This window comes from Haemorhous mexicanus, chromosome 3 (genome assembly GCF_027477595.1).
Source record: "Haemorhous mexicanus isolate bHaeMex1 chromosome 3, bHaeMex1.pri, whole genome shotgun sequence".
In the NCBI taxonomy this organism is placed as follows: domain Eukaryota; kingdom Metazoa; phylum Chordata; class Aves; order Passeriformes; family Fringillidae; genus Haemorhous; species Haemorhous mexicanus.
The window spans coordinates 8800773-8859695 of NC_082343.1; the positions used below are offsets into that span (position 1 = coordinate 8800773).

General features: G+C 41.9%; 1 protein-coding gene across 3 annotated transcripts; it reads left to right on the forward strand.

The window, feature by feature from the left end:
* Positions 1–6686: 6686 nt before the first annotated feature.
* Positions 6687–58592, forward strand: XDH (xanthine dehydrogenase). 3 transcript variants are annotated; one of them, XM_059840720.1, is made up of 38 exons: positions 6687–6827; positions 8377–8547; positions 16260–16317; positions 18660–18756; positions 19935–20043; positions 21364–21490; positions 22250–22311; positions 24076–24144; positions 24944–25012; positions 25478–25564; positions 28247–28388; positions 28970–29062; positions 30015–30166; positions 31002–31095; positions 31903–32012; positions 34763–34947; positions 35722–35890; positions 36336–36425; positions 37106–37275; positions 39667–39790; positions 40174–40293; positions 41844–41940; positions 42953–43077; positions 43746–43879; positions 45299–45386; positions 46020–46106; positions 47930–48121; positions 48604–48749; positions 49350–49431; positions 49995–50090; positions 50793–50921; positions 51920–51994; positions 52846–52898; positions 53994–54108; positions 54712–54777; positions 56312–56500; positions 56934–57101; positions 57827–58592. In XM_059840720.1, exons 4-38 carry the CDS (start codon positions 18719–18721, stop codon positions 57875–57877), a joined length of 3903 nt encoding a protein of 1300 aa, XP_059696703.1. In that variant the 5' UTR covers positions 6687–6827; positions 8377–8547; positions 16260–16317; positions 18660–18718; the 3' UTR covers positions 57878–58592. The 3 variants fall into 3 exon arrangements, with proteins under 3 accessions (XP_059696703.1, XP_059696701.1, XP_059696702.1); XM_059840718.1 differs by lacking the exons at positions 6687–6827; positions 8377–8547 and adding an exon at positions 9074–9352; XM_059840719.1 differs by lacking the exons at positions 6687–6827; positions 8377–8547 and adding an exon at positions 11033–11091.
* The last annotated feature ends 331 nt before the right edge of the window (positions 58593–58923 follow it).

Sequence of the window (58923 nt, forward strand, 5' to 3'; positions counted from 1 at the left end):
TCAGCCATCCCTACCTGCCCTCACTGGGAGCAGAGCCCAGGCACTGCCTGCCAGGCCCTTGACCTCCCCCCCAGTCCTGCTGCTGACCTCTCCAGCTGACCAGCCCTGGGATCCTCTCCCTCTCCTCGCCCAATAGGGGCCTTTGTTAAGTCACTGCTGAGTCAGGCTTTTCACAAATAAGCAGACCCTGACCATGAAAGCTCTAAAATTGTTTTTCCCTTTCATTTATCCTGAACACTGTGTCACGTTGCTGAATCCAGACTTCCCCTGATGTCAGTGTAGGGAAGGGATCAGGGACAATTATGGTTTTTTCTTACAGGGAAGGCTGACATGAAACTGGTCAGGTTAGGAGACCTGAGAAACTTAAAGCATGAGAAAATATAAAAACAAAGGTTATCAACAGTCCCCCAGAACTGGTGGGTGCTTACTTTTATCTAGGTGTGTTTTTTATGGGTTGTTTTATTGTAAATTGGTTTTTAATGAACCATTCCATTTATATCTTAGAAGACTGAAGCATTATTTGAGAATCTGTACTCACTAGAACTCTTTAACCAAATAAGATATTACAGGCATATTGGAGTTGTGATAAGAGAATATGCCTTGAACTCTCTAAATTCTCCTGCCCTTGGAAATTCACTGGATTATGCATTGTGGAATAAACTACTTTATAGTTGTTTCTTCTTCCAGAAAACAAATCAAAACACTCTGCCAGGAAAATTAGTAGTACTTTTGTTATTCTTCAAGCTTTTCTTGTTTTTGTGCCTCTCAGGTCAGTGTGGAAAAACAGCCTAATATGTTTACTTTTGCTTAACTGATCTTACTTTGGCTTTGCATAATTTTTTTTTTCTGGGCTATCAGTCCTGAGAACTGTAAACAAAGTGAAGATATGTACATGTTGTGTTTCAGCCAACAGGGTACAAGTTGTGGGTCCAGATTCTAGTCTCAATGAAAACAGTGGGTGGTTTCTCACTAGGTGGAATTATTCAGAAACCATTTGATGTTTATTTAACTTCTCTCCCACTGAGTGTAGTGAGAAAAGAGCTCAGCACTGAGTACTTTTGAACATTTCACTCCTGGTGTCATCACTGTTTGTCCTGCTGTTTGGGCAGGTTGTCCAGCTTTTGTAATGAAGTAATTTCTTTTCTAAGGTGAAACTAGCTTTTTTATCCACCTAGAATTGAGAAGTTTAATGTGTATAACAGGGTGATTTTCTAAGAGTCTTTCTTTTATAAGGATGGCTTTGTATGCTCAAAAAACTGTAAAAAGTAGTGACTCCAGTAAATGGATCAAAGGGGAGGTTTGAAGACCAGCTTGGTTAAGGTCTTCATTTTGTAAAGGAAAAGGCAAGAAAAAGAAATGGCACCAGCTTTGAAGAATAAAATACAGGTTCTGGAGCAGTGTCAAGTGAAAACCTGTCTACCATCACATTTAGCTGTTTCTAAAGTGATAATTATCACATCTGTCACTGGCTGCCACTCCTGGGTCTTCAACTACTTTGTGCTTCTTCCCTTCTTCTGCAGCTTCTCTGTCCAAAGGGGAAGTGGCAGAGCAGGGAATAACAGACTGGGGCCTTGCTCCTCCTCTTTGCTCACCATCACTGTAAATGTGGCTGACAGCAATAACTTTCTGAATTAAGGAGATTAAATCAGAACAAGTCAATACTGGGACCAAATATTTGCTGACCAGTGCACCAGATCAATTCACTAAAATAAGGATCTGATTTTTCTGCTGTGCACAGCTGTGCTATGGGATGATGTGATGATGGAAAAAAGAGGATATTTCAGATGACCATTGAAGTCCTCAGGATCTGGGTATTTGGTGTTGATGCTGGAATCCTGTCAATTTTACTTGTGGTATTTCAGCTCTCAGTGCTGGCTGCTGTTTGCATCTTTGTGCTTAACATTCTGTAAGACATAGAATATGCAGGATGTTGAATATTACAGGCTCTACACTAGTCCCTTCTAAAAGCTATTATCTGCTGCAGTAATTACCACCATAAAAATTGTAAGAATAGAAATAGGTCTTTGCTCTGGGCTATTGTAGCCCCCCCCCTTTTCTTTTTTTTTCCTCTGAAGCTTTTGTTGTAGTTCACAAGCTTTATGACACAGAAATTAAATTATCTCCCTTGTATCTCAAGTATTCTATTGTGGTGATAAACCAAATGATATTTTAGGACCACTGTGCAGCTTCTCTGGGACAGAAATGCTTTTATGTATGTAATCCAATTAGGATTTTAAGCATAATGGCCTTCAAGGGGAGATGGATTTGAAGTTCTGAATTCCACTCCACTATGTTTTTGTTTATATGGAATAGCTTATACTTTGTTCAAGGGAATAAAACCTTTTGGTTTTGTGCTGTCTTTAACAAAGTGAGAAGTGTTGGCTCCTTTAACCACCTAATTTGAGTTGCTCTTCTAGAGCTGATTTATCTCCTGGAAGGATCACTGAAAAACCATTGCAAAGCACAGGTTTATTCAGCAGAAGCCAGACAGGTGTGATTGGACATTCCTGTATTGCTATCAATAGAGATAACATAACAGGAAACAGCTAACAGTCCATTATCAATTTCTGCAGTCCCAACCTTATTAACCCTTGGGTCACAACTTCCCTTGGCCTGGGAAAAGAAAATTTGAGAATTTCTGCATAGACACATCTTTATCTTACTCTTTTGTCATTTTTCTCAAGTATTTTTCTAAGCTGTTTGTTTAAAGCCCATCTTGTCATCTTACTTTTACAAGGTTACTAATCATGTTTACATCAAGATACATCATCAGCATTCTCCCAAAAGTACAGGTATATCTGCACTCTACTGAGGAGTCTTCATTAGTCATGCTGAGTATTTTATTGCAACAGCCTGTAATTATTTTGTCAGTAAATATCAAAACCTCACAGTGCCTGCTTGAATGATGCAAAGTAGTCTCCTGCCCACCCATGAAAACTATCAGCTCTACCTTTTGTTCTCAAACATAATAATATTGGATATAAAATGACAGTGGGGGAAGCCTTTCTTATTAGAAAAGGAAGCCACTCCAATTCAGAAGGTAGATGAAAACTTTGTGGTATCTGTCATCAGGTGGTATAAAGGGCAATCATGGTAAAGGATCAGAAATAGTTGAGATCTGCACATTCATCATGAAAGTATTTGAAGAAGCACAATGGAAGTAATATATTAATCTCTCCTTTAGTTGTTTTCCAATAGAATTCTTGAAAATTGGAAGTAACTTGTTCTTCATGAATTAGAAAGCTTCAGGAATGATGGTATAGGACTTGTGTTTAGTGCCCTTAAATGTTCATACTTGGGCACGTCGCTGAAAACAACAAGTCTGACTGAGGTAATTCTGTTTGAAAATAATCCAGGCAATTAAAAATATATCTTCTGAGTAGGCAGGGATCCAAAGACTCATTTTAGATGTATATCATTACAGACTTTCTACATACAGTCAGCTTGCTTCCCTGTCCTTAATAAACCAAATTTGACACTAAGAAGGCTCTTTTACTTCAATTTGAGACTGTAGGATATCAGGAACATGACTTGAGAAAATCTGTCTTGTGGACACTAGGTAGGATTGGAGGGAAAACACAGGACTTGAAGTAATTTAAGTTTCAACTTTTGCAATATGTGCTTAAGATATTTTCCACTTTTTAGGCTCTTCAATTTTCAGTTTTTAAGCAGTTCATCTTTTTTTTTTCATGCACTGCTTCTCTTGGAAGGTCATTCCTCAATGTTACTGCTATAATGTGTATGGCTCTTCTAATTTTCACCTTAAATGATGCATGCTGGGTTTATAGCAACTGCTCTTGAGCCAGAACTGTCTTTTTCTTTCTTGCTTGATGTTTATGGTCTGTTACTATTGCTTAGTGGAAAATTATTTAGAATGAATTTGTTTTGAAGAGAAATCAAGAGAGTCTGGGGGATACCAGCTGACCATGATGGCTGCAGTTTGAGACAGCTGGCCTGTTTCAGTGATGGTGATGGCATCTGCTCTCCTGCACTTTGGTGATAACAAAACTCTTCTGAAAGTGTCTGTGGGATTGCCTTGCCATGCCTGTCCAGTCTAGGTAGGCCATCTTAATGATGGGAACTAGAAGGAAATCACAATACAAGGTATTAAGTGCAGGTCTCTGTTTAGGCAGGGTCTGTGGAGAGAGGCAGCCTTTTCTTAAGAAGACTTAAGCTTTTGGGATACAAATCCCTCCTAGATAGAGCAGTCAAATGTTTGATTCAGGAAAACCTTTTTGGTTCTTTGTTAGCAGAAGCAGCTGTGGAGGATTTCTTGGTTTTCAAATGAACTGCCCATCAAAATACTGCATTCTGGAATGAGAAAAGAATTACCAGTGAGATACACAGAGCAGCCAGAGGATTTGTGCAGATGCCCAGGCAGGTTCAGGACAGTATTTGAAATAGAAATTTACTTCATGTAGCTGATATCAGAGTTTTGATAAGGAGCCACATGCTAGACTGCATTCAGTGTATAGACAAGAGAAAACTAGGTATTACCATCTCCCAGACAAAATTAATTCATACCTTCACAGGGGCAGGACAACACAAGGCAGACTTCTGTGTAGAGACTCTCTCCTGTGAAGAAAAACAGTGGAAAATTAGCCATGCATGGGTATGGTATGGGAACTAGTTTTCACTTAGTTAATCTGGCCCAGAAGCTCCTACTTACCTGTGCAGGGATCTTGGAATACAATGGGATTATTAGATGCCAGAGAGGCAGTGCTTTAGCAGCTGTGCAGAAGAATGAAGAGCCTTGTGTGGTTCTTGCAGCTGCTTCCCTGCCCCTTCTTCCTTGGAACAGCCACTGAAGATAATGCTTCCTCCTGGGACAGGAGCAACAGGCAGCCTCTGCAAGTGAACTCTGCCTCCTTCTGGGACAGAGATATAATGTTTAAATACAAAAGATGCTCCTAAAATGTCAACAGATGAAGAGAAAGAAAGATGAAGAAGAAGGTATGATTTTATTGAGTTAGATTACCAGGACAGGTATAGGAAGTTTCTCTCACGTGGTACCTGGAAGCAGGAAAAAACAACTGACAGGTGTCAAGTTTGGTGCTCCTGAAGACAAGGAACACACATGAACAAGCCTGCTTGAAAAGAAGTTGCTTTTCAGGTCAGATATCTGAAACATCCTTTGGCCCACTGGAAGTAGGCAATGGAAGAAACATGGAATTAATTGAAATAAGTCATGCTCTACTAATTATTGTGATGAATAGTGACAACCAGGACTCCTCAACAGAAGGCTGCATTGGCTAACCTTGCTCATTTCTTGCTCTCATAGGAAGACAGGTGGTAGGACAAAGAAAAGAGCTATAATTAAACTCCACCCATCTTCAGAAGCAGGTGAAGAGATCATAATTCATGCAATAAATCTGGATAATTAGACAATATTTGTACAATTAGAAGCTGAACACTGGATGATTAGTGATTCATGAATAATGAGCTAGTATCCACTCACAAATCTCAATGGGGAAATCAAATTTATATTTGCTTTGTAACGATGATCTTTCTCAAATGTCTATCTCTAACCAGAAGGGAATTTAGACCCCTCACAGGAAAGTGCATGAATATAATTGCTTTTTGCAATTTTAGGTGGAGCTATTTTTTTTGGGTTTTGTGTTTGGCTGGGTTTTTTTGGAGTGTGTTGTTATTGTAGAGTGTTAAGTTTACTGTCTGTATTAGGATCCCCAATGGTTTTGTTTCTTTGAGCTCTTTTTGGAGACTTTGGCAGCAAAGAATGAATATCCCTATCCAGTAAGATAAGAGGCCCACTTCTTTCAGGAACCTGTCTTCACCAGTGGCTGATAGGTGGTGCCAAAGAGAAGAACAAACATCCTCAGGCAACACACTCTGTCTTTACACTCAATTTATAATCATTCCTCTATGATGTTCTGGGGTTTTTAAAACTCATACAGAGAACACTCAGAACAAAAGCCACAACCACCAATAGCTGAGGCTCTAAAAAGGAATTTTTAAGAAGCAAGAGATGGTGTGCACAGCTCTAATTAACCTTGTATGCCTTTGTGGCTGACCCTGATAACAGCAGGTGGAGACCTCTTGAGCTCCCTGAAGAGAGTCCAGTGTGTCCCCACAAAGGATATGTGAGCCAAGAGAAGAGGGATCATCAGAACTAAAGCAAACAGGTTATTTCCACTTCAGGGGGAAGATGCTGTCCAAGTTGGTTTAGCAGCAGTGGCTCCAGAGAGGCAGTGGGCACACAGTGTGTGCAGACCCTGGAAGCTTGATACAGGGGTTACTGCATTAAAGCACTGACTTGGGACTCTGTTCTCTTTTCTATTTGCTTTAAAAATTGCTCCTCATAAATCCCTTCATAGAATTATCTTCAGAGTCAGCTGTACTTTCTTCTTTCCTGTTACCTGGAAAGAGGAACGTGAGAACAGAGCAACAAATCTTCTCACTTCTGTTTGTTTTAAATCTCTTCCTTTATTACCCCTGGCATTGTTTCCTTGTTGGACTTTCATCCATTTACCTAATTCTGGCAGTTAACTCCTGGCAGGAGTAGTGTTTCCATAAATTTCACTGTATTTATTGAGCTACACGTGATCATTTGCAGAACAGATGATTATTATTGTTATGATTGCAACAGCCAGGTCTGCAGGATTAACCAGTCAGAATGAGGAAAGTCAGCTGCTTTAAAAAAAAGAAATATATATATTCTTGACTAATATCAACTGCTTCCTGAGCTCTTTAGTGAGTGAATGAAACTGCAAGGAATTTTGAAGTTCTAAAACATTTCCATCTCAGAGTTGTTAATGGGCAAAGGCATGGTTTCTAAAATGGGAAACCTGCTAGACTTTATCTGACTGGTAAGTCAGAATACCTTGTCTAATAACTAATTTTTTGTTTGATTGAGGAAACTTTTCTATTTTAGCTCACTTGAGGAAGTTCTGTGTTGAGGGTTTTGTGAGTTGGCTTTTTTTAGCTTTCACTTTCTTTTCTCTGATTTCTCGTAATCCTCTGTTGTTTCAGAGCAGGTGGGATTTCAAGAAATGGACAAGAGATTTCAACAGCACACACTCTCATGCTCCAGAGTTATTTAGAGCACTAGGAAAATTCCTGTTCTGTATGTCTTGATTCTCTGCCTTTGAAATGGGTATAGTAATAGACTATCCCATCAGGGTGATGAGAGAATAAGTGAATTTGGTGGTGTGTGATCAGTCACTCTGTTGAGATGAGGTCTGAAGTTTTAAATTACCAAGTAATCTACAAATAGAGATTATGATCATGGCTGTATTTATTTTTAGTTTTGTCTTGGGTATATAGTAGGTTGATGGATCAAATTCCTGTGATGGAATATCATAAGGGGCTGTTTACTGACTTAGCAGAAAGAAATAGTTTTACCTATAATGTTATCACCAAGGCTAAGCAGAAATTTGAGTATGGGCTTCCTTTAAAAAGTGATGATATTATTTGTTCTTTAAACCTAAGAACTGCATTATGGAAAACACAGATTAGGAAACTAAACAAGTTTGATTTTGGTGTTAATGCTGTAATGGCTAGTTGCTTTAAGATTGCTGTAATAACCTGTTAATTGTGGTTATGAGTAACAATTGTTATTCGAAATATTACAAAACTATTAATGAGTAGTAACCTTGTGTACACTAATTTTGAGGTTGAAGCTTGCTACGTGAGGGTAGTGCTTGTGTAAATTTTCACAGAAATACCAAGCAACAGAGCTTAAGATTACTTGGAGAAAAGTGTTTTTTCTGGTACTCTGGTATTGCAAAGTGGGAGGTGCCAGACAATAGGTGTCAGCACTGGTTCAGCTATGCACAACTTCACTGAAAATATAGATTAAGGCAGCTGGTTTTAAGCACAATTTTCCTGTGTACTCTGCTTTCAGCAAACTGAAATGCCTGTAAAGAAGGCTGAAAAGGTGTTTGACACTAGTTATGAAATAGTTTTTCTAGGGTATAGACTGGGAAACAGAATGGATGAGACACAAGATAAACGCTGGTAAAAATAATGTATGTATTGTATTCACTGTGAAATGTTTTGTAATACTGAAGGACTATTTCTGAAATTTGTAATTTAATGAGGGTTTGTTATCTTATTAATTATTTGGAGAGGTTCCTGAGAAGAAGACTTTGATATAGTGCTTTCCTAGGTATTTAAAAGAAATAATTAAAAAACCTAATAAAAAAATAACCGAAACTGAAGAAGGAAAGCAAAATCACAAGAATCAGAACAGAGCAGACAGGATAAGGTTCAGTGGTAGCAAACTTCCATGAGACTTTGGAACTGTGCTGCTTTGTGGTGGAATTTTAAACTGGAAGTAGCTGTTCACATATCTTGTTCATTGAACCAATGCCTGTCATATGGATTCTGCCATCATGTGGATGATTCTGCCAACAGCTTTGGAAGAAATAAACAGGAAGGCTTCATGCAAAATATGTGGTTGTGTTATGGAGAAGCCAGAAGAAACCACCACCAGGGAAATGGAAGACAAAAAGTCCTTGGTTTTTCTCTGCATTTCACTGGTAACACGCACGAGGGAGCCAGGATGTGAGGATTAAGCCAAAACAGGTAAGACTAAATGCTTTAAGAGCTCAGTATAAACATTATGGTCAGCCCAGCACCTCAAAAGAGGTACTGGATCAGAGTGCCAGCTCTCTAGAACTGCTTTTATGTGGACAAACACATTCCTGTTTAAATCATATCCTCCCAGGTAGAGGGTACTGCAGCTTTAAACCTGCAAGGAAAAATAGCGGAAAGTCTAGCAGCAGATGTGCACGTATCAAGGAGTTTTTTAAATAAGCAGGTGCTGTCATTGGAGATCTCTTTGTGGTGAATGCCAGGTGGATGGCTGTGCACAGAACAAGGGAAACAGCTTTTTCTTGTCAATATTTGGTGAGGGATAGCTGGGAGAACGCCCCCTCCCTCCCCTGAAGTTTGCATTGCGTTGCAAAACCCCGTGAATTCCTTGCTGGTGGCACACAGCAGTGCCCCAAGCCTGGCAGGATCATCTAAAGGGAATGCAGCTGAATTGTGATCCTCTGCTATATAAAAGGGGGCGGGTCACTCTGCTGGTTCCAGCTCCTCTGCTGTCATTAGGGCTGCAGGAGCACCAACCACAGGCAGCTGGCACGCCTCTCCATTGCCTTTTATATAATATGGGCTTTCACAGGGCACTGGTGCAAGAATCCAGTCAAACACTGTGGAGGCAGACTCGGGTCACCTGTGGTGGGGCTGGTGCTCACTCTGCTGGGGGGAGTAGGGCTGCTCTCCCAAGGCTGCTCTGTGGCCCTGTTGGAGTGGAGTTTGGAAGGTGTGCAGAATGGCTCCCAGCAAGGCAGGGGATGAACTTGTTTTCTTTGTGAATGGTAAAAAGGTAAGGAAGATTCCAGCTTTCTGTCCAGCTTGCTCCTGGGTTGTGGCTTCATTACTTACTTTTCTAGTCGTCTTTTTCCTCTTCTTAAGTTTTCTGATAAGAATACATATTCCATGACTTTTAAGTATTAAATTGTGAAGATTACATGTTGCTTTGCTAAAGGGCTTTTTCTCTTCTTTGAGTTTACCTTGTGAATTATTCCAAGGGTAGCACAATTACATAATATTCCTTGTACAGTTCAGATTTGTTGGCAATAATTTACTACAATTCTGACGTAACTACTTTTAAATAAGTGCACTGCTGAATACAGGCATTTCTACTAGAAATAATTTCAGTATTTACAACAGATCTGGAAAATTTAACTCAAATGAAAGCATCCACATATAATTCATCAATAAGTAATTCTAACATCTGGTTTTTGAAAGGGATTTATAAAAATGTTTATTCCATTTCCATTTAAGAAGCTAAAAAACTCTTCAGAATGAAAGCCCATTAACTGACACAGATTCCTGGCAATAACCTGAGAAGTGACTGTGTCTCACAGGAGGCTGGGGTGCTCACTGCACGTGATGGACACATTTGAACAGCTTGTCCCAGAGCCCCCTCTCCTCAGTTTGGGCTTTGCCCGGCTAGCAATGCAGCCTTGCCTCTTCAAAGGCTTGTAACAAAAGTCAAAGCTGACTCTTGGACCAACTACCAAGTTAGTTCTGTGTCTGAACTCAGCTCAGCTCAGTGCTGCCTTCCCCTTGCCCAGACACAGGGAACTTGTGCCAAAGCAGCTTCCTGCTGGGAAGGGAAGAGGGCAGGGTTGCTTGTCCATTGGTGTGGAGCCAAGACTTTGCAAACCTTCCCTGAGCACTGCTTAGGGGTGTAAATCAGGCACTGTACTGGGTTTGGGCTAGACAATTCATTTTTAATCCCTTGAGGGATCACAATTCTCTCGGTTGTTTAAAAAGCTCTGTGCCCTGCCTTACAGACCAACACAGGATTACTATTCATTTTGCTTTTTTTGCTTTTTCATAGTTGTCTAATGTGGATGAGAGTGTAGCAACAATTAAAGGTTTTAGTTATGACTTTGTATCCCAAACTGGATTGGAATTAGAACTTTCTGAGACACTAGTGGATTTGATATGAATGTTTTGTTTTATTGATATATTAACAGTTTACTGAAGAACAAAGTTTATCTAGTGTACAGTAAAAGTTAGTCATGGAGTTGTTAAATGTAATGCTGATGTAGAGCCCAGGCTTGGTTCTGAGGTTTTATAGAGAAGGGTGACAACTAAAGCTTTGCTCACACTGATTAGTAGTGGTTCATATGTGTTAATTGCCATATCAGCCATTCCTTGTTTCTAAAAAGAGAAGAAAACTTGAAACTCCAAGTTAATTGTAACTAGCTGATTGAGTCTGGTAATTGAAATTGTGGCATAGGATGGTCTGAGAATTTTATCTGGTGAATTCTGCTGTGGTGGGAACAGGTGGCACATCATTAGCTTGTTGTCTTCTTGCCTTGTGAAATTTTTGTGAGATACCTCTTTTGTGAACTTCAATTTGTAGAGAGTGAACTTGGAACTTTTTAGTTCTTACATTAGGAGGTTGCCACAAATGTGTTGGCAACCCTGATACAAACCAAGTGTCCTTGTTTGATTTTTTTTTTTTTCCCCCCTGGTATGCCCTAATAAGAGAGAATTGTAATTCTGGCGCCAGATCAGCAGAGGTTCGAAACCAATAGGACTCTCATGGTAGGTATGAAGAGTTTATAAACAAATTCCTGCATGCAGTTACAAGTGGTGCTTCAGCACTAGCTAGTGTTCAGTTATTACAAGAGCACTGCTCTGTATAAATTGTTAGTAAAGTCCTTCATCCTGGAGAAAACTTTTTGCTAACACATGAAAGTGTCTATTAGTCAAAGTCCAGAGCTGGCCTTGTGGGACTTTCTTTTATGCACGTGGGGTGAGGCAGAGAAGGGGAGAAATGGCAGAGTAGGCCCTGAAGGCCATCAGCAGAAAACAACCTGCTAATTTTGAATCCTCTGCCTGTCCTTGCTGTGTCCTGCAGGTAATAAACCTGCTGTGAGTGACACTGGCCTTGTTGCAGTTCAGCAATTTTTATGGAACTGCTGTTCTGTTTAGAGAAGCCTGACTGTGTGCATGTGCAAAGGGTTTTATCACAGTGTCATCTTGGCAGCTTGGCTGAAAAAAACAAAACCAAACAAACGCCAAGGGCTGATTAATATTACCAATGGTACCAACTTATTTGAATGTCAGAGCTCTCTTAGCATCCTTTCCCACTGCCCCATGGAGCAGGCAGTTCTGGTACAGGAGAAGTTTTCACTTGCTCTACCCAGAGCCTCCAGTGGCTTTTTTTTTTTTCCTATTCCTTTCTTTGTGTGTGTTGCTAAAATGGCTCAAGTTACAGCCCTACCAGACACAGGTTTAAGAGAGAGAATTGGACTCATGGGGCACTCTGATCTGTGGCAGTGTGGGTGGAGTTTGTTGGGACATTGCTGCACATGAAAGGTGATGTGATGGAAGGAGTGGTGGGAAATACCTGGAAGTGCAATTCTGCTGGAACAGCAGGTAGCAAGAGGGCAAGTGGAGAGGCAAGCATTAATATCTTCTTAATGGTGACCAGTGGCAGGACCTGAGGAGACAGCATCCATCGGGGAGGTTATGGAAGGGTTTTTCACCCAGAGGGTGATTGGGCACTGGAACAGGCTTCCCAGGGCAGTGGTCACAGCACCAAGGCTGGCTGACTTCAGGAAGTATTTGGACAATGCTCTCAGGCACCTGTTGGGATTCTTGGGGTGTCCTGTGCAGGCCCAGGAGGTGAGCTTTGATGGTTTTAGTGGGTCTCTTCCAAGTCAGTATATTGTATGATTCTATGTTAGGATATGGCTCCATCCATCTGGGATCCTGATTAAATATTCCAGTTGATTCACTGCAAAGAGTGTGGTAACATGGCCAGTGGGAAGGGTTCCTGCTGTGTGAATTCATGACAGCTTGACATTGCAAATGGGCTGCTGACATTCTGTCACTGTACAAAACCACATGCCAAGAGGTGGTTTGTGAGACAGGGACATGGTTTGCAGCAATTCCTTCTCTCTCACATTAGCCCAGCCTGCACTGTTGTCAAGGAAAAGTCTCCCTGGAGCAGCTGAGCATACTTTACATTCAGGACTGTTTATTTCACTGGGCATATAGCTTGGCACACTACTAACTCAAAGTCATCTTAATAGTCTGCCTGGACTAGAATGCAAATCAGCATGATCAATTTAAAGCTAATGAAGGCAAATTTTTTCCCTTTGCTGAGAAGTCTGTCTCATGCATATGTAGCATTTAATTTTAGTTTAAACACGAGTGGAGTCAATATTTCTATTTCTATTCTGAATGCTAGGGGAGGATCTATGCTGGAAGCCACATTAGATCTCTTACCACTTCCAAAGTCTGTATTTGATTGCTGATGGGACCAGCTAAAATACAGGATTTTTCTGAGCTTTGTGAACCTTTGGGTTTACATAAACAGAGACTTAGGAGCTTTCAGTGTGCTGGCTTAAAGCACAACAAAGTGTTCTCATGAGCAGTAACAAATTTACATTGTGTGGTTATATTCAGTTTGTTCATCTGTGCTCTAATTCTTTCTCCTAATAAATGAATTTGAAATCTCTCAATGTCTTCAGGAATTACACATTCACAGATTTTAATGTCTTAGGGGACCTTTGCATGTGGTTGTTCTGACTTCTGTGTGGCAATCTGGTTAAAACCTTTCACTTTCTCTTCTTGAAATTTAATCAGTGACCAGGGATTAGTGATTTATTGGGAGCTTGTCCATCAGGAAAGCACCTACTTCTCATTTACAGACCCCAACTGATGGAAAGTTTAGCACATTTTTGGTAAAATGGGAAAGTTTGTTTTCACTTTCCATCTGTTCCTCTATTTACCTTGTTCTCTTAAACTGAAAAACCCCTAACTTTCTGGGAATAATAATTTAAATATGATGCTTTGTGTTGTAAAGGCAAAGTTATCTGAATTAGTGAGAGGCAGGTAGAGAAGCTGGAAAACAAAATATTTATTGAGATTGAAGTTTTGTGCATAAAATTATGGGGAAGTGAGCTCAACATTTTTCTGGACTAGTCCATGCACTTTAAAGGTGTAAGGAACTGCTTCAGAACCTGCGTTGTGTGGTACTTAAAAGCACAAAGAACTTCAGGGCCAGGCTAGGCTCTCTGCTGAGGTGGATCTGAGTATTTAAAATTCCTAGAATCAGTAGGCAAACAGACATGAAGTACAAACACAGCAGTACAGAATAAATTTGAGAGTCATTTGACTGTCTGTGCCATCCTAACATTTTCAACAATGTTTCTTTCTGCATTTGATTAAAAATTAAGCTGCCAAATGCAGTAAATCCAGTTTTAAATTGTCTAAATATGACTTTCAATCTTATAAACCTGCCATATGACATTTCATTTAAAAAACCAAAATAAAACAAATTACCAAACACTAAAAACTTACAAAAAGGGAACTATTTTTTTAACTGCAGTATCTAAGTTGTCTGATCCTTCAAGCACAGAAGGCAAAGGATGGAATTCAGTTTCTTTCTGTACAAGGACACTGGGGGAGGTGAGCAGGAACTGTGGTATTGAGCTGTGAATTCCATTGTGCTGGGCATCAGACAAGATGTGTTATCCCCACCCACAGGGCTTTAAAATATTTTAAGAACAAATCACAGCAGGAGATTGCAACAAGCCACTGGAGGAATGATATGCTGGAGGACGAGCCAGCATCAACAACAATGAGCAAAAGGCAAGAACAGCAAAAAATTCTTGCTCTGTGCCCAGCAAGAGATACATCAGCCAGCATCCTCCCACCAGGAATCTGAAGTGAAGAGAAATGACTCCTTGATCTCTGATGTGTGAGATTTGTGTTAATCCAGAATGTTCTCCAAACTCTTACCCATATCTCTCTCAGATGCCTAGGCTCTGCCAGAATTGCAGATATACAGCTCCAGTGGAGTAGTTTGAAGTGGCTGAAGTAGCAACCCAGGGCTGTTGGCTGGAACAGAGCAAGGGTGTGCGTTGTCTGGGACGTGCTGGGAGACCCTTTCTGATGAAGTTGAGCAAAGCTTTGGCTGTGGGACTTCACACATTCTTACATCTCTAAAAGTACATGGAGATGAGTGGTTAAGTGAGACATGAAGGACTAGGCTTGTCTTTTAGTTCCTGCTTCCTGAAATGAAGCCAGTGGGCCAAACTTTTAATTGCATGGTTTGAGTACATGACCAAGCACTTCTTGGACTCTTTCAAGAAAACCTCTTGAGATGTTTTCTTTGATACAAGCACAGAATAGTCTTTAGCTGTTCTAAAGTTTCTTCTCTGTGTCTGGCTATCTTGGGAGCTGCTTTGGAAGGGTTTGCAATGGCCATTGGCACAGACAGGAGGAAGAAGCTCAGTGTGACAGTGGGAATTGCTGGGGCTAGCTCTTTGCCTGTGGAATGGCTCTGGAAGGCCATTTGTCCTCTCACAGTCACAGGGATGTTTGGAATTCCCTTCTCATCTCTGTCTGTTTGCCAAGGTGTTGCAGAGGGTTGTATGGGCTTACTCTGAACCAGGTGGTCATGGAAGAGCCACTGCATGCTTTTGTTTGTTTCTGTGCATCCAGGAGGTGAGGGAATGGAGTCACTCTGCTCTGAATAGCAGCTGCATGATCTGCAATATGACATTCCCAAACCAGGATGGACTCTTTTTTCTTGTAGACCATCCCCAGTGAAAGAAAGAGATGTGCAAAAAGTGACCAGTTGTGTTTTGTAGCAGCAATTTTATCAGTTAATTCTAAAACAGTGAACTCAAACAGGAAGTATGAACCTTGTCTCTTTAGGATTACCATGTCACGTGTCAAAGGCATAAAACTGAAGCAGCAGAGAGGTTGTGAAGGTTTCTTATCACTGAGAAAAGAAAGTTAAAAACATACTTGAACAAATGACTCCTGTTTCAATTTGCCCTTCAAACTGGGAGTGATTAATTTAAATAAACTGTAACTATTGTACTTAGGACTTGCATAAAATAAGAGCCAAGAACATGATTATATTCTGGCACACAGTGAATTTGGAGAAGTTTCTTGATGCTTTATTAATAACAGAAAAAGAGGAAGATGAGCCCTGTGGCAAGGACAGAACTTTGGTTTCTGACCACTGGGCAGAGGTTAAAGTAAAATGTTTTATGTCTAATGGATAACTTCTAATAGTATGGTTTATTAATAAGATGGAGGCTCAAAATATGCAGCAAAAATTTTTCCTTTCTTAGAATTTTGTATTCCCACATTTAGGATGGCTACTACTGTAATACTGATTGATTTGATGTTACAAGGGAAGAAGGAGAAACTTCAGAGGATTGGTGCTTGCTGTCCATCCTGCTGCACCTGTGTTGTCACATTACAGTTTCCACTGTTGGGGTTTTTTCTCTGCAAAACCCATTACTGGTGCTCTGTCATTCTGTTTAGCTGCTTGTTTTCTCTGTCTCTCCCAACAGTAAAAGAAAGGACAGAGTTCAGTTATTCAGGGTCGATAAAGATGAGACACTCTTTGGGATGTGTCAGGAACCCAAGATTTTAGTAGAAAACACAGTTCTTCCTCTTCTCACTACTAAGTCTTGTTTTTGATGAAGGGTTTTTTATATTTGCCTCAGTGTGCCATGACTGAAAAACTCAGATGTATGTAATGCATGTACTTCCCTCTGACACAATAAATTCTAGGAAACCTTGTGTCTGGACACATGACCAACATTGCTGAAATAATCTGTGATTTTTGCTTCCTGCTTTGGAAAAGAAGTTGCAGAAAGACCAAACTTTCCCCTTGCAACTAACTTATCTGTGTTGTAAACCATTTTGTGTTTATCAATATCTTTCCCTTCTTGCAGGTGGTGGAAAAAGATGTGGATCCAGAAACAACCCTGCTAACTTATCTGCGGAGGAAATGTATCCAGTGCCAGAAAAAACTGCAGAAGGCTTTAAATGCCTACAGCATTTCATAATTGTTTACTGTTCTATCACTTCAGTACTGGGCAGAGCTTTTGCACAGAGTATAAGAGGGACTGCTTTGCCTTGTCTGGTATTTCTTGCTAGCAAAGATTACAGCTGCTATTCCAGGCTTAAACAACAACAGATTTTAAATAATATACTTTAAATTATTTATTAATACTTTAAGGAAAACCTTGTAATTTCACAGAATCATAATATGATGGAAAGGAAGCAATAATGAGATGAAAATAAAATTGAAGGAAATGAAAGTTTGTTCCACACAAAGAATAAAGAATTTTCTGGCCAAAACATCCTGTTGGCTAGCTAATATCCCATAACTTGATAACCCTGTGCTGTTTATCAGATGGCCCAGGGGGCAGCCTCAGGGGCAGGGGTTCCCCCCATGCACATGTTTACATGAGCAGATACAAGCAGTCACGTTTCACCCCTGCTTGAAACTGGTCACCATATGAGTCAGAGCAGCTGCAGGAGCTGAGTAGCTATTACTGTGATGATCAGGCTGGCTGCACCAGGTCTGCTTCCACTGGTAGTGTCATTCCATGTTTTCTGAGGTTTTGTCTGGCCAGCTGGATGAGTACATCTGCCAAACTGTTCACAGCTGTGTTGGTGTACCCATACCATGCTGCTGTGTTCCATTTGTCTGGGTGCTGAAGGAGGTACAGGGACATGAATCACACTGCTCTTGGAGGTTTCTAGCAGAGCCATCAGCAGCCCTCTTTATCTGAGTATACCACAGATGGATAAAGGTCAGGAGGAAATGTAAGTGGTGTTGCTCTTGTGCCTAGGTGTGCCTGTCTTACTGCTAGAACTTTTTATGTCTAAGCTTGTAGATAACTAATGCAAACAGCTTTGTAAAGAGAGAATCTGAGCCCTTCAAAACGTGCTGATCTTCTACATGAGCATTCTTGTTAGGGTCAGACGAATACTTTGAGAAACATGTTTTATTGGGGCAGGTTAGCATTGTTGTCAAGAGAAACATTGCATGGCATGGGAAAGCTGTATTTCTGCTCAAGCAGGCACATGATTCTATGAAAAGCAGTGGTGGCTTTAAGGACATGGTTTCATTGTGGGATTGGCAGCCTTAGGTTTGCATCTGACATGGTTTAGTGGTCGACTGGGCAGCATTATGTTTATGGTTGGACTTGGTGGTCTTAAAGATCTTTTCCAACCTGAATGATTCTGTGATTCTCTAGAAGCAGTCAGTGCCACACTGCTTGCAGTGAAGTCAGGATGAATTGAGTTCCCTCTATCAGAGTGTCTGTTGCTTTTCCAGAGGCTCTGTGATATAGGGAAAGGCTGGTTATCTGATTATCTCAACTCAGTGTCCATTGCCAGTGAAATCAGCTGATTTTTACCCCACCAAAAGTCTCTCAACATTGGCCAATTCTCTTTGCAGTGAATAATAGTATCTAATGACCTTCTAATGAGTGAAGGAACCTAAGCAGTAGTGACTCAAGGAATTCTCTCTTGAGCTCCCTTTGCAGAACATTTAATGTAATTCCTGGTTTTAAAGCACGGCCATGAGCTCAGCAGTCTGTGGAGGAATCTGCTTAGGCTGGGCCATACACTCTGTGGGCTCCCAGGGATCTGGGCAGGGGTTCTGTGCATCTCCACGAGTTCTGGCTCTCAGTGTCTCCCTCCTAGGATTTTATGGGACCCAAGCTCCTGGGGAGTGTGCTCGGCTGGTTTTGTCCCTATCAATTGGCAAGCCATCAGAAATGGGGTAGCCAGGCCACGACTTTTGAGATGCAGGTAGTTTGTGAGCAGTTCAAATGCAGCTCCCAGCCAGTGCTAAACTGTGCAACTTATAGCCCTGAGTGACTGCCCTTCCTGGGAGCCTTCTGGGTGGTAGGAGTCACCAGGTGCAGGAAGAAGTCCAGCCCCACCGCTGGGAGGTGCTGAAGGAGGATGTCACTGTGTGGCTCAGGGATGTGGCTGCATGCCTGAACAGCTCCTGCTCAGCAATCACCAGTGCTTTATCTCCCTTGTGTCATTTCCTTTTCTGAGTCATGGAAAGTGGGAACTGTTGCACTTGAGGATATTTTTTTTTGTTGTTTTTCTGAGAGCGTGTTGGAGTGTGGGCTGTGTCCTTATGATGGGTTTGGGTGTTGATCTCAATAGTCACATGCCAGCTTTTGAAACTTTGCTTATGTTAAATTATTAGGCAGAAGAATTGGGTGATTTGCTTCCAGCAGGAACTTGTTGCTCAACCTTGACTGACAACTTGAGCAACTTTGTGCCAACACTTTTTGTGTTTTCCTTAATTCCTGTTCTCTCAGTGGGCCTGTGTGGAACCAAACTAGGCTGTGGAGAAGGTGGATGTGGTGCTTGCACTGTTATGATATCCAAATATGATCCCTTTCAGAAGAAAATCCTGTATCCTTTGCAATCTGAACTCTGAAACAGAGAAATAAAATGGGGACAGATCCAGGTTCCTGACATACCAGACATGGTACTTTTTTTTCTTTTCCTTTATATAAAGTTATATAATGAATGCTTCTGCCAAAACATAATTTTTCACTTTCAGAACATAAGCTCAGAAGGCTGAGATAAGAAAGTGTTTTTCTGAAAGCATTGCACAATGTTTATAAGGAACTATTTCTTCGTGCCTTGCAATATCTGCACTGATTCTAATGTAACTTTTTCCTGTCAGAAACCATATAATGATTATTGTGATAAAATCTTTATTGTTATTGTATTATGACAATAATCTCATTTCTGTATGCCAGCATATATTAACTTTTTTCTTTACTTGTACTGTGACCTTCAGAATTATTTCCTGAGAGAAAATTTTCTCCTGTTCTCACTTTAATTAATTGAAAGGGGAAACAATGGAATAAAAACAAAGGGGAATGCAAAGAGAGGATGAGATAGAGAGACAGGCCTCAGTTTAGTTTTACTGTGGGGAACAGAAAGCCCTGGAATCTTTTAATATAATTGGAATAATGCTTGGAGATACTATAACTTGGGTTATCTGAGTGGTTCTGCTTACTAGCATGGCCATGAACAAGTTTATCTTTAGGGTCATTATTCTGTCTTGATAGAAATGAGATAAAATAGCTAGTTCTTATACAAGTTTTGGCAACATTAATCTCTTTTACCTTCAGTCTAGACTTTTCCCCCATGTTTACCATCTAGAAACAGCTTTCTAGCTAAAAGGAAAAAAAAAAAACAAAAAACAAAAAAACCCTAGTAGGCTGTTATGTAACTTTGCAAGCATCCAGCTGCACAACATCTTGATATTTGTAGTCTGCCCCCATAAATTACTTCTATGGGTTCTGTATCCTAATGTGCAGCAAGGATGTTTCTAGTTGCTATATCTAGGTGAAATCCCATGATGTATGCCAGGATCAAACTGCAAGGGAAATTGGTTAGAACTTTGGATGACTGGGTGCTGTAGGATTTGGCTTGCAATTAATTCTGGTATCACGTCTACTTAAGTGCTCCAGTTGTGTTCACTGCTGTAGCTTCCGAGTATTCTTCCCTGCTCCTGTTCCTTTTTTCCTTTGCTGAGCAGCACTGTCAAATGAAATGACCTTAATGTGGTGTTTTAGCCACCATACTGCCAATGCTTGTCTCTTCCCTGTCTGTGCCCTGCATCACGTGGCAGTGACTACTGTTGAAGGCATAGGAAACACAAAATCCAGGCTGCACCCAGCCCAGGTAAGCTATTGATACCGGTAACTTGAAACCCCTCTATGCATGTTTTCTTATGCTAATTAAACCTGCTCCAGGACGCTGGGCCCTCCCCTAAAGCCGTGGGGCTGACTCTCCACATGAGCAATCCATACCTGCAGGAATGGCTAAGTGACAGAGTCAAACTCCTGAGGCAAAGCTACAGCTCTGTTCTGCCCCTAACAGGTTAACTCATGCTGTCCTGGCTGAATTGCCAGTGCTTTTGTCCTTGGGCTGCATGGCTGTATTTGGTCCCCATCCTGGCCTGGGAAGAATGATGTTGTGAGGCAAGCCAATCTAATGACCTGGAGCTAGGAAATCTGGGATAGGTTTGGGCTCTCCTATGGCCTTCCATGAATGACTTTGGTTTCTGATCTTGCATAGTTAGGAACCTTCCCTGCTGTACTGAAGTTTTGGTTCAGTGATGTTTCTGGAGTCTCAAAGTAGGAATGTGTATCCTTGTTCTTCTAGCAAGGTATTAGAATGCAGCCTTGCCTGAATGGATGGCAGCCAGTCTGGCCTTTGTTTGTCTTCTTTCCCCCAGTGTGAAGATTCGGACAGCTAAGTTTTGAAATTCAAAGTCAGGTCTAGGCAGGTAACCCAAAGCTTGCTAGCATGGTAAATCTGAAGAATTCCTGATCTCCTTGGAATCTTCTAGTGTCCTTCAGTCTCATTTTGAGTTCAAAGCCTGTGGCAGTCATATTTTCTGGAAAAATCCCTTTGCCCAGGAGTCTTCTCCTGGGAAGCTGAGAAGCCTCAGAGAAAAGGAAAACAATATTATCTCATCTACTTCTCCTGTCTTTTGCTGCTTTGGAATGTGTTTGGAGTTTGCTTATCCAACAGGTGATTGTTTCATTAGTTTTTGATGTGAGTGTTTTCCCTCTTTGGCCAATCACTGCCAAGCTGTGTCAGGGCTCTGGAAAGAGTCACAAGTTTTCATTATTATCTTTTTAGCTTTCTGTAAGTATCCTTTCTGTATTCTTTACTATAGTTTAGTACAGTATTCTTTAATATAATATAGTATCATAAAATAATAAATTAACCTTCTAAGAACATGGAGTCAAATTCATCATTCCTTCCTGCCATGGGGCACTCTGCAAATATAATAAATATCTAGGTGCAAACTTTTCAAGCTGCTCTCCTCTTTGAAGGCTGTCTCATAGATTAATTGACCAGAGAACATCTGATGATAATCTTAGCTCCTCTGTGATACTGGGTCTTGCTTTTAATAGGAATATAATAGGAACAGGCATAACAATGACCTCACCTTGATATTATGGGCTAATCGTGGTTTTTACTTTACCTCAGGAGAGAATAGCAAAAAGCCATGGGTCCCAATGTGGCTTTTGCACTCCAGGCATTGTCATGTCCATGTACACATTGCTTCGGAACAACCCCGAGCCCCACATGGAGGACATTGAAGATGCTTTCCAAGGTAATATTCACAGCCCTGCAGGGGTGCAACCTGTTCTGCTTTAATTACATCTGCTTCACCCACTGGGATGGAGGTGCACCATTGTTTAATGTATTTTGTTAAAAACAGCTGATGGTTGTGAGGTTAAGAAGTAGCTTTTTCACTTGGAGAACAGCAAGGTGCCGTGAAGTGAACATCGTAGTTCGTAAGCAGGGGCAAGTGGCCTCAGTCTGGGATTAGGAGCCCAAAAGGTGGCCTGTCCTTGAGGGGTCCTTGTTTATTCATTGCTGTCACAAGAGCCTGCAGAGGTGACAGAGAACATGTCCTCAAGTCAAGGACCAAGACAGCAACATGCAATGATGCAGTGGGGCAGAACCCAACTGTGTAAATCCTGTGAGAGGCTGCTGTTGCTGCTGAGTTAGAGTCATTGTTGTGCTTCCAGCAGTGATCTGAGAGGAATGATGATGCAGGAGAAAGCAATCTCTGTGTAATTCAGGAGACAGACTAGTTGGTATACTGATAAGACTCACACAATTGAGATAAATGAATACTGAATAAGACAGATTGAATTAGTTCTAAATGAATTTCAGTTTAAATTTCAACAAAAAAGAATGGTAGGGTTGTTGCAAGGTTCTTAATGAAATTTTCCTCCTCCCAGTTTTTTCATTAGCTGTATCAAGATTTGACAAGTTTTTGTGAGAAACAACAGAATGTTTTAAAAGAAGATAAATTTTTAGCCAAATGACACTAAATCCTTATCCTTTTGCTCTGGCAATGCAGGGAACTTGTGTCGGTGTACAGGCTACAGACCCATCCTGGAAGGATACAGGACATTTGCTAAAGTAAGTGTCTTTAGATGATGTTTTAAAAAAAACTGGAAAATTGGCTGTCTTTCTCTCTGTTATTGAAACATGCCATGAACTCAAATGGGGAGGAAGGAAATAAATATGCTCCAACAGCCCAGCTCCAACTCTTGACCTCTGTTTGTCTGATTCATGTGTTAATAATTCAGATAGTGTAAACCCTTTACTCTCTCCACTTGCTGGGGACACCTAAATAAGATCCATCTGATGGTCTCTATTTGGATCACAGGTAATCAGACTCTGTAACTCTTTTCTGTAAGTCTCAGAAAAGCTCACCCTCTCTGCAGAATACAGCCTGCAGCTGATCCTGGTGTGGACAATATGTGAGGGTATGTTGCACTGGTAGGGACATGCTGTGGAGGAATTTGCATTTTTAAAAGATCAGCTGCAGAGCAGGAATAGCTCTGTAAAGAAGCTGAAGTCACTATTTTATAGCTCTTTCCCAGAATTCTTCTTCTGGTTTGGGTGCAGGATGAAGCTTTGCCATGAGTTTTCTTTAGTCCCTTTGTACCTGAAAGAGTGTTGGAGGCTGTGAAGAGGAGTAGATCATTATGTACTTCAGTGATTGCCAGCCACTCATGGGTCTACACTGGTATTAAATATCAAAAGGAAAGAATTTACAGTGATGCCCAATAATTTCATTTTATTATCCAGAACTGCAGTCCACAAATGAGAATACAAGCAGGAGTGAGATCCATTACAAATGGTTGATAAACCCAGCTGATAAAAGCCTACTTGGATCTCCAACAGGCTTTCCACAGTGTCTCACCAAAGGCTTTTAAAGACAGTAGGGGTTAAGAGGGAAGATCTCTGTAAGTATGAAAGATTGGTTAAAAGGCAGTAGAGGAAAAATGGCATGTTTCTGCAGTGGAGGGAGGTCACTGTTGAGGAGTTGTCCTGGGACCTGTGGTGGGAAGAAAGGCTGTTGCACCTATCCCTAAATGTGGTTTAAAAGAGTGTTAGTAAGGATATGAGAAAATAAGCTAACAGATATAAAGCTTGGGTAGTGGAAGCAGGAACTGGCTTTGAGGAATTTCTGAAGGATTTTATGAACCTGAGAGATTGGAGAATAGAATGGGATACAAAGCAGAAAACACTGCCATAGCTCTTCCTACCCTTGAGTACTGTGTGCAGTTCTGCTCCTCTCATCTCTAGCAGGGTATTGCAGAACAGAAGAGGATTCAGAGAACTGGAACAAGGATCACATCTGTGGCATTCTGACTTGCATACCAGGCACTGAGGGCACTTCAGTGTGATAAGGAGATGCCAGGGGGAGGAAGGGACTCTACATAGCACAAACAGTGGCCTTCTATTGACCTCTGATAGAGATCAACAGATTTGTGATTAGAAGTAGAATGTGAAGAGGCATCTGCTATTTGCCTCTGCCAGTAAAAGATCATTTCGAGAAATGAAACTAATAGGATTCAGATCAAAAACAAAGACAGATGGTCTCTGTGGTGGAGTATAGGTATTGTACTGTGTGTGCTTTCAGCCTTCTCTGGGTGTCTCCTCACAGCTCCAGAACTAATTGTTGAATGGTCAGAGTAGTTCCAAACCAGAACAAGAAGTTTATCAGCACAGTGGGCATGACACTGCAGGATATTGCCTTGCATTGGCAAGAGAAACACATCTGTGGTTGGCACCTTCCTTCTGTTTTGGATATTTATCTCTAAAGGGGATCAAACCTATTTAATTTCCTTGGAATCTGCACATTTTTTCTCAGAACAGTTTTTGTTCCCACAGGACATGAATTGCTGTGGCAAAGTTGTCAATGGCACTGGGTGCTGTCTTAGTGGGAAGGAAAATACCGTGGTAAGCTGAATGTTAAGACCCATAATCTCAATTTTCAATATAGCATTGGAGCTTTGATGTGTTAGTCGCCTCTCTGGCTCTGCTGTGGTGCAGATACTCAGAATTCTCTGAGCTGGTTTTGCTGTCTGTCTCTTGGAAAATGCTGTGGCTGTCTATGTCCCAATAAGCATGAGTGGCCACCATGAAGTGGGTTTTAAAATGTTCCTTCTGAGTCTGCAAGGAGCAACCCTTCTGTCAAATAGCATGGTGACAACTGTAAGCAATGTCTTACCAGCTTCTGGTGCCCTGAAGTGATACATTTTCTGTGAAAACAGGTCTAAATTCTCCACTCTGATCTTTCTCAAACTTTGCCACCCAGTGATGAATGAAGCAATTTCCTCTCTGTTCAAAAACTGTACAACTGGAATCTTTTGGAATATCTGGAGGGGGAAAAAGTTAATCCCATTGTATGTATCAGTCTAGGTACAAAACAAATGAAGGAATGGAAAGAAGAAATTGGTGCTTAAGGTAGTGTGAGTATAAAATAAATTTAGGAAGCAGAGACTATAATGAAATTCATTACCAGAAATTTTCAGGGAATTTCTGTGGGTTGGTTTTTAGGAAGCATCCAGTGTTGCATGGAATACTTCAACAATTAAGACTGCTTGGAGTCCTTTCTTTCAAGCAGTTTATTAATGAAAAATGTGACTGCAAATTTCTGAAATCTGGTGATTGATAAAAAAGGAGGACTATATTCTGTAAAAGTTGCAATGTTATGACTATGTTTAGAATAGCTGGAGTGTGCTTTTTTCTTCTTCAGAATGGGGGCTGCTGTGGAGGAAAAGCCAAGGGTCCAGGCTGCTGCATGAATGGAAAAGAAGACAGTGTGGTAAGGTGCCTCTCAACTAGTACTTTTAGTACTTTTCCCTTTATTTCTGATGTTTTAAAGTCTTAGATCTGGCTCATTGCATGCCCAAGCCCAATACTTTTATTTTAGCAATATCTGTGCAAAGCAATTTAGACTACTTTATATTTTATGGTCAGAAGAGCCTACCTCAGAAAAGTTATGTTTGACATGATTTAACATGCCAGTGTGAAAGGGATGTCACTTTTGATCGATTAAAATGTATTAGTGTGCTCAGGGTTGAGGGTTCTGACAAGACATGCAGGGCAATCAGAAAAATATAACTGGAGGACCTTAAATGCTGAATCAGGTGACATCATTTTGCTGTGTTTGCCATATTTTGCTCAGCAAAATAGTAACAGGGATTTGAGTTGAAAGAGGAATGAGTTATGGTTATATGTGGAGAGTTTTCTCCTCAGTCATTAGCCACTTGCATTTTCTCTGTCACAGACAATGACATCCTCCAGCCTGTTCAATTCTTCTGAGTTCCAGCCACTGGATCCCACCCAGGAGCCAATCTTCCCACCAGAATTAATGGTAAGTTCATTCAGAAAGAAATAGCAGTGATTTTGTTGGTTTGGTTGTTCTGCACAAGGTTTGGGCGACTCTGTCCTGAGGAAATGGCAGGGCAGAAATGGCTGCTAAGGAATGAAAATGCATGGGCAGGAATCCTTCCCTGTTTTATAAAACAGAAGGTGTTTGAGCCAGGGTGGTTTAGAGGAAATATGCAGGCCAGGTGCCTGCTCCAGCAGTCTGGCTTTCTTTCTGGTTCTCACCATATGTCTCTCTGCTCTTGGGTTGCCTTCCTTCCCAGTCACTGCCTGTCTGGGGGTGGAACAGTAGCTAAAATCCAAATGTCAATTTACTAGGTCAGATGTGAACTTCTGCATCAAATACAGATACAGCTGAGCTTGTCTCCCTGTGCTCCCTTTATGGTGTAGGAAGAGAAGTAGGAACTTGTGGTGGTTTTGTATGGGAGGCATTCATGGAAGTGATGTAAAGTTTTTAGCTACTGGGAAGTTCATGTGTTTTTGTAAAAAACACATGTTAAAGATGAAGAAAACCCAGGATTTTTTTTTCTGTTCTGGCTGATAGAGGTAACAAGGGTTGGGTGGTTTTTGCTGCTGGCCTGGACCCTTTTCCTGGGGTGTCTTCCCCCCAGTTGGTTTTTGGTAGGGAAGGAGAGGCTGCAGGGCCAGTGTTGGGCCTGGCTGCCATTTCTGACATCTTGCTGCTTCTGAGCAGGGCCAAACTGGACCTGCCAGCCCCTGGAGCTGCCCTGGGCCAGGCTGGCTCAGCCAAGATTGCCCCACCATTAAATATTCACCCACAACCACCGGGCAGGGCAGAGGAGAGGCCATCAGCCCCCCCAGCCGCAGGTCCCACCACAAACTTACAGGGCCAGGTAATCATCTACAAGCCCCAAACAAAATATTAAATCTTTCAATGCTTCAATCCTGCCTCTAGTGAGAGAAGGAACAAAAAGGCAGACAATGTGAAGGAATTCACAGAATGGCCAGGTTGGAAGAGACCTTAAAGATCATCGAGTCCAACCAACAGCATGAAGACACCAAAGTCAATGAAGAAGCAATCCCAGACAGGGGAAATGAGGAGATACCTTTGGTTTTAGGCTGAAATCTTCTTGTAAAGATATGAAAAAAGGCTCTTTTTCCCTATAACACATAAACTTATAGAGAGATGAAAGTATTAAAATTGTAGATATGGAGCAAAGGCCTCCATAGTGAAGTCAGCAAATGTTAAAGTGACTGTAATCCTATGAAAAGTTTAAACAGAGAAAGAGATAAAAGTAATAAAGGTCTTGTGCCCTTAAGAGGAAAATAATTTCAGAAGTAAATAATGACAACTTTTGCCTTGAAACAACTCATCTTCAAAACAGTACCCCACAAGTTTACATGGCCCATAAACACAACTGTGAGAAAAACCTGCAGAAAATGAGAGGAATTTCACGATGGCAGATTTCTCCAGTTTCTATTCATAGAGAGAACCACGAGAAAACTGTTTTCTTGTAGAGAAGTCTCCATAACATTAACAAAAGAGACTATTTTAGAAATAGTAAACTGAGTGAAATTTTAGGTTTTGTTTCTTTACATTGCCATTGCGAAAGGAAAGATTGTGGGGGGAAGAGAAGTGTCCTAAAGGTTTTATTCCAATTCTTATTACTCTTTCTTTTAGTTACTATTAATAAACTTTTCTTTATACCCTTTTAGTGTTTTAAATCTACTTTACCTTTCTCCTAATCCTACATCACAACAAAAAATAAATGAGTACACTAATAATTAACCAAGACTAAGCCCACCACACTCATTAATGCATTAACATTAAAATCTCAAATTAACAAAGCAAAACCACTACAGAACTACAGGGTGTAGCTCAATATGTATCTCAAATGGTTCTTTTCAAAAAACTCCCCTCACCATAGCAGGAATAAAAGTTGGTTGGCTCACAAGGACATTAAAAGTTAGGTGAGATGAGTTTCTCTCCATGTTTCATGCCTGTCTTTTTTGGGGATCCTCCCCCCTAAGCAATACGTCCCAGCCAGGAATCTGATCCAGCACATGACACATTTACAGCTTCCTTCACATTTAACAACTGAAATTCAATCATTAATCCTTCTGCTGTGCCCAGCTTAAATGTGTCATGAGCTACAGCAGGAGCAGGTTCTCTTAGACCATAGCATGAGATAGATTCAGCTTGAGATAGGGCTCCTCTCTCTCTTCTCCAGCATGTTCTCCTGCCCAAGGGTTGATCTCATGTTTTCTTTAGTCACTGGGAGAAGTAGTTAAAAAGGGAATCAGAACCTGGCCTAGCAGGTGAATTGCAATTCATCTGTGCTAAAGACTGACATGTTTGGATTGAGATGAGAATGGAAAACCCTTTGAAGCAGCTGGAGCCACGGGCATGTGCCAGAGCCTTGGTCAGATGGAACTTGCTGGCACAGATCTTGCTAGGGAGGTGTGGCAGCAGGATGCACCTGGCAGTACCAGGAAGGGAGAACTTTTGTCAGCATGAGAAGGACTTCCATCACTGCTAGCAGAAGGATGGGGAATGGCAAACTGCCAGCAGCAGCGTGGCTATCCCAGCCCCCTGTCAGTAACTTGGCTGGGATGGAGCCCAGCGTGGCACAGGCATGGGCAGCATGTGAGGAGGGATTCTTGGCTTGATGTAGGGGCTGAGCTCTGTCTGAATTCCCTTCTGCAGACTCAAAGGAACAAACAGCAGAAGCAGATGTGTTTCAAAGGCGAGCGTGTGATGTGGATCCAGCCCACGACTCTCAATGAACTGGTGGCTCTCAAATCCCAGTACCCCAATGCCAAACTCGTTGTGGGGAACACAGAAGTGGGTAAGAGAAGGAGCTGATGCTTATTATGAACAGTTGGAAAACCTTCCATTAAGTGTTTTGTCAGAAGAGTGCAAATGGAAACCTCTTTCATGTCATTGCTTTTAAAAAGCTATTTATTTTCAGGTTTTATGTAGGAACAGGTTTTCTTCTCAGGTAGATTAATCTCACAGTGAATGTTTTTCTCCATTCTTTGCTGTGTCAGGTGAAAAAAATGCTAATCCAGATCCCCGAGCCTTTGTGCTATTTTGTGGAATTTTGAGAAGAGGGGAGTGACACAACATGAAATGTCCCCATAATCAAATGAGTTCAGTTGTGAGAGCTGCATTTTGAAGGACTTTTCAGTAGAAAACTCCCAAGACTTGAAATCTTACTGCCTTCTCACACCAAATAGATACTTTTGCAAACATAAGTGCTGAGGAGGACAGTTCAGACATATTTAGTAATTCTCTTGTCTTGAGGAATTGGTCCATGAAATAATGACTAAATGTTGTGGGGGTTACTGTATTAATTTTCCTTTCTTGAAGGATTATGTACTGCAGCAGCCATGTCACACGAGTACCAAACAGTGTCTTTTCCTTAAGGTATTGAGATGAGGTTAAAGAACCTCCTGTATCCAGTGATAATAGCACCAGCATGGATCCCTGAAATGAATGCTGTTCAACACACTGAAACAGGTGAGCAAAAAAGAGGCAGAACACCTGTGAGGTGAGTGGGGACTCCATGGAAGAATAAAGAGGGTGTGGAGGAAAATCCCCAGATTAAAGATTGTTTTCTGTATGCCTTATACCTTTCCCATTTTCCCACAGGAAATCAAGTGAGTGATATGTAAAAAAGTGAGGTGGGGATGTTTAGCTTGGAGAAAAGGAGGTTCAGGGGTGACCTTATCACTTTCTACAACTCCCTGAAAGGAGGGTGTAGCAAGGTGGGGTCACTCTCTTCTCCCACGGGACAAGTGACAGGACAAGAGGAAACTGCCTCAGACTCTGCCAGGAGATATTCAGGTTGACATCAGGAAGAATTTCTTCACTTGAAAGCATGGTCTAGCATGGGCTGGGCTGCCCATGCAGGTAGTGGAGTCACCACCCCTGGAAGTGTTCAAGAAATGACTGGACATGACTTTTGCTGATGTGGTGGTGTGCAGTCAGAGGCTGGACTCAGAGATCTTTGGAGGTCTTTTCCAACTTTAACAATTCTATAATTCCATTGCATTTAGCTTTGTGATGGAAATGAGTCAACCTTACAAATAAAAGTACCTAGGACAATTTACTGCATGTGGCCCAATGTCTGGCAGGATATTTCAAGTGTGGAAACTGGAAAGGAGTTGGAGTTCACTTCTCAAAGGACAAACTAATACCTAAAGGAGGCCAATATTGTTAATAATACACTGATGCAAAAGGGTGGTGTGTTACTGTCATGTGGGAGACAGCACCAGCATGAGCTGTGGTTTAAAGAGGAATTTTGTTCTGAGGATGTGATGTTTACATGCAGTGCATTCCAAATAGCCTGGTATAGCTGAAGGTCTAACTAAACTCAGTGGCATCTGAGCTTTGCAGACACAGTAACTGTCCTTGTGTCCTCAAAATTTTGGAAAACAACATTTCTTTTCCTTTGTTTTTTTTTTTACAGGAGTCACTATAGGCGCTGCCTGTACCTTGAAGTCAGTAGAGGAGGTGATGAGGAAAGCAGTGGCAGACCTTCCTCCATACAAAACAGAGATTTTCCAGGCTGTCCTGGAGCAGCTGCGCTGGTTTGCAGGGCCTCAGATCAGGAATGTTGCTGTAAGTGACTCAGGAGCACCAGGGGCTGGAGTTGAAAGTTCAGCCTGAGGAGCTGCCCTGCCTCAAGCAGTGTTGGTGTGCCCTGTGCATCTCACAGGAGAGCGTTTGCAAACCTTGGGAAAGAAACCAGCACACAAAAATCAACCCCAGAGAGTGGCAGGGTCTCAGCTGGTGTCTGCTGCTCTGATGTCACACATCAGGCAAGTGAGGGAAACATGGCAGTTCTCCAGTCTTCCACTGCTGTTATCACCAAGTGGGGGAACTGTAGTGAGATTTGACTAATTGAACAAAAAAAAAATGTATTTAGAGTGCTGGACAGGCTTCAAAGAAGCAGGTGTGTGAAGCAGGTGTGTATATATTGCCATGACAACTAGGGCAGTCAGAGTTAATGTATCAGAGCTGGCAAATTTTCCTCTAGTTTTAAAAGGGAAGGTGTGTTCAAACTCTGTGTGCTCTAAGAAAAAAATATCAAGCAAGCAGCTAAACCAACCTACCAAACAAGGACTTTTGTTCCACGAGACACTGTGCCATGCATTTGTTTTGCAGCCAAAACCCTTGGGTCCTGACCATTACTGAAAATACTCTTTTTAGTTTCATGGATCCTCCCTTAATAGCAGGTACAGTGATTGCATTTTGGCAAGGTTGTGCATATGAGGTTTGAGCATAAGGTAGTCTTGATGCATTACCAAAACATTGTTCTAAATCTGTTTCAGGCAAATATTAATATTGTCTGAGACAGCATCTGATTTCGTGGGGCTTAGGTTTTCCCAATTAATTAAAGGCTGAAAATTTCTTAGCTTTTGAATAATTATCTGATGCATTATTTTCACTCTAGGCTATTGGTGGGAACATAATGACAGCAAGCCCAATTTCTGACTTAAATCCTGTGTTAATGGCAAGTGGAAGCAAACTGACTTTGGTATCAAAAGGTAAGTTGGTTAAATTTCCCTGTGGCACTGAGAGGAGTGGGATAGTCAGCAGCCCTCTGCCATGGATTGATAGGTCAGGCCAGAACTTGAAAGTGAAAATTACCATTATTAGTCTGAGTCTTCTGTGTTTTCACACTTTTTGAGGCTGAAGTCCTAAAGCTAGACCTAAGGTTGGCTTCCTAAAGAATTTTGAACTTCTGTGCCAGATGAAATCTCTGGTACTGTGTATATACTTACAGACACACTCTTGTGAAGAGCTGGTTGAAGATGTGTACTAATGAAAAACAATAGGCATTAAATAGTTTCTGTCACTATCATACTTAAATCCTTCTGGTTTATTCAGATAAAGACTGAAACTTGGTTTTTGGTTTTTTTTCCTAAGAAGAAAGCCAAGTGTCTCAGTTTTTATTTGTTCTTAGGAAAATTTTTTTAGAATAGTATCCTTGAAGTAAATGGACTGTCCAGTCAGAGGACTGGGTTTGTGTGCAGGCTATGGAAAGGAGAAAGAGGGGGATTTCATTAGTGTTGGAAACTGGCTCACCTGGAGGCAAAGCTTTAATTACATAAAGGAGGAGATCTCTTTTTATCAGTTCATGTACAAAGAAAAATTAAAATGTAGGCAGAAGCTGCTATAGATTCCATAAACACCAAAATAAATCTGAGAAAGATTTTCCTGATTTGGTGAAAGAGAGTGGAAAAATGAAATCAGGTACCATATCAAGAGTGATTTGTGTGGTTTGAAGGCTTTTCCACACATATTATTGCCATTCTTCATTTATTCACCATTGGTGCCCCTTTGCTCTACAGAGGGCAAAAGGACTGTCACCATGGATGAGAAGTTTTTCACTGGCTACAGAAAGACCATAGTTAAGCCTGAAGAAATACTTCTTTCTGTTGAAATACCCTACAGCAAAAAGGTAAGTAAAAAAAAACTTCACTGTCTGTGGAGCTAAAATGCTGTTATTTAAGTGTTGTTTTCAAAGTTAGGCACCTTTTTTCTGACTGGCTCCTAAATGCTTATGTAGTCCCAAGTGGACCAGGAAGCAAGAGAATTATTTGGAAAAAATTCAGCAGCACACTATTCTTCACAAGCAAGGGGAGCAGGTCTCTAGGATAAAGTATGGTAAGCCCAAGAATTTTTCTAGTGCAAGGAAGAGAAATTTCACTTTATTATCTGAAGCTTTTTGAGTGCATTTGGTAATGATGAAAAGTGTCAAAATTATGTTCCCAGAGGTAGAAGTTCTGCTTGAAAAGCAGAACAGAAAAGGTTTTAGCAATTACTGATGCAGAGTGAAGTTAATGTGCCAAAGATTCCTGCTTGATTTCTGAGCTGATACAGGAAATGAAATGGGGAAGAGTCAGTATGGATAAAAGGGAAGTTCAGTTTCTGCATTCTTGCAAGATGCAAACCACAAGGACTGGCTATTAAGGCATTTTGGCTATGTGGGCTCCCAGTGAGGCTGTAGCAGCATAAACCACAACTGATTCAGTGTCTAAGAAGTAAAACTCTGCTTTTTCCTTTGGGGCTGAGAACATCAGACTGTAATTTTATGCTTGTGAAGGTGTTTGCCTTCTTAGGGTTTGTGGCTCCTAGGTATAAGATGCAAGGATTTGCAGTAAGGTGATGTATTTTCTTTATAAATGGAAAACACAGATTTACATGAAGTGCCATTTTATTATGGGAGAGAAGTAATAAATCCCTTGTCTATCCTCTCCAGTTTTCTATTTAAGTACTAGAGGAACAAAATTATTTAATTTATGGTGGTTTTGCCATCTATTTCTGGGCAATCCTTCTTTGGTCTTGTGATTAAGGCATCACTTTTTGCCAAAATGAGAAGCATTGAGGTTGCCAATGGAAGACACTCTATTCCTCCATCCATATGGCAGTCTCATGGCAATTTCACAAAACAAATGTTTACAAGCAGGGGCAGTGGCTTCAGCCCTATGCAGCTTATTGATCTGAAAAACTAAAACAACTTTTGAACACTCAGCTTCATGGTTTCTTGGCTGATCTTTGCTCACAAAGAGCGAGTCTGAAGTTCTTCAGGGCATGTCTGAAGATGCTGGCATATAGCAGGCAAAGTTTTCTGCAGCTGTGGTTTCCTCATGAATGAAAGCAGGGCTGTTTCAGCACACAGCTAGATAGAAATTTTTGGTTTGTTTTTGTCTGAAACTGATGTTATGCCTTGCATTCATGTAACTTGTCACGCCAAGGGTAAGACTGGCCAAACAACAGAAAGAATTAACATGTTCTGTTGTTTGCCAAGAGACCCAGGCAGATGTGTGATGTGATGGTTCACTTACCTACACTCCAGGTGAGGAAAGGTCAGGAGTGCCTTTCCTCCCACAGGACTCTGAATGAAGAAAATTAAGGTGTCCTGTGAGGAGTAAAGGGAATATTGCCCTCTTGTTGCAATCCTGTTAATGGAAATCTCTTGATTATGCAGTAAGAGAGGAGGCTGCTTTTTCTCCTCTTTGAAAGCTAATTGTTTTAACAAGCAGAGTGTTTCAACAAGCAGAATGTCCTCACTGGAAGGATGCTATTGATGCTCCTGTGCTATTATCTGCCGGCTGCTGAGTAATTATTTGGATTCAGGAAATGAAGCACACCCTTCAGTTATATCTCCAGTAACAAGTGCTTGATGCACAAAAGGGGCCTCTTGTGAAACTGTTGTCATTGTCAAGAGGAGAGAAATTGTTCTGTCCGATAATGAAAGAACTGCTGTCCACTTCAGATTAGAGGGAATTAATGAGGCAGACTGCTGTGCTGTGTGGAGTCACTTGGAGAGAAGAAACCTGTCAGAAAACTCTCCAGAAGGGCAGTGCAAAGACACCAGATCTGATTCCTCTCTTAGTCTGCAGGGTGCCTGAACAGCAATTTGTCTCACCTGCACTACAGGCAGGTACTGAGAGGACTGACCGTGCTGTGGCTCCAGGGTGTCACCACTGCATGGTGCATCCTGGTAGGGTGTTAATCTCATATTTACAGCCACTCTTTATAGGGGAGCTGCTGAGTTTTGGGCACTGCAGTTGCTGGTGCATTTACAAGAATTTCCTCGCTCTGTGGAGACCAGGATAGTAACTGAGAATTCTATTTCCTGTAGCAGATTAAATTTTCTTTTATTAGTTATTCTGGTCTACTGAATAGACTGAATTATTAATACTGAATTATTCTGGTCTACTCTAGAACTGAGAGACATTTGTGATTACTGATTTCAGCTCTTGCAGATTTCAAAGACTTCTGAAGGGAAGAGGTTTAGGATATGAGTTTTACTGATTAGCCTTCCAGCTTAGCAGCCTGGGAGGAAGAAAAACTTGTTGAGGAACTGCAATTTTGTTTATGCACAAACAATCTGTCTTGGTTCTTCCTCTTGAAATATGGAAAAATGTGACAGGCACGAGCAGATCTCTGTCAAAGCTTGTTTCCCCCACAGTCCTAGGCTTGGTAACAACCACTGAACTGATACATTAGAATTAATCACTGAATTATGTGAAAATAAACAGTGCTGCCTGAACAAACATGTCCTGCTTGGCCCTGCACAATGAATCAACCAGATACTGTTCCCTGGAACAGCTCATGCACTTAGAGACAGGTAAACAGCTTGTCCACATTTACACTCCAAAGCATGCCAAGGTAGAGGATAAAGAAATATTTTCTTGTTTTCAGGGTGAATACTTCTCAGCTTTCAAGCAGGCTTCCCGTCGTGAGGATGACATTGCTATTGTGACCTGTGGGTTGAGAGTCCTGTTCCGAGATGGCACAAGCCAAGTGGAGGAGATGAAACTAAGCTATGGAGGAATGGCTCCTACCACTGTCCTGGCACTCAAAACTTGCAAGGAGCTCACTGGCAGGTAGGAATTTTTCCTGTGATAAAGATTGTCTAATGGAACAGTGGGGATTTTTGCAGGAGCAGTTTAAATATCTAAAACATCCTAAATGCTCTCTAAGAGTACATCAAAAGAGAAAGGGGAAGAAGTGTAGTTATGCTTCTGCAGCAGTGTGTTTTGTGTAATGCTTTGCTTCCTCCAGTATGCCTTACCCTCAAAGATCCATGCCATTCTCTCATTCAGAAAGACATTTTCTTTCCAAATTCTCTCACCTGTTGAAGTGGACAGCAGCTAGATGTGTTCATGACCTACAAAACTGGGTTCATTTGAAATTGGATGGAAAAATCAGGGTTTTTATCATGCAATAGCTTTGCCATATCTTTAGGGAAGGTAACATGAGCCCAGGATGACACCAGAGCTCACACGTGTGCTATGGACAGATAGAACTGATGGCTGTTGCTTGACACCTCATGGGAACAGCATGAAGCTGTGTCAGGGCATGTTTAGCTTGGATATCAGGGGAAAAGTTTCTTCACCCAGAGGGTTGTTGGGCACTGGAGCAGGCTTCCCAGGGAAGTGGTCACAGCACCAAGCCTGACAGAGTTGAAGAAGCATTTGGACAATGCTCTCAGGCACTTGGTGTGTGACCCTTGGGCTGTTCTGTGCAAGGCCAGGAGCTGGACTCGATGATCCTGATGGGCCCCTTCCACTTCGGCATATTCTGTGTCAGAAGAGTTAGCCTGCCCTGGAGGATTTAGGTCTGAACAAGGTCTCAGTGTCCCCTCTGTTCCCTTGCAGAGACTGGAATGAGAAGCTGCTGCAGGATGCCTGTCGCTTACTGTCGGCTGAGATGGATCTGTCGCCTTCTGCTCCCGGGGGCATGGTGGATTTCCGACGCACGCTCACCCTCAGCTTCTTCTTCAAGTTCTACCTGACAGTCCTTCAGAAACTGAGCAAGAGTGGCACTGTGAGTGCTCCCTGGGAAGGCAGATTTGGGGAAGGAGAACCTCTTTGTACTGCCTTGGTGGGGAAGGCACGGGGAGAGTTCAGATTTGAGCAGAGTCCCACCTGATAACAAAATCCATGCTGCAACAGCTGCCCTACTGCTTGCATAACAATGACTTGTGCATCTTCCCACTTGCTTCCTCGTGGCACCCTCCCCTTGTGGTGGAAGGGTGTGGCTCTGTGGTTCACAGGATGGTTCCTTGGCTTCTCCCATTTGCTGCATTGCAAGTGGTCTTGTGGCTCTGTGTTTGTTCTTGGCACAGAGCCTGAGCCTCGGTCGCCTTTAACTCAGTAGATTATGGATTACCTTAAGTGGGAGATGGAGAATGGAAAGTATCCTGAGCTACTAGGGAATCTGAGAAAGGACTTGGAAGGGAAGGTGATTTTCTTTAATATGTCTCTGGCAGAAAACTATGTGTGAGCCTGTCCCTTCAAACTACATCAGTGCTACAGAGCTGTTTCACAAAGATCCCATTGCAAATGCCCAGCTCTTCCAAGTAAGTAGCAGCTTTCCCAAGTAAGTAGCAGTGTCAGCATAACATAAATGCAGACTTTTCTGTAGCTCAAACTGTGCTTCTTGTCTCCCAAAGGATGGTCATCACATAAACTTTGATAATGCCATGCCTGAGGCTTGTATTTGGGTCTTAATCCTTTCCTCACTTTAGGATACTCTTCTTTCCTATTACTGCCCAAGAGAGCCCAAGGTTTCTCTGTTGCTGAGGGCTTTATAAAAATTCCTTTTCCTCCTGTACCCAGCTCTATATCCAAACTGAAACTCCCCTTCTGCTTTGCCTAGTTATAGCCAGCCTTTCTTGGCATCTCTCAGGCTTCACACTCATGTATCTTCTTTCTTATTTCTCTGTTAGTGACCCATTCTCTTCAGCTTTGAGAGCAGCATCCAGTTTCACAATTTGAACCTTCTTATGCAAGATGTGAAATCAAACCCTTCCCTTCTATAGCAATTCCAAAACCCAAACTACTTTCACTTCATTCCCTACAGCTTCCCTCTGTGTAGCCACATTTGGTACCACCTTGTTCACCCTCCTTTCCCACAGGACTGAGCCCCCATCCCATTCCCCCTTCACTAGAATGTCCCACAGTGCTCTCTGCTCTGCCATCAATGCTTCCATCCCCTTCCACCCATGCCAGTAGTAGCCAGCCGTGTGTTTTACCCCAGGAAGTGCCCAAGGGGCAGGCTGTGGAAGACATGGTGGGCAGGCCTCTGGTGCACGTTTCAGCAGCCAAACAAGCCAGTGGAGAGGCTGTGTACTGCGATGACATCCCTCACCACGAGAACGAGCTCTACCTCACGCTGGTGACCAGCACCAAGGCCCACGCTAAGATCCTGTAAGTGCTGCTTCTCTGTTCCAAGTGCTGGAAGCATCCAGTGCCTGGTGGCTTGGAAAACATCAATCTGTCAGGTTGTGGGTGAGGGAAAGGTTTTGCTTAGGTGGGAACTCCAGTTCTTTGCACATTGTTACATGGAGGCGAGCTCTGTGTACGTGTGACAGCTGCCTTGCAAGCTACCAGTGGGAATGTGGGGGAACCAGCTCCAAACTTTTGGCTTTGCTGAAGCACAAAAGCTCTCAGCCTAGGCCAAACTTTTTGCATTTCCCATCTCTTATACTCAGGCATGCAGGATTCAAAAGGAGCAGGGTAGGAGAGCACCACAGAGGTTGGGATGTCCTTTTAATCACTAACTGGAGCATGCAGCTTGATGATTCTCCTTCTATCTGCCTGAAAAATCAGGTTGTAAGATGGAATTCTACCAGCTGTCCTGCTGGTGAGTCAGCTGTGGGCACTGGGTTTTGCCTTGCAGGGTGCTTGCCTGCACTGGCTCTGATCAAGCCCCCTGCACAAAAGTCCTTTGTGAATTGGCTTCAGCTGTGAGGTGTAGCCCTGTTTGTGCTTGGCTATAGCAAGGTGGACAGGTCAGTATTTGGAAGTGCAGCTGTCTCAGAAAACATCTTGTCCATCCATGGCATGACTGGTACCTAATTTATAACAATAGGGAATAACCAACTCCTAAAGGCCAACCCTGGCAGGGAATGCCATCTACATTCTCATATGAATTTTAATGCTGCCATATTGCAGGGCTGGCTGCCCCCAGAAACCCTATTTTGTTTATGTGGTGGTGGTTCTGCAGGCTCTCATCTGCCCTCAGCTGCTTTGATGTGGGGCACTCTGTGTTCCACTGGCTCATGTCATCCTCAACAGCCTTGCCATGTGCTGCTCATTCCTTCCTGCCTAGTTAGGCTTCCTGTGCAGAGCTTTCCCATTGTGGCATGGGCAGCATGGTGGTCAGGGATGCACAGATGCAGTAATTGACTCCCAGGTTATGAAAGAAACTGCCCTGTTCATCACAGTTAATTTTTAGGTGTTGCAATATGCAGTGCAGACACTGAAGTGGTGTTACTACCACCAGGGCAGATGGGGAGACAGAGAAGGCATTCCATCCATGCTTGTGACCACAACATGCAGTGTTTTCTAGAAGTTTCTGTACACATTCTCTTGCATTTATGTTGTGTACACATATTTCAGGCTGGGAGCCTGTAGCATTCTGCAGAGGAAGTAGTAGAATATTTTATCAGGGGACAAAAGCATGAACCTATGATTTTGGCAGTCAAAATATTGACTCTGAAAACTTCTACTCCATCCTAGTCAGATTTTGAGGACCAAGTGTAAATCAGACACCAGCTGCTGCCTCTGCATTTGTAACTAAGGGAAAATGTTGGGGGTTGTTTCTGAGCTACTGCTGCAGAAACACAGAAAAGAGAACTTTCCAAAGAAAAATAGCATTTTGAGTTCCTGCTGTCTAGGGGTTCGTGTAGGAAAGTTCATTCATACATTTAATCTCTTTTTAAAAAAGTCTGTGGCTCACTGGGATGTATTAACAGCTGCTTTCAGGCACAGTTTATATCAAAGTTTTAGGAATCTAAACAAGTTGCTGAAAAAAATGCAGCAATTTACAGAAGGCAATAAATCATTCAGTCAGCAGAATCAGAGCCACAGCACTTCTATTCACAACTCTTTCTCTGTAAAGCCGATGTACAGAATATTGCAAAAGGATCCTAAAAGTCTTTTGCAATATATCTTACAAAGTTCTCTATATAGAAATTAAATTATATTGCCCTTTTTTAGTTATTTTGTCACTGACTTTTAAATCTATATATGATTGAAGCAGACAAGCATTTTGGTTAGATACTTCTTTTGCTGATTACCAAAGAAAGCCTTTCATGAAGGTTTTTGTCTTTTTGAGTATCACTTCTTCTGCATCCTCTTAAAAACCCTGAAGCTTCCTCATGATTGATCCTCAACAATTTCTCCCTGACTCACCCATGGCAGATGATACATGTCTGCACTCAAATTTCATATTTATCCATATTCTTGCCTTCATGGCAAGAATCATGGCAGCTAAGAAGACAGCATCACTAACACCAAGTTGTTATCAAAGGATCTTGAGTAAATGTGGCAACTGGATCAAGTTCAGATATGTCTTGGGGAAAAGATGTATGATGTAGTCCAAAGAAGCAGGGTGGTGATCAGTCTCACAGTCAGGATTAACATTTTCATATAAAACCCAAATTATTTTAGTCTCATGTGTTATGCTGTCACAGTCTCACATGCTATTCACATGGCATAGCCAACTTGAGGAAATCAGGCCTGAATTTGTATTGGAATCTCATAATCACACCAAGAAAAAATGAGAAATAACACTATCTCTCCTTCTTTCCTTAGTTCTGTAGATGCATCTGAAGCTCAGAGTGTTCCTGGGTTTGTGTGTTTTGTCTCTGCCAAGGATGTTCCTGGCAGTAATGTCACTGGCATCGCTAATGATGAGACTGTCTTTGCTGAGGATGTGGTATGTGGCTAAAACCAGCCTTTTCCAGTCATGCTGCTCAGGATGTAACATTTCTCATACTGTCCACTCAAGTCCTCTACCTTATACAGAGATAATTCTAACTGCACTGGGGTCAATAGACATCTTACTGCCAAATTCAATGAGGCCCAAGTCCCTTTGCCCTGTGCCCCTCTCCTCTGTTATCTCCACAATTCTTTTCTAAGCTGCAGCCTCCTGGGACAGGCTCACTCACTCCAAATTTGCTTGTGATTAATTTCACTGGGTTGCTTTTTAATAGACTGGTCTGCAAACTGCATAAAAGGAATAGATAAAGAGAATTATCGTGAGTCTTATCACTGCACACACACACCCCAAATGATGGTGGGTCCCAATCTTGCCTGTAGGTCACCTGTGTGGGTCATATCATCGGTGCAGTCCTTGCAGACACACAGGAACATTCCAGGAGAGCAGCTAAAGCTGTGAAGATTAAGTATGAAGAACTTCAACCTATTGTCACAATTCAGGTAAGATGGCTCAGTTCTGCATCTGCAGTTGGCTTGGGTCCCCCTGCTGCCCAGTTTTTTCTCACACGTGTGGTTACTGAGCCCCACATTTTGTTTGTGTTTGTGGCTGCAACAGGACACTGATAGAAGGAATAATTTGTGTATTTAAATATAAAGAAGGCACATCTTTGGTGCCGTGCTGATTTAGAGTACATTAACTTTTGCTGTGCTGTTTAAAGCTGAAAAAAAAAAAATCAAGCTCAGGGAGATAATATTGTGCTCAACAGAAAATTGTTTAAATAAACAAGGTTACTGTGAGTTACATTCTTACCCACAGAAGCTTGCTTTTAATATTCTCTGGTCTGACCCTGCTGGCTTCATTGATATCCATTCCCTCTTCATTCTCTCCTTTATAACAAGCAATAATAAGGTGTGAAAATGACTTTTCTAGCTCTGTCACTGCACTGCTTCTCTGAGATTTCTGCAGACCACTTGTCTAGTTTCTAAGCTGATGAAATTAATGTTCAGGAGCTCACTCCCTGCTGTGAACTATATGGCCACAGTCTTTAAGTGGCCTTTCTCAGAGTTGAGGAAATTAATATCAACAATGCATGATCATTTCATGCTTTATAACTAGAAAATTTGTTGACAAGATCTCCTCATGAGACAGTAAAAGCAAATGATAATACCTACACAGCATTCATTTCTAGAAATGAGAAAGAAAAATGTATGAAGCCTTTTTTAGTGGAGAAATTAGAAACACAGGATTCTAATGAAACGTTTTTAATAGTCAGTCTTTCATACCATGTATTTTGTAATGAATTTTACATGAAATTGTATTCATGTAAATAGAAAGAGTCTGTGCACAGTCTCATGCAGACATTGGTATTGTCATCTGAGGATTTGGGGTTGTTTGGGTGATTTGTGGATTAACAAACAATGTGTGAGACCTTTGCCTTTCTGAGGCCTCTAGTTGTTCATTCACCCAGGGAACACGAGAGTGGAGCCAAATACGTGCTGGTGGTTTTTTGGTTTTTGTTGCTCAATATTTGGTGGGGGTTGTTTTCATTATGGAAAGCTTCAGTTTTGGCAAAAGGAAAATGCCTTTGTTAAACTTCCCTTATATACTTCCCTGTATATTAGCTCAGAAGTGAGCTACTTCTGCACTTCTTATCTGAAAGGTTTCATTTTCTCTTTCTCTTTTTTTTTTTTTTTTATTTTTTTTTTCCCTTTCTTCCACTCTATGGCCTACAGACAAGAGTTAATATAAGTAGTAAGTTATTAAGTTATAGCTCTGGTGGTTACAGGCCTTGAGGTTCTGGGTCCACAATGTAAAACAAGTCACAAGGAGTACCTTAAGATTGTCCAATTATGGTGGTGTTGGTTGTGAAATTGCTTTGTTGCTAAAAGTTATTTTCTATTGCTTCTAGTCAAGTCTCTTGGCTGTTACCATTCAAAGTGTCTGATAAGTTCTTGTGCTTTTTTATCTTGGATATTTCTCCTTCAGTTAGAAGAAGACTTGATTTCATTCCACTTAGACAAAAATGTCATTGTGTCTTTCTGTTTCCTAGGAAGCGATTGAGAAAAAATCTTTCTTTAAGGATATAAAGAGGATTAACAAAGGAGATGTGAAGAAAGGATTTGAAGAATCTGATCACATTTTGGAGGGTGAGAATAAGCATTAATAATTTTTTTAAAATAGTATAGTTTGTGACAAAAGAAGTCAAGCTGTCAGCCTCCTTTTTTTTCATATGATACTGAGAGTAAGGCTTGCAGGACTAAGTTAATTTCATTTAAAGTTTCAGACTGATATACAGATTTTATTGTTTGAAACAGACCTGGATGCTGCCTGCTGTGCCCCCAGAAAACACTCTTTTTTCAATGAAAGTACACATTTTTCTTGAGCAAATATTCTACAGACTGGTTTTTTTTTTTTCTTTTCTGAAATTTTTCCCTATCCAGACATAGTCTGGTCTAAATCTTACAGAGAGGCAATTTCCTTTAATCTGGTGTATGGCTGTATTTTAGGCAAATGGGCCACAATGAACAGGGCCATGACTGAGAAAGGAGGTTGTTTCTGACATTTAATTGTGTGTTGCATGACTGCAACAAATTGTTCCCTCAGCACTGCCAGGTAAGATGCCCTGGGAAAGAGCCACATGCAGTGATAGAGAGTTGATTCCCAGTTTGATCATCTTGAGGCATTTTGGGTTTTTCTTTTTGTGCTCCTGTTTCAAAGTCTGTAATCTTGTATTTTATCTACTCAGCTAGACTATACTTGATTTATTTTTATTCTTATCTCAGTGGTGTTATTGAGGCAGTCTTGAAAGGCACCAAATACTGCAGCTTCAGAGATGCTGGATCAATGGCATGGTGTGCAGAATTTTATTTTTGAAATGCCAAGCACTTGTGGTGTATAATTAAGATTTATAGAAAGTGGAAAGGAAGCATGTATGGAATTTTTTGTTGTGTTTTGTTGTTTGTTTTATTTTTTGTTGTTTTTTAAACATTGAACCAGAAGTGTCAATTTTAGAGCTAGTGATATCCAGTGCTGGGCAAAGCAAAGGGTTCTCACTTAACACATGTACAGAAGGCAGTAGGTGGAAGACAACATGTGAGAGGTAACACCTTATAACACCAGGGATGCCCCTTCTGTGGGGCATTCATTTCAATTTTCTAGGAGAGATGTACCTTGGTGGTCAGGAGCATTTCTACCTGGAAACTCACTGTACTTTGGCTGTGCCAAAGGGAGAAGATGGTGAGATGGAACTCTTTGTGTCAACCCAAAACCCAATGAAGACACAGGTACTTCTCATTAACCTGGTGCCTAAAAGGCATTTGTTTCTCAGTTTCAGACTAGATGAATGATTGTTTTATAGTTGCTCTTATTTTATTCTTTAATTAAAAACCACATAGGCTGAAAGTTGGTAATGGGATCTAAAGCCCTTATCCATCCTGAATCTCCTTCCCAGGTGACAGGGATATTTCTGTTGGCAACACATCTTTGTTAAGAGGGATTACATGCTTAGCTCTTTCTGGGGAGGGTCCCAGCTGCTCAGGAGACACAATGCTTGAATGACACCTCAGAAAGAGAGGTGGTGAAACCACTGGCTGTGCACCAGCTCTCCCATTCCATGAGATTGGCTACTGGCACTTGGCCTGTTTACTGGCTCACCAATAGTGTGCAAAGGTCTCTCAATGCAGTGAGGGAGGTATGGATGTCAAAGCCTGTGCCAAATGAGACCTGTGTCTGGGTTACCTTATTTTGTGTCATTCTTTTCCTGAATCTGACTCTGTGTGCTGCAGCACTGGGCCTTTTCCTCTCAGAGATCAAATGCTGGGCTAATTGGCTCCAATTCCATCAAATACAATATTTGCACTGTTGAAATGGTTTCAGGAAGACAATGTGTTGGCGTTTAGTTCTTAAATCCAGCTGAGCTCCCTACATGTCCTGCTGTTTTGTTTTTCTTTAGGAGTTTGCTGCTAATGCACTGGGAGTGCCTTCAAATCGGATTGTGGTTCGAGTGAAAAGAATGGGAGGAGGATTTGGAGGAAAAGAGACTAGGAGTACTATTTTGTCATCTGTAGTGGCTGTTGCAGCCTTCAAGTAAGTTTGGGTGTGGAAGAAGAGGGTTTTTTCCTTCAGACTGTCCCAGGCTGCCTCCTTCTGGAGCACCGTTTCTGCAGGAGCACTTTCAATACTCTGCATGTCTTCTTACTGTACAACTCACAGCAAGCTTGGGATTTCCCAAAGGAGGTGTCTAATGGGTTCCTAGCTGGCAGGAGGGATTGAACCTGCCCAGAGGGGCTACATTTATGTAGGAATGTCAGCTTTTAATAGGAAAGGGGGAAAAACCTCCTTATTCTTTACTCTCTGAAAACTCTTGGATCTCAAATTATTTGCCTTTCCCCCTCACTTCACCCCAAACCATTTCAAAATCCAGCACCAGCCATGGGTTTTTTTTTTTGTTTAATAGAGGTATGAGAATCTCTTCTTTGTTCAAACTCTACTACTCCAGTCTTGCATCATTTTATGTCTGCTCTTCTGCAAACTCCCTCTTGGGATTTTTCCCTCGGAATGGTGGCAGGCCTTGGGACCCACACTTTTCAAACCCCTTAAAGCTCAGGGAATTAACCTAGGTTGCAACCATTATGTAAAGAGTAGGTTGGAAATGTGCTCCTGGTTTCTGGAGTTTTGCTGTGGGCTCATGTTTAGCTGTGCAGGTTTTGAGTGGACATGACCTCTGAGGTGACATTCCTGCCCTGCCCTTCCCAGTACTGCCCTTGCTGGCAGAGCTGGAGGGATCTTGCAACACAGCAGCAGTTTGATACAGTACCTTTGCACAAGGACAGGCAAAATGAAACCCTGTTTGTAGATTGACTTTATTTTTTTTTCTGTTCTGAGCAAACAATCTGCTTTCTCTAATTAATCAGTAATACATTTGCATCCTTTTCTTCTCTTTATCTCTGCCAGCCAAACCACTGTTTGACATCCTGGAGGCTACAAAACAACATATACGACATTTGCTAGATACTGGTACAACCTGAAGACAGGCATTTGGAAGGCAAAATTGTTAGAAAATTAAGAACCACTCCTACTCTTCCCCTTGTTTTCCTCCTTGATAATAAATAAGCAAATAAAAAACAAGGTCAAATTGAAGGCTAGTTAGTACTTTGCATTATTATATAATTCCTGTGGCATTGTCTTTTTCAAAGCCAAAAGAGTGCCTTGAGAAACAGTCTGGAAAACAGTGATTGCTCAGTTATTAGCATCTATCTCTAAAGGAAATTATCCTTTTTTTAATACAGGAGTCTTTGCAAGAGTTTTCACAAACAGGTCCCAACTTCGGAGATGTTTATTTTCTTTACTCAGTCTTGCCATTTTCTTAAGAGTAAGATACACGAACCAAGCAGTTTGCCCTTAACTGTCCACTGCCACCCTAGAAAGACAAAGAGAAGAGCCTTGTTCTGCAGGAACTGCATTGTGCATTTCAGGCTTTGCCTAAAAACCTGTGTTCTTTCCCAGAGCTGGCCGTGCAGTGCGCTGCATGCTGGATCGAGATGAGGACATGCTGATCAGTGGTGGGAGGCACCCCTTCCTGGGCAGGTACAAGGTATGTACACACATGAGCAGAGCCCATGTGCTCTAAGTGCTGTCCCCTGAGACATCAGAGAGCAGTAAGATATGGTGAAAAAAAGCTGCTGTGGTCATTTCACTGCTGATGTCCCCTGCTGCAAATGGGCCACGTCAGATGGCTGTAGCATTTTTCCTGTTAAAGGGCTGCAGAAGTTATTTTGGCTTGGATGGTTCCCTTCTTGTGACCTCAGCATAAATAACTCTGCCTTCTTTGCAACCAAGACTTTGACCCTGCTGACAATCACATTTCTTTCAGAGGTTTCCCCATTTCTGTAAAGCATCCTTTACACAGCAATGTGCTTGGTTAACTTCCCTTCTGCTTCAATCCCCCTCCAACTGCTGCTGCTTTTGAAAGCAAAAGCCTGTCAAAGAAATTGTGGCTGTGGTAAGCAGCCAGCACTTAATTTAGAAGAGTTCTCTGGAGCAAGATTGACACATGCATGAGCCCTTTACTGGGGACCTCCCTCAGCTGCTGGCTGTGCCTGCCCTGTGCTGTACTGGGGACAGTCAGCCCTCTCTGCCTGTATGAGATCCATTCAGTTTTTGGAGGCAAGCACAAACCAGAACATTCTGTTGAAAACTGATTACTGAGGAGACACTCTCTTGACAGGTTGGCTTCATGAAGAATGGGAAAGTCAAGAGTCTGGAGGTGTCATACTACAGCAATGGGGGCAACTCTGTAGACCTCTCTCATGGTGTAAGTAAAATTTTCTGATGGCTAATTAAGCCGAAGGTTTGTTTCTGTGCAACCTTCTGCTCTGCCTTCAGAGAGCTGTTGCCTACAGCATTGCTTGCACATGCAGCTCTTTGGCATGACTGAAAACAGATTTTGAAGGGCTTTTGGAGCTTCTACAAATGCTCTGTGAGCCAAGTGACCTGTCTTGGCATGTGCCACATAGTTCTTATGGCTGCTGTAATAACTCGGATTGAGCAAAGGGGTCAAGAATGTTTGCTTTGCATAGCAGAGGGCTGTGATGGAAAAGTTGTTGCACAATGCAAGATGGCTGATAGAGCCCCAGCTCTGGGGAAAGATAGTTCCTTGGAGAAAGAAGCATCCCAGTCAATAGGTTGATCAGGGCAAGCTTGTAAAGAACTGGCTAAAGCCAACACTGTCTTCACAAGCAGTAAGGACAAAAAATGGGCCCAAGTTTTGAGTTTGTGTCCAAGAAGTTTTGCACTGATGAGTAAAAAACTCTCCTTTTCTGTCATGTGAGTGACCAACCAATAGCCTACTGTCACTCAGGTTTATTCTAGCTCACTTCCTCCAGTCCACCAAGTCTTTGATAATTTTCTGCAAAAATTGATCCTTTTCAATAGGAAAGAACTGCAGGAGCTCTCTACCAGAACCACATTTGATGCTGGCAATGTGGCTGGTGCTGGGCAGAGCAGAATGACAGGCAAGTGTCTTTGCATGAGCTGAGGGCCTTGTTGAGAGCACATCTATGCAATTGCCTTTTAGACTGTGTCTGAATCAGGAGACTGGAAAGTGCTCCATGTAGAGATAAGGTTTGGTTGTGTGTAATGTCCTCTCTGTGCTGCTGCTGGAAGGGAAGTCTGGAAACACAAGCCAGAAAGAAGTTCTGGCCCTTTCCCAATGTGGACAACAAGTGGAAAAAGATCTCAAATCTTGCAGTTCAATAGTTACTGAAAATGTTTATTTCATATGTTTGCCCTTCCTGACATAGCCCAGTGTTGAGTCACTTTTCCAGTAACAGATTACTCAGTATAGTGAAAACTCTGTTTCTTCCCAACAGACAATGGCATTTACTAACAGCTTGACTCAGCATGAGCTCAGGGCCAAAAAAGGACTTTGAAGCTCAATCTGTCCCAGAGCCATAGGAATCAACAGAGAAGTGTGCTTATTGTCCTGTTGTTCAGGAGTATGACATTCACATTCTCTGAACAGAGACATAATTGTCTCTCACAGGATTTTTCCTGGAGAAGCACAAAGAGAAGAAGAGAAAAACTATTCTTATCTCTACTTGCTGCTCCTGTTGTTTTTGCTCATGTGGAATGTGTTAGGAAGACTGTTTACCTGAAGTGATTTGTCAAATGGATCCTGCTAAGGATTGTTTTGTTTCCTTGGCCAATTGGCCCAAAGCTGTGTCCTCACTGTCTCGGACAGTCAAGGGTTTTTCTTTAGTATTCTTTAGTATCTTTTGTATAGTATAGTATCTCTTTAGTATAGTTATAGTATTAATGTAATATAGTTTAGTTTAAAAAGCAATTGTTCAGCCTTCTGAATCAATGGAGTCAGATGGCAATCATTCCCAGACATTGGGGTCACCCTGCATTCCATACAAGAGGACACCACTTGACATTCCATTGCACCTGGGAGGCAGTTCTGGCTGCACTTCAGTGCTCATCCAGCTGTGTTGACTGCAGCACTGCAGGGTGCTAGAGAAAGTGCTGATTCTTGTAAATTACCTTCAGAGCTTCCAGTCTGGTTTTGGCACTGGTGAGAAGTCTGACATCCAATTAATGTAAAATGTGTCCACCTTCATTCCTTTTCTTCACCAGGTAATGGACAGAGCCCTGTTACACTTGGATAACTCCTACAACATCCCCAATGTCAGCAGTGTGGGCATCGTTTGCAAGACCAACTTGCCTTCCAACACAGCCTTCCGTGGCTTTGGAGGGCCCCAGGGAATGATGATTGCTGAGTGCTGGATGAGTGACCTGGCTCGGAAGTGTGGCCTGCCACCTGAGGAGGTACAGACACCTTCCTTGGGGGGCTGCCTTGTGAACAAGCTCTGAGAACTGCATCAGCCACACAAGACTTTTAAGCATAAGAACTTTTGCTTCATTTTTGCTGAGCTCCCAGCAGGATCTCAAGCTTGTGCGACAGATACATTCTAGCATGGATTGTCTTCTGTTTAATGAAATTCCTTGGTAGCCTTAATTTTGTAACATCTGCTTTAAGGATAGATATTAAAAAGAAGCGAGTCCAAAGGCACCAGTTACCTTATTCTTACTGACAATGTGCTTTAAGTCCCAATCTCTGAAAATTTCCAGCCTTAATGTCTTAGTTCATATTTTCCCATAAACAGATATATGTTTCCTAATTGTTTTGCTCCTTAGCTCTTTGTAGAAAGAGCAAAGGAGTGAAATCAGGAACCAACACACTTTAGATCTTATCCCTCCTTGTCTGAAGCATTAAACTTGACCTATCCTTTCTGTGTCTTCTTGGGAAGGTGAGGAAGCTCAATCTGTACCACGAAGGAGACACAACTCATTTTAACCAAAAGCTGGAGGGATTTACTCTACGAAGATGCTGGGATGAGTGTTTGTCCAGCTCCGGCTATCACGCCAGGAAGAAACTGATTGAAGAATTTAACAAGTAGGTGTCCTGGAACTGTCTTGTCACTGGGTGCACCTGTTGCCTGCTAACTTCTGAAGTCCTCTTAGCAACTCGAGTGATATGAAGCCACACCTTACGTTTGCAGACTGTCTCCTAAATATTTCTCCTTTTGAAATCCCTTTATGCTCACTGTCAGAGGAAAAGTCTATCAGTGAGCTGGTAGCATAAACAGAGCTCGAATCAGACCCAGCATGATGTGATTTTGTAAGTGAACTGTAGCAAAGAAGGGGGGGGGGGGGGGGGGGTCCTGTTAAGTCCAGCTAGGATTTTCACATGACTACCAAGGCAGTCTGTTTATGCTTTCCTCTGCCTCAAAAACTTTTTCAGTTGGCTTGTATATACAACTAAACAGTTAATAGTATGGACAACTGTTTCTATAATGCTTGCAGAAAGCATCTTCAGTTGCAATTTCCTCTTGTTGGAACACACAAAGAAAGCCTTTAATACAAATTAGTGATGAACTCAGTCTTTATCACAGTCAGGTGTTTAATTTCCATTTGATGCACAGTCAGAGGAAAGCACAGTGTTGATTTATGATAAAAGGCTCATGGGTATATGAATAATGTTCTTTCCTTGCAGGCAGAACCGCTGGAAAAAGAGAGGGATGAGCATCATTCCTACCAAATTTGGCATCAGTTTCACTGTCCCATTTCTGAACCAGGTCTGTAAATGTCATTTGCCCTTTCACTAGAGAAGTGGATTTATGCTGCCTCCCCCAGGCCTTCCTCCATTTGTACCAAACTGGAGCTTCTTGAAGAAGTAGTGAATTAGTTAAGAAAGAGCACACATTTTTCAAGCCAAAATGAGCACCACAATTTCCAGCTTATGCTGTCCAAAAGACACCACAATATAGCTGCATTTCCATGGGATGTTAGGTTGATCTTTCTGTCTTTTTCAATAGCAGAAACACTGCTCCTGTGTTTGAGCTATTTTGATGGACTGTCAGTGGTGGTGGAAAGTTGAGGTCAAGGGTGCATCTGTGTTTCACAGAGGCAGGATTGGATTACTTTACCTGCTTTCTGACCTGAAAACACTGACTGGGGCTTGTTATGTCACTGGAACATCTAGTGAGTTGGTGAGACTAAACCAAACTCACCTCAAGTGTAAACAAGTGGCTTTAGTTGCACCAAAGAACAACCTTAGTCCAGTTCTGAATGAATTCTCTCTGTAGCCTGCTAAGTACTCCACTAGTTAATTTATGATGATTAATGTTCCCTGTTGTAGGCTGGAGCTCTGCTCCACGTGTATACAGATGGCTCTGTGTTACTTACACATGGTGGGACTGAGATGGGTCAAGGACTTCACACCAAAATGATTCAGGTAATAATGAGTTTGGGCTTAAATGAATAAGATGTCTTTTCAGGGCAATTACACTTTCCTTACAACATTGCCTCAGGCACCTTGACACTTCTTCCGTGTGCATGCAGAGACTAACAAATCAGGACTGATTCCTCTTCATTGTTTGAGAAGCAGTGCTAGATTTCCAGAGTATAATCACAACTGAGTATTAGAATTAGATTCTTCATCATCTTAAATCTCGTTATGTAAATAATGCAGGTCATGCTTACAGTTTAACTATTCTGGCAATTTCAGTTCACCTCATAAAGGTACAGTTTCTTTCCATTTCATATAAAATTTTGTTGTATTGAAAACATATATGCTTTTGTAGTTAAAAAGGCTAAAGGGAGCAAAATTCCTTTGGCAGGAAAATGACAGGAAAATCTCATAGGGCTTTTGATCTTCTGATTTTTTTAACTGCTGAGAGAATAATTTAGACTTATAATAGTGAATGTCTGTCATTGTGGAAAAAGTGTGTGTGCTCACACACATTCAGTCTGTGAAATTCAAATATAACAATGTCCTGGCCAGTTCTCAGTCACTGGAACAACTCAGTCTGCAGGAAAAATGGAGTTTATGGTGGGAGAGGGTAGAGGTTGCAGTGTGAATCCCGGCAGCGCCAGCAATGAATGACAACGCTCATGTGTAAGTGCTGCTTACCAATTGTTTACCTTTGCTTCACAGGTCGCTAGCAGGGCCCTGGGAGTCCCCACCTCCAAAATTTACATCAGTGAGACCAGCACAAACACTGTCCCAAACACCTCACCGACAGCCGCTTCCGTCAGCGCGGACATCAATGGAATGGCCGTCTATGTACGGGAGCTGAGTTATTTAAAGCACTGGGTTACAAGGGAGGGCTCCAGGGCTTGAAAAGCTGCCCTGTATTTCTCTGTTGTTGCTTAAAGAAAACAACCATCAAAAGGTAGTTCCAGTGTAAGGATGTCTCATAAGGTTACTTGGTATAGCTAGCAGTGGCATCAGATTGTGAATTATTGTATTTTTTCAAGTAATTCGAAACTCTCCTTCAGTCCTTGGGTACTTCTAAAAATTGAGTATTTGGGATTGCTCAGAATGAGCAGAACAAAGCATCTATTTAAATAGTCAGCTTCAAAGTAATTAATACAGCCCTATCTATAAGAAATGTATTTTGCTGCATGTGTTAAGAGCAAATGGTTTGAGAGCTGTACTCCACAAGCTGTAAGTGTGGATCAGCACAGAGCAAGTGTTCTGCTGCAGCAATGGCATGGTCGTGGCTGTCTGCCATGGTGGAGTTACCAATGCATATATTTGCTGAGTATGTGATTTTTCCATTTTAAAAGAAGAATTTAGTACTGGTCATTCTCAGTTTAAAAGACAAGGGGAAGTGAAACCTGCAAAGTAAAATAATCAGGCTGTTTTTATTCTCTGCATGGCTTATCTGTGTAGGTTGAATTTTGGGAAGAAATTTTTTGTTCTTTCAGTGTTATTTTGTAAGCTATGCTGAGCTGTCCTGTACAGATGGGGTACAGATAATGTATAAATGAGCAGACTTCTTATATTTTGTGTCATGGTCCAGAAAGTTCTGTGCTGAATTTGGGATTCCCTTCTGCTATCAGCACAGCCAATCTCCTTTAAAATCCTTTTCAGGCAACATTTCTTCCTATGTAGCAAGACATCCATTAGTGAACTTTGTTCCTTTTTATGATTTGCCAAAGTCCTAAAGGCAATATTGATTTAAATACAAGATTCTTTGAAACTCTTAGAGGGCTCTTAATACCATAAGTTGGCTATTCAAATCTTAAAATATTTCTTCTCGCTCTCTTTGTTTCTAGAATGCATGTCAGACTATCCTAAAAAGACTCGAGCCAATCAAACAGTCTAATCCCAAAGGATCCTGGGAAGACTGGGTAAGCTGTTTGTGTCTGTCATGAGACAAGTGGACATTATCAGAGATTGTTTTAATTGACAAACCATGTGTGCAGGTGTGTTCTCCAGGCCTTCTGCACCTTGCTAGAATAGATTTGAGCAAAGACAGTGAAACACAAACCTGGCACAGATTTCCAAGCAATTAAAATTTACAAGAGGTAATCCCTACTATATCAGTTATTACTTTAATCCTGAGATTTCTCCAAATTTTGGGGCCTGCCTACGACAAACTTCATCAGACAAGTCTTGAGTGGTTATGTATATCTTTGTAGTCAGGCTACAGTCTTGGACAGAAGGAAACCTGATTTTTAATGAAGGGATTCTTTAGCATAGATAGCTCTTGTTGAGCTGCCATTCAGCCCCTATAGTGCTCCTTGTCTGGAATATCTCTGTCCCCTCAATGAGAAAAGATGGATGGGCTGTAAGGCTCTCTTCAGATCCAAGCCCTGCTCTTTATCCAATGAGTTTTAACTTTGGGATTTGGAAGTCAGGGTAGAATTTCCCTCACTAAAGTAAAGATGACCTGTCAATATAACCTTTGTCCCTGAGGCCAAAAGTCTAATCTGTAGCTGAGAGACAAACAAACACAAGCAGCTCTCATCCTCTGCCAATGATTTGAGTTCTGCCCTTGGTAGCTGCTGATGGGGCTGTTTGGGGAAGCAGCTGCAATCATGGTGTTTGGCAGTGCTGGACTTGGGTGTGACAGCAGTGTGACAGCTGTTTGTCACTGGACATTTGCTACTTGAGGCCTCCTGGAAATGTTTTTGTGCAGTTATTTTGAATGACCTGGTTGTACATTTTACTGTTTTCAAACTCTTGTTCACGTTGCCAGATTAAAACCGCCTATGAGAGCTGTGTCAGCCTGTCAGCCACGGGGTTTTATAGGTGAGTGAAAATTCACACTGCAGAGGCACCAACTCAAGTGCATGGATTGCATCCAGGGAAATTCTGAGAAGATTTACAGCCCCCAGCCCCCTGTAACTGCTCTAAATTAGAGCTGCATCCCTTTCCTACCTGCAAGTGATAAGCTGAGGTTAACAGTCTCTTGGCTGGGGAGAATTGATTCCTGATGGAGCACAGCTCTGAGGGCAGGTAAATCTGGAGTAGATCTGACTTCATTCCAGCTGACCTTGGTCTGAAGAGGCATAAACGAAATCAGAGCTTTGCCTGAGGCTCTGCTCTGTGTCAGCCTTGTGGCCTAGTTTTGCACTAGAACTGCCGTGCAGGATAAGAGGGGACAAGGGTTGTCCTTGAGGAAAATCCTGTTTCTTGTGGCAGGAGCAGATACCAGTGTTTCCAGCAGTGTTCTCCCACTTCAGACTCTTGCTGGACCCTGTGTAGTTCTGAAATGAGGCACTTCTCTTAGTCAGCTTTACTGTTGGAGGAAAGCAGAGATCCATCATCTTTGAGGCAGAGGGGTTGACATCAATAAATAAGCATAGTGTTGAGAAGAACCTATTTAGGACTAAAAAAAACTATGTGTTAGTTTCTTTTGCATCCCTGAAATATATTTTTTCTCTTAACCAAGTGACTTGTCAGCATTTTAATAAAACAGTTTTCAGATAAACTACAAGTAGTCAAATTTGCCATTAACTGTGCTTAAAATCAGTTCTAAGCTTAATAGAGTTTCTCCTTCAGCTTAACTATGTTCTGAAGTTTAACGGCCTTAAAGAAACATCCAACTGCACTCTAAAAGCAAAGGATTTTCCATTGGATTGGTAGATAATAGTCATCACAAACCCTGAGATTTATGGGCAAATAAAGATGGCTAAAACAGTTTGATAGTTTCAATCAGGTTTTAGAATACAGAGTAAATTAAGCAGATTTCTCTTTATAGTTGCTTACACTTTTAATTTCTGCATGGGCTTGACAGAAAGAATGAACCAAAAGTGAATAAGGAGTTTGATACGTAGCAATGTAGTTCTATTTGGTTTTTTTTTCCATGAAATTAAATGTGGTTTTGTTTCTCTTTGTATCAAGAATTCCTGAAGTTGGCTACAACTTTGAAAAGAACGAAGGGAAACCATTCTCCTACTTCAGTTATGGAGTTGCTTGCTCTGAGGTTGAGATAGATTGCCTGACAGGTGACCACAAGGTGAGGGGTCAGCAGTGAAACAGAACAAATACTGGGTGTCAGCCCATTCCTGGCTCTGTCATTGGTCTGGTGTGACCTTCAGCAAATTTCTTAACTCCTCTGTTCCACAGTGCAGCAATCCATAAAGTGTAATAAAACAATAATTATCTACCCTGTGGGGATTTGGGGCTTAATGAATGATTGCAAAAGTTACTGGATTTGCTTGAGTAAGTGATAGCAGCATTGTGTTGGCACAAAAGTACATAAAAATCCTGGAATTTAGTTAATCATTAAAAATAACACTGAAGACTTCTGAAAAGAAAGAAAGAAAAACAAAAGAAAAAAATTAAATCAGGATCTGACCTAGCTGGTTATGCTGAGCTACAGGCCACTGATACCAGCATCTTGGAATTAATGTTAATTGGGTCCACTGGACCTCTGGGGAAAATTGCAATGAGTTCCTTTGAATTACTTTTGGAGTGAGCTCAGATTAAAAGTCAGTATGAGAAGTTCAGCTGAGATAAGATTATGTGGGATAGTGTTTGCATACTCTTCTTCACATGAGACTATGGTGGACCAGTTCCAGAGATCTGTGCTGATTTACCCTTGCTTCCTGTTTTTTAGAACATTCGCACAGACATTGTTATGGATGTTGGTACCAGTCTGAACCCAGCCATAGATATAGGACAGGTAAGTGAAAAGTATTGCTACTTCCATCCTGTTGAGGCCATCATGCTGCTCTCAGGCTTTTCTATTTATTATCCCTCTCCAGGTTGGGCCTTTGCAAACACATCCTTTTTAACGTGGCACAGAATTACATAGGGAAATATTCTGTTAGGGTTTGGGGATTTTGGGCTTGGATAATAAGACTACAGGATATTGTTCAGTTACCACCCCATTGGTGTTCTTCAGGCTAAATCCCACACTTGATATCTATATTCCTATCTGTCAATATGAAGGTTATTTAATTTAGTGAAAATTCTCCTGACTAAAGAGTTAGGGTGGCAGATTCTGTCCTCCAGCTGCTGCTGTGTAGAATTCTCAATAGGAAGTTGGACCAGTCATTATCTTGCAAAGTCCTTGGGCAGGCACAAGATTACTTCAAAATTTTGTGCAGTAATAACCACACTATCTCTTAGCAGATAAAGGTAAGAAAACCAGGGTTGTTTGACAGACCAAGAGATGAATTGTTAGATGTGTGCTTATCTAGCCATCTAAGCTCGCTGGCTAACTCTAGATGTTGATATGGTGTAACTCCAATGAAACTGCTGCAGGATTTGGGATGACAGGAGAGCATGGGTTGCAAAGCTCTGCTACAGCCAAAATGAAATTTCCTTAAAAGTAACATCTTTTCTGAAGTGTCCAAGGGGAGAGAGGGATTTTCTGTCTTTGCAGCCTGTTGTTTTAGGTTTGGGAGTTGAGAGATGGGCTAAATGGAGCCTGTCAAAGGGGTCTTCAGTTCCTGTGTCCTTCCATGAACTGCTGCAGAGGATCTGGGAGAGAAAGGATGTGCCATGAGTGTAGGAATACAAGTACACAGAGATGGGTCAATGAATGCTTGTGAGTGCTCTGGCTGTCAGATACCTCAGTGGGCACAGAGAGCAGAGCTGCTTTGTGCAGGGTTGTTCAAGCAAATCCTCTTCTCATCATCTTTTTTCTCCTAAAATTTACAGTAGAAAAAATATGCAAAGTTTTTTAGCACTTAAATGGATAGGGGAGTGTTTTTGCAGGTGTCTGTGCTGCTGACCTGATAATATGCAGCACTTAGGAAAGCATTTATACTGAAATAGAAAGCATAAAATAGTTTGTCTTTAGATGTTTCATCTTCAGTCCTTTTTGTCTACTTGTCCTTTGATATATCAGCAAGTTCAACTCATTCAATGTTCACCTGCCTGGGAAGAAATCAATATTTTACCATTGATTTTTTTTTTTTTTTTTTCTGTTGCTTCATCAGAAAATTCCTGTCCTGTGTTTATGGAAAATCTGTTTGCATGTATTTGTAAATTGCTTCACCTGCCAGGGAAATGCAGCCACGTTTATGTGGGAATACAGGAATTGTGCAAAGACTCTCCCCAGCAGAAGAGACAAGGGTTTAGAGATAAAAAGCGGGATCTGAGTCAGGTGGGAAGGGTTGAAAGCCCTGGTGGATGTCATCACTGTTTGTCCTTGTGCAGGGAAGAACAACAACAACAGAGCCTGTAACCTTGTTTGGATGTGTTTGTAGATAGAAGGAGCCTTTGTCCAGGGCATTGGGCTCTTCACCATGGAGGAGCTGCGTTACTCTCCTGAAGGGAACTTGTACACTCGAGGGCCTGGCATGTACAAAATCCCCGCATTTGGAGACATCCCAACAGAATTCAACGTGTCCCTTCTCCGTGACTGCCCCAATAGCAAGGCAGTTTACTCATCCAAGGTACGCCTATTATGGGGCCTCTTACTGCCCCATAACACTGTGAAGCTGAGTGGCATAAGTCATGATCCTGTGTGTCTAAACAGTTCATCTCATCATACTGTGGTTACTCTGAGGTCAGGATGTTTTTCTGTTTCTTATCAGAAATGTGTGAACTATCCATTCTAGTTAGGAAGAACTGAAGTAACCTGCACATTGCTGCCCTGATTATTCATTATACAGAACTAAAGTGGCTTTGCTGTGTGAGAAAGCTTGTATTTTCTTCCTGTTTCTTCTTTAAATGGACTGAGGGTTGGTTTAGCTCAGTCTTTCCTCACTGATCACACCTGGCACACTGGAGGCTGTTTTAGCATCACGTTTCCTCACTGAGCACATCTGGTAGACTGAGGTTCCCATCAGGAAGGCAAAGCCTCACTCTTGCTTGTGCTCTCTCTAGGCTGTGGGAGAGCCCCCTCTGTTCCTGTCTGCCTCAGTGTTTTATGCCATTAAAGATGCCATCTACTCAGCGAGGAAGGACTCTGGCCTGACGGAGGCGTTCAGGCTGGACAGCCCTGCCACCCCAGAGAGGATCCGCAATGCCTGTGTGGACATCTTCACCAAAATGGTAACAGCCCCTGCTCTCACTGTCTGCTCCCTGGCCAGCCTGCCCATGGCTGTGTGCCTGGAAGTCACAGGGGCCCAGGGCTGGGATTATGGCGGCATGGGGAGGCTGTGTCCCTGCTCCAGCAGATGGGTTTTGTTTCATGGGTGTTATCCTTCATTTGATGTGCCATCAGCTGAGAGCCAAATCCCCAGACCAGCACTGCTAGGGCTCCCACTGCAGGAAGGGCTGTACAGTATCTCTGAAGTTGAGTCCATTCCATTCTCCAAGTGTTGTGTGTGGAGCACTGGCTGCTTGTCCTGATGCTCCTGACTATCATCTCTCAGAGAATCATTACATATGGTGAGGGCCACAGTGTGATTTAGTGGTGTCCCTTAGCAAGGGAGGGGGAGAAAAGTGTTCCTTCAAATACTCCCCTCTTCTGAATGTTATGGCCACAGGAGTCTCCTTAGAGCTGTGGACTTGATCTGAAGGAGTGCAGGAGTTATTCCTGTCACTGGTTTCTCTTGGGCTGCTCTGTCATGGTGTTGTCACAGGGCTCTGTAGTAGTCAACTATCAGGCCCCTATCAGAAGTGCCATGAGACAGACATCTCTGTGTTTGGAAAAACTGGGATAGGAGCTCCTAGCTTCACAAAGTCCCCCACCTGAAAAGCAGCACGGTGGGACATGCTGAATGCTGGACAGGACCCTCATTTGTTGCTAATTCAAATATTTTTTCTCTTTATAGTGCCCTTCTGCTGAGCCAGGGACCTTTAAGCCATGGTGTGTGCGCGTGTAGGAGGAAAGTTTGAGGAGCAAACTCTGCTGAAACTGAGCTTACATCAGAGGAACCACAAGGCAGTAGGACTATGATGGAGAATAAAAACCAACCTGTGTTCATGTGGCTCACCCACTGATTCATGGAGCTTTCACATTTAATTGTCCAATCATTATTTTCTCTATGGGAGGAAATTGCTGCCAGATTATTGCTGTGATGTAAATTCAAATGAAGACTAAGTTGAAGGTGATGTTATCCAGGTGTAATTGAAAAATCTTACAGATTTCATATAAAATTGCTGCATGGACGCTTCTTACCAGCCAATGTGAAATAGCAGGGTGGTTGTTTCTTCTTTTTCCTGCTATGGGGAAAAGATTGTATCACCTTGTGATGCTATGCCAAGAAGGACTCAAATGTGTTGATCCCAGGCATATAGAGTCCTCTAGCTGAGATGGGTGAAGGTGTAAAAAGGTGCTGAGGGCTGGACCCTGCTGTGTCCCCTCTGCACACAAAGCCAGCTGTATCCTAGAGGAAGATGGCAGGACTTTTGGTGTTGGCTAAAGAAGATGGTCTTGCCTGTGTAACAGAAGTGTTTCAGAGGAAAAGGCTAAAATGTGGCCTCCAACTGATTTACCCCAAGTTCAATGACTGTTGCTTTGTCTGCACCTGGGCTTTAATGAGATTTTAGTTCAAGGGCTATCTTGTCTTCTCTGATTAAAGATAAAAACTAAATATACCAAGAGTACTTCCAGCAAGATGCTGCTTTGTTTGACACAGACTTTTCCCATCCCACACCTCCACTTCTCTCCCCATCCTTCCAATAGGAAAGGACATCAGAGACCTTGGAGTAACAGAGAAACTTGCTCATCAGTGTTCCCAAGGTAATTCATACCACCCACCTAAGGAAGGGGCACAAGGAGGTTGGGCACAGCTGGGGATTAGCTGGCTCTGGGTGCCCTCTAGGGTAAATCCCTTGCTGTCATGGCCTTGCCTTCTTTTCAAGAGATTTCTTAGTTTTGCTGAATGTAAGGGAATGGATACATTTTGCTACAGGGAGTGCTTGTCTG

Bases quoted from the DNA above. Each gene is read 5' to 3' on its own strand.
- XDH (XM_059840718.1), top strand. From the start codon at position 9,299: ATGGCTCCCAGCAAGGCAGGGGATGAACTTGTTTTCTTTGTGAATGGT. The intron at 25,013-25,477 runs GTAAGGTGCCTC...TCTCTGTCACAG, and splicing joins ATGGAAAAGAAGACAGTGTG to ACAATGACATCCTCCAGCCT. The intron at 39,791-40,173 runs GTATGTGGCTAA...TCTTGCCTGTAG, and splicing joins CTGTCTTTGCTGAGGATGTG to GTCACCTGTGTGGGTCATAT.